Consider the following 72,089-nt stretch of genomic DNA (forward strand, 5'->3'; position numbering starts at 1 on the left):
ACAAAATCAGAAGTGTCAGAAGAGAAATAACAACCAACACCAGAGAAATACAAAGGACTATAAAAGAATATTATGAGAAATTATGTCAAAAAATTGGATAACCTAGAAGAAATGGATAAATTCCTAGAAACACATAACCTACCAAAGCTGAAGCAGAAAGAAATAGAAAATTTGAACAGTCTGATTATCAGCAATGAAATGGAATCAGTAATCAAAAAACTGCCAGCAAAGTACAGGACCAGATAGCTTCACAGGTGAATTCTACCAAACATTTGAAGAAGAGTTAATACTCATTCTTGTCAAACTATTCCAAAAAATAGAAGAGGAAAGAAAGCTTCCAAATTCAACTGATGAGGCCAGGATTACCCTGATACTAAAACCAGATAAAGATAGTACAAAGAAGAGAACTACAGGCCAATATCTCTGATGAACATAGACAGAAAATCCCAACAAAAAATTAGCAAGCCAAATCTATCAATACATTAAAAAAATCATTCACCAAAATCAAGTGGGATTTATTCCTGGGCTGCAAGGATGGTTCAGTTTTTACAAATCAATCAATGTGATATATCATATCAATAAGAGAAAGGATGCAAACCATATGATCATTTCCATAGATGCAGAAAAAGCATGTGACAAAGTAAAACATCCATTCATGATAAAAATCTACCCTCAGCAAAGTAAGTTTAGGGGGAACATATCTCAACATAATAAAAGCCATATATGGAAAACCCACTGCTAACATCATTCTCAATGGTGAAAAACTGAGAGCTTTTCTCCTAAGATCAGGAACAAAAAAAGGATGTCCACTCTCACCACTTCTTTCAACACATTACTGGAAGTCCTAGCCACAGCAATCAGACAAGAAAAAGAAATAAAAGGCATCCAAATTGGTAAGGAAGAAGTAAAACTTTCCTTATTTGAAGATGACATGATATTATATATAGAAAACCCTAAAGACTCCACCAAAAAGCTACTAGAATTGATAAATGTATTCAGTAAGTTTTCAGGATACAAAATCAATATGCAGAAATTTGTTGCATTTCTATACACTAATAATAAAATAGCACAAGGAAAAATTAAGAATACAATCTCATTTACAATTGCACCAAAAATAGTAAGATACCTAGGAATAAACTTAACCAAGGAGGTGAAAGACCTGTACTCTAAAAACTATAAAACGCTGATGAAAGAAATTGAAGAGGACACAAATAAATGGAAGGATATTCCATGCTCATGGATTGGAAGAACAAATATTTTCAAAATATCTATACTACCCAAAGCAATCTACACACTTATTGCAAGTCCTATCAAAATACCAACAGCATTTTTCACAAAACTAGAACAAATGATCCTAAAACATGTATGGACCACAAAAGACCCCAAATATACAAAGAAATCTTGAAAAAAGAACAAAACTGGAGGTATCACAATTCCAGATTTCAAGATGTACTACAAAGCTGTAGTAATCAAAACAGTATGGCACTAGCACAAAAATAAACACATAGATCAATAGGACAGAATAGAAAATCCAGAAATAAACCCACAATTATATGGTCAATTAATCGTCAACAAAGCAAGAAAGAATATCCAATGGGAAAAAGTCTCTTCAACAAACGGTATTGGGAAAACTGGACAACTACATGCAAAAGAATGAAACTGGATCAGTTTCTTACACCATACACAAAAATAAACTCAAAATGGATTAAAGACCTAAACATGAGACCTGAAACCATAAAAATCATAGAGAGCACAGGCAGTAATTTCTCTGACATTGGCTCTAACAACCTTTTTCTAGATATGTTTCCAGAGGCAAGGGAAACAAAAGCAAAAATAAACTATTGGGACTATATCAAAATAAAGACTTCCTGCACAGCAAAGGAAACAACCAACAAAACTAAAAGGCAACCTATGGAATGGGAGAAGATATTTGCAAATGACATATCCAATAAAGGGTTAGTATCCAAAATATATAAAAAACTTAGACAACTCAACACACCAAAAAACCCCCAAAACAATCCAATTAAAAATGAACAGAAGACATGAATAGACATTTCTCCAAAGAAGGCATCCAGATGGCCAACAGACACATGAAATGATGCTCAACATAATTCATCATCAGGGAAATGCAAATCAAAACTGTGATGAGATATCATCTCACACCTGTCAGAACGGCTAAAATCAACAACACAAGAAACAACAAGTGTTGATGAGGATGAGGAGAAAAAGGAATCCTTGTGCACTGTTGGAGGGAATGCAAACTGGTGTAGCCATTCTGAAAAACGGTATGGAGTTTCCTCAAAAAAATGGAAATATATCTACCATATGATCCATTAATTCCACTACTGGGTATTTATCCAAAGAATATGAAAACACTAATTCAAAAGAATATATGCACCCCTATGTTTATTGCAGCATTATTTCCAAAGTCAAATTAGGGAAGCAGCCCAATTGTCCATTGATAAATAAAGAAGAGGTGATATACATATGTATCATATATATTACATACATATATGATATATATATATAAAATGGAATTATATTCAGTCATAAAAAGGATGAGATCTTGCCGTTTGTGACAACATGGATGGGTCTAGAGGGTATTAAGCTAAGTGAAATAAGTCAGAAAGAGAAAGACAAATGCCGTATGATTTTACTTATATGTGGAATCTAAAAAACAAAACAAATGACTAAACAAGCACAAAGCAGAAACAGACCCATAAACACAGAGCACAAACTGATGGTTGCCAGAGGGGAGGATTGGGGGGTGGGTGGGCAAAATGGGTGAAAGGGAGTGGTAGATACTGTCTTCCATTTATGAAATGAGTAATTCCCAGTAATAAAAGGTACAGCATAGGGAATAGGGTTAATGATACTGTAATAACATTGTATGGTGACGGATGGTAGCTACATTTGTGATGAGCACGGCATAATGTATAAACTTGTTGAATCACTATGTTGTACACTTGAAACTAATGTGACATTGTGTGTCAACTATACTTCAATTAAAAAAAGAAGCAAACCTGGTGTTCTCAGCTAAAACTCATCTTGCCTGCTGCCTTGTTGGTCATTCTTTAGCTCTTTTCCAGCCTACAGTAACTGTAAAGTTTTGATATGGGAGGGTAAGTGTGTACATGTGTATATATGAGTATGGGCATATGTGTGTGTATATGTGTATGTATGAAACTGATGAATAAACCAGTAAAATAAAAAACTTAACAAAGTAGAAATAGAAATTGTTTTTAACTTCAGGCATTGTTTAGATAGTTAAAATTCCAGAACTCTACCTATAAATCTATAAACTCACCTCTTTATAGGTATCAAAGTTAGCTGGTGAAAGAAAAATGGAAAAAGGGATCAGTACCTTAGCTGGGTCTACCAGTATGTCAAACATGAAACTTTAGGCCACCTTAAACTTTGCTTTCTCCTCTTATAAAGTATTACCTGTGCTAAATATTAAAGTTAGTTAGCAACCTTCCATTTTTCCTTATATAAGATAGGACCAAAACTTCCTGCTTATCTACCTTATCATTTTTTTGTGTGTGTATATTTACAACCACCAGAAAGTGAAATGCCACATCTATTCCTCCTTAAAATAGCAGAATTATCCAAGAATTACACTAGAATTTATATCATAAGTGACAGAGATCAAATTGCTTTCTAAAAAAGTCAATTCAGGGAAACAGAGAAGAATAGAACCTATTCTAAGCAAGTATTCTTTCTCCAATAATTGCACCAAGAAGTTAAACATTTTCCATTATAGAATATGCACTACCTCTTCCCTGAGCAGCAGCAGTGGAAGTGGCTCGGGGCCCTTTCACTTCCCCCAAACATTTATCACTTTTCCTCTATTCATTGATATGGGCAAATGATGTTTTCACAATCTTATATAAATTGCTATGCAAACGTAGCTTCTAATCTAATTCCTTAGGATCCACTTGTGACTAGAGTGCCATCTCTAAATCTCTTCTAGGTGAAAATTACGGAGTTGTCATTATTCTTAAGAAAGCATACTGGGTCTCAGTAAGAAAGAGTACTAGGTCTCATCCAGTTTGACTATTGGAATACATATTCTGACACTGAGCCAAAGTTTATTTCACTCTTCATTCTGCCCCTAGTCCTAGTTTTCTACCCATATCAGGACTGCTGGGAACAAATAAACTGACTTTCTGCCCCCCCAAATCTTGACACATCTAAAGTTCAACTCTCATGTGTGTTTCAAAGAATTTTAAGTGTCCCTGAGAAGTCTGCAAGAAATGGCAAGTTTGGGCAGAGGTTACTTATTTATTGCCTAATTGGTTTAAGGTTGGGCCACACTTCTTGTAACGATTCCCCACAAAAATGAAGCTCCCAATGGGGCTGGGAACAATTAAGTTAATAATATAAACTTCTGAGAGAATCATCCATCGCAGCAAGAAAATCGAAAATGCAATGCTCTAGGGGCCAGATTTATGTTAAAAACACAGATCATGAAGCTGTAAACAACTCTACAAACATAAGGAGAGTAAGGTTAATCTCCTTGGAGGACTATTAAGGTAGTTGTTTGAAGGTAATATATGACTATGACAAAACCCCTCAGAAATCTCCTGGAAAAAACGATCATCAGTTCAGGACTACAGTGAAGCTATAAATATTTCATAACATCATGCTGAGTCCAAAAAAATTTCTTGGATTTCCAGTACCCAGCCTCCCTTCTTATGTAACTTCCTCCACATGAATGTTCAGACATTTTGTAAATGGCTGATACATTCAAAACAGGCAGCAAAAGGAACTGAAAACCAGGACTCTACCAACACACACAGATAAGAAAAAGATGGTTTAAACTTCAATTTTTACCTGTGTGAACCTGCCTGTATTGATACTAGCGAGCACCAAAAAGAAAAGCAATTTAGGCAAAAAGAAAGTGAAAGAAAACCAAAAATCCAAAAACTTTACCTTGAAACAATCACTGACTTGCCTTTCACCTCCTGTGAAGGAGCCTAAAGTCAGGAATCTCTTCCAGGTCTGAGAGCTCATTTGTTTTCATTAAATTTGCAATTTTTGAAAAGGACCATCTTGCTTGGTACAAAGGCCCAGGGAGTGTGGAAGTCCCCAGATGACATTTAATGATCCTCTCCTATTTGTAGACAAAAAAAAAAAAAAAAAAAAGAATTAAACTTGTACTTCAGGCAAGTGCCTCTCTAAATTGCAAATCATTCCCACACTAAGGACAGCTTAGGCATAAAAAAGAAAGAATGCTTTAGAGTAGATATAAATTAAATTATGTTTCAGAATATTTCATCTTTCTCAAACATTTACTGAGCACCTACCATGAATTAAGTGCTATGGTAGCACTAAATATATAAAGTCACAATTCATACCATTAAAGGGCTCACAGCATAGAAGAGGCAGATGTAAATTAGTTCTTATAATACACCAAGAGAGTTTTTAGAGACTGATGAAACATAAAGTGTTATGAGAACACAGAAGACATGATGCTTGGAGGACGGCATCACAGAAGAAGTGATGTTGTTGCAGAATCTTGACAAATGGTTACAAGTTGGCCAGGAGAAGAGAAGACATTCCATGTAAAAAGAAGAGATTTGTAAAGGGCACAGCAGTCTGAAATAAAATAATGTGCTCAGGAAATATAACATGTGGTTTTGTCTGACGGGATATATAAGATACACAAGCGGAAGGAGGCATAAGATACAAGCAAGAAGAGAGAAGGCATAGGAGAAGATTGAGGCTTTCTCCAGAAACAGACCCATAAACACAGAGAACAAATGGATGATTGCCAGAAGGGCCGGGGTGGGGGTGGGGGATTGGCACAATGAGCGAAGAGGAGTGGAAGGGGCATCCTTCCAGCTAAGGAATAAATAAGTCATGGGGATGAAAGGTACAGCATAGGGAATATAGTCAATGGTATTGTAATAGCGTTGTATGGTGACAAATGGTAGCTACACTTGTGGAGAGCATAGCATAACATATAAACTTGCTACATCACTATGTTGTACACTGAAACTAATGCAACATTGTGCATCAACTATACCTCAATTGAAAAGAAAAGAAAAGAAAAAAACAGTTGAAGAAAACAGAAAAAAAAAAGATTGAGGCTTTCTCTATTCTTTCTCTTCTCCTTCTGAGTCTTCAGTGAGAATTGCCCTAAACAGTCTATTCACTGAAATGTAGATTTTTTTCTAGAATGTACCTCCAAACTCTTCCAGCCCCTGCCCATTGCCCAGTTCCAAAGTTGTTTCCTCATTTTAGGTATTTGTTATAGCAGCAACCTCACTTTCAGTACCAATTTTCCATTTTAGTTTGTTCAGGCCACTATAACAAAATACCACACTGGATAGCTTATAAATAACAAATTTATTTCTCACAGTTCTGGAGGCTGGAAGTCTGAGATCAGGGCAGCAGCACAGTTGGATGAAAGTCCTCTTCTGGGTCACAGACACACAGACATCTCCTTACATGGTGAAAAGGGGCAAGGGAGCTCTCTTGGGTCTCATAATTTTATAAGGGCATTAGTCTCATTCATGAGGACTCTGTTCACATGACCTAATCACCCTCCAAAGGCTACACCTATTAATACCATCACATTGGACATTAGGATTACAACATATAAATTTTGGGGGGGACACAAACATTCAGATCACAGCACACTGTTTGCAGTGTGAACAACTGGAGGGTGGCAGTAGTAAAAATGGGGAGACCTGTTGGGAAACTATTTGAACAGTAAAGACAAGCATTCATAAGAATTTGACCTAGAGTGATAGCGGGAGTGGGAGAGTGGAAAGATTAGTGTACACTCACCAACACTTTGTATGGTCAGCCTTTTAATTTCAGCCATTTGTTAGGTGTGTAATGGTGTAACATTGTGGTTTTAATCTGTGTTTTCCAAATTACCACGTTGAGCATCTTTTCATGTGCTTATTGGCCATTTTTGACTCTTATTTGTTGATATGTTTGTTCAAATTTTTTAACCTATTTTTATTGGGTTATTAGTTTTCTTATTGTTGAGTTTTGAAAATTCTCTCTATATACTGGATATATGTCTTTGATTAGATATGTGATTTTCCAGTATTTTCTCCCAGGCTTTGGCTTAACATTTTCTTAACCATTTAAGAGAAGATTTTTCTTCTTCTTCACATTTAAGAGAAGATTTTTAAAATTTTATTGAAGTCCAATTTATCAATTTATTTTTTGTGAATTTGGTGTTTTGGTATCATATCTAAGAAATTATTGTCTAACCTAGGCTCACAAAGATTTTTTTCCATGCTTTGGTCTAGAAGTTTCATAGTTTAAAATTTACATTTAGGTCTATGTTTCATATTGAATTAAATTTTGTATATGGTGTGAGGTATAGATTTATTTATTTATTTATTTTTAACTTTTTTGCACTTGGATATCCAATTGTTCCAGTGCCACTTATTGGAAAAAACATTCCATCACAGCAGTATTGCCTTTGTGTATTTGTTAAAAATTAGTTGTCTGTATATGTATGGGTTTATTTCTGGACTCTGTTTTCTTCCATTGAGCTGTCTATTATTATGCCAATGCCATGCTGTATTGCTTAATATAGTTTTATAAAAAACCATAATATCAGGCAGTACACCTTACAACTTTGTTCTTGTTCAAAGTTGTTTTGGCTGCTCCAAATCCTTTATATTGCCACATAAATCTTATAGTCGGCTTGTCAATAGCTACAAAATTTTTACTGGGAATTGAATGAGTTTGCATTGAGTCTATAGAGGAAGTGAGGAAGAATCAACATCTTAACAATATTGAGTCTTCTAATCCATGAATATGGAATATGTATCTACTTATATAGCTTTTTAAAAATTTCTTTCATCAGTGCCTTGTAGATTTCTATGTACAGATCATGAATGTATTTTGATAGATTCATATCTAAATACTTCACATTTTAGTGCTATTGCAAATGGTATTTTTTATTTCAAATTTTAATTTCCAGTTTTTCTTTGCTGGTATATAAGAATGCAATTGACTTTTGTATATTATCCTTACATCACTTTGTATCCCACAACATTGTTGAACTCACTTAGTTCTAGGGTTTTTGTGTATATTTAGATTCCTTGGGATTTTCTGTGGAGACATTCAAGTCATCTGTGAATAGAGATAGTTTTATTTTTTCCTCTCCAATATGTATGCATTTTATTACTTTTTCTTGCCTTATTGCACTGGCTAGGTCTTTTATTTTTAAGTAAAAAAATATTTTATTAAGGGTTCTGGGATCAATTTTCAATGATACATTGATAGGGTTTCTAGAAATTACTTACTGAGTGATGAGACTGATTATTCAAAGGGACTCCAACATTTCTTGGAGGAGGTTCCATTGCGTTGATGGAATGAGGGTAAAACCATTGATGTTCGTCACTGAGGCAGGAGTCAATAGTAAAGTCCATCCCCTGAATTGAAGAGAAAAACTGGCAATTTTTTCAGAAGGTAGTGTGGCATGCAAGTAATATTGTACTTGTAAATATATCAACTGATATTGCAGAACATCTATTATTTCATTTGATGCTTGGAATAACTCACAGATTTTGGTATTATTAACTTCTTTTTACATATGGGAAAACTAAAATTCAGACAATAGAAGATTCTACCTAAACTTACAAGTACTTATGAGTTTTCATTCAATGCTCTAAGAATCACTGATCTATTTAGAAATCCTGATTTATGAGTTGGGGAAGCCCTGGCCTCTTCTGTAAGTGCTAGGACCAGTCTATATTACGTGGTAGTTTTATATATTGTCCTACTGGTTTGCAAGAGTTAGAATAGAAGTTTCTGACAAACTGTTCTTTTGCTTTTATGTAATCAATTGCACATCAGGGAGTTGTACTTTTTCTGACATCTTGACCCTTTAGACACGACACGGTGAGTACCTGATTCTTTGATAGCTGAGCAGATAAATGATTTCCACTAAGTTATTCCCCTGCCCCAACACTCTGTGGTTCTGACTGCAAAGAAAGTTCAAGGACACAGAAGTGCTTCTGATGCATGAAGCTTTCAAACAGAGTCTAGGGACCCCAGGGTTGGACTTGATCTTGCTAACAGGTATAGAAAATGCCTCAGTTAGTGTGTTTCCATTTCCATTCAGGAAACCTCCAGATGCACTCTGGGTTAGTTTGTGTATGATTTATGTCTTTGTTTCAGTGATCTTGGCTTCAAATAGTAGTCCAAGTATGTCTCTTTTTGGAAAAAGCCTTCACAGATCCTACTATTTTGTGTTCTGACTTCCTTTTGCACCTTTAGGACAGCATTTCTCACTGCTTTATAAAGGAGTTGTAGTAGAGATATTTTGGTTTTACAGCTTCTCCCTCCCTTCCCCACCAGGCTGTGTGTTTCTTGAGGACAGGGTCCCTGTCTTATTGATCACTGTATCACATATGTTGAGGGAAGGGGTTCGGAACCAGTGTGGGCACTGAATAAATATTTGCTTAATGGAATTGAAGAGTAGTTTTTTGGTTCTAGATATATGCAGCAACAAAATATCCTTTCAAGTTAGTTTCATTATTAGACTTGTTTTCTGCATAGTGAAGCAGAGGATAGTATGAGACTTGGGTGGCAGATACCTCTAGGCAATGTTTCTAGTGACCCTATTAGGAGGAGAAAAGTTGGAATTGTCATTTTTTTCCAGTTAAGTTGTCTCTTGTTGGGGCATACTCCTTACAACTCATTGGACCATATAGTCAATGTGCTCCATATGCTCACAATGTGAAAGACAAGATAGGCCTTCTAAAAGCTTGTATTCTAGATGGATTATAAGAAAATAACCCAATAAACAAACAAAAACATAATTACAGGTTGTTTTGATATGAAAGAATGAACAGGGTGGTGTGTTAGAGTGTGGTGGGGAAGAGGGGTGGAAAGACTTCTCAGGAAAGACCTCTCTGAATACATGACATTTGTCCTGAGATTTAAATGATCAGAAAAAGGCCAGTCACATGAAAAGCTGAGAAAAGAACACTCCAGGTAGAGGAATCAGCAAGCACAAAGATTCCTGAGGTAAGAAAGAACTTTGCTGCTTTGAGGAACAAAAAGGAGGCCAGCGTAGTTAAAATGAGAAGAGAGGGATAAGGCAAGATTGGAAAACTAGCAGGGGCACATCCTCTGAGACCATGTAACCCATGAGAAAGACTGGGAACTGTACTCTGAATGTGATGGGAAACCACTGAGGGGATTTAAGCAGGAGAATGATATGATCTGATTTATGTTTGGGAATTAACTGGTGATTAGACTCAGGTGTGAGGGGCAAGAGTGAAAGCAAGCTGGTGAGGGATAATAGTGATTTGGATTATCATGACAGCACTAAGGATGGAGAGAAGTGCATGGGTTCAGGGATATATTTTGAAGGTAAATTAACAAAACTTGTTGGATTGGATATAAATGATTAGAGAATGGAAAGAATCAAGGATGGTCTCTTGATTCTTGGTTTGAGCCAAGGATGGATGGTAGTGCCATTTACTAGAACACAAAGACTGAGGAATGAGTAAGCATTAATTTTGGAGTGAAAAATCAGGATCTTGGGTTATATTGAGTTTAAATTGTAATAGAGAACTGTGTGGAGATATTAAGAATAAAGCAATCTGAAGTTCATAGAAAAGGTCAAAGCTGAAGCTATAAATTTGGTATATGGATGATAATTAAAGCCATATGCTTGGGTGAGATTTGTTTTAGAGATAAAGTAGTTTTAGAGGAGAGTACTCCTCAATACTGGGGCTCTTCAACAATGAAAGGCCAAGAAAAGGAAGATGATACTGAGGTTTGGCCAGTTGGGTGTGAAGAAAATCAGAAGAGTGTAATGTCTTGAGTGTTGAGAGATGAGAGGGTTTAAAGAAGGAGTGTTTAAGACAGAAACAAAGAAGGGTCCACTGGATTTGGAAGCATGGGGATCATTGGTTACCTTAAGAAGAAGATTAGGAATTCAAGTCAGTTACTTCTAATTTCTCAAAGAAGAATAAGGTGAAGCTATCTGCTGAGAGTGTGTGAGTGAGGCTATAGTAGGTTTGAGGAAAGAAGGAAAGGTACAAAATGGATATGGTGAAAGCAAATTTGCTAGGGAAATGTAGGATTGCTGGGCACTGTAGATTGCCCATGTGAGGCTTATGACAATGGATTTAAAGAGAATTTTCCCAAGCAATTTTCAGCTGTTGACAATGGATTTAAAGAGAATTTTCCCAAGCAATATTCAGCTGTTAAGTTTTACATGTGAGGAAGTGGTATTTTTGGGTTCAACCGAGGTTGAGATTTTACTCCTTGCTTAGAGGGATAGAAGGGCTAGGGTCTAAGAAAGAGAGTGATAATGGAATCCAATTTGGATAAAGAAAGGAGGATGTAAAAATGGTGATGGGACTTGAAAATGCAATGGGGTCAATGGATTGGAGACTGTAAGTTGGTTGAAAAATTGTTGGAGTGGGGGTACAGGAGGAAGATGAGAGGTTGAAATCAAAATTTCAGAAGTGGTGCAGTTATTTATAATGCTAAACTTGAGTATGTGTACATGAGAGTAAGTGACTTAGGTGAGGTGGAGGTAGAAAAGACCTGGAGAAAGTTAAGAAGCTGCGAATATACAGTATTGGACATTCCATGTATGTGGTTATTGACATCACTAAACATTATGACTGGCAGAGTTGGAAATGGTGTCAATGAACCATAGCCCAAGTCTTTAATGAATGAAAAAGAGGCACTGAGAGGTCGGTAGTTGGCAGCAACTAGGAAGGGTAGCAGGTGGTTTTGTCTGATGCCCTGGGCTTTAATGGAGCTTGGGATTTTGAAGAAAAGACATGATTTTGAAGTAGCAGTGAGGAATAAGTCTGCGCCTGGCTCTGGATTCTAGGATTATGAGAGAAAAATATTCACCTTTGACAGCTGCATGTTCTCATGGGACAGCCAGGTCTCAATAAAGGTAAGGGGATGGAGAGATGGTTCTAGGAAGGGGTTGAAGATATAAGAGAATAGATTAAATAGGAAACAAGTTCCCAAGAATTTAGAAAGGACAGGCAGGAGACTGAGTCAGATTAAGAAATACAGAAAGGAGTATAGGGAGGAAAGTTTAGGTGAGAGAGGTAAACAGGGATGTGAAGCATTATGAAACCAGTCATAATTTTTTATGGACAGGTGGGCAATATGTTCAAGTTCCAGATCCAAATATTATACTTAGTTCAATGGTTTGATAGTTGTCTGTATGCGATTTGATGGCCTTGTGGGTGAGTAGGCAGTCCTGCAGCTTATCATTTTGTACCTATCCAGAGCAGGAAGTCATATGATGGACACTCTCTTCCCCTAGTGAAATAATTGAATCTTTCCAAAAAAAATAGACTGGGAGAGGTTCTCTTTGTGCTTATGAGTATGGAGAAATGGTGGTACCTGATGTATTGCCACTGAGCTCTACACCACTTGGAATGTGTTTTCTACTGAGAATGTATGACCTCTCATAAGCCAAAGAGATATAAGGTAAACGTTCTGCTTTCAGGCATTGACTCCACTCCAGAAATACAGCCAAACTCTGCTCTGATAGAGTTATCTTTGGTGCTTCAGAAGTATACTGCAAGGACACATGAGTGTTGCTTTGGGATTACAAGGAAGTTGGGTTACATCTTACCCTCCATCACCTTATGGCTGGATGGCAATTATTATACCACCCTTCATGGTAGGATTCTCACTTTCCATTCTAGGGGGCCAACTACCCTCATTCTTCCCTCTACTTATTTTCCCATCCTACCTTTAGCCTCACATTCTTCCTCTAGAACTGGGAAAGGCTTTCGTTTTGGCCCACATTAGAGGTACTTTCTTTTAACTCTGCCAGGTTTCCTAGGGCAGGATTGGATCTGTCTCCACCAGCTCCTGGACAGTATTTGCTGACTGTGATCATTCCTTTACCTTGACAGCTCTATCCCTGGTTTCCATTCTGACGTATATTTAAGTACACTTCTTTTAAGTAGGCATGAATAAAAAAAAAGGTGCACAAATCATAAGCATGCAATTCCATAAATTTTCACAATGTAAATACACTTGTTTATGCATCAATCATATCAAGCACCCCTCAGGCCCTCTTTATGGTCCTTCCCTGTCACTATGCCCCTCCTACCAAAGTAACTACCATCCTGAATTTTATACTACTCTCAGCGTCTTTTTTGCTCCACTCCCAGCCTTCTCAGTAGACTTAAAGAAGGTTGGTTATGTCTACCCGATTTGCAGTCTCCTTAGAGAAGCAAGACTATATTGTAGACTTTCTGATTTTGGATATTTGAAGCACTTCATCCAGCAACTCAAAGTCAATATTCTTTCTTAATTTGAATGAATCCAATTATGAAACCTATAAAAATAAGATGAATTTCTCCCATAATGCTTGGGCAGCAAGAGAGACATTCTGGTGTTGGTGGGATATGTTTAGGCATGGTTACCAAAATGGTGTGTTACTACAAGAATTGTCCAACTATCTACAGTCTGGCTTAAAATGTTATATAAGCTAATTTCAAGGGTTTTCTAGTTTGACTAGGGTCTAGATAAGTTGCTTATGGGGACAAGGTATGCTTATACTTTTGTGCTTAATAGGTATAGATATTACATTTGGATTTAACATTCTCCACCATCTTGTACCTCATGCTCCAATCAGTTCCAAAATTACTTTTCTTCTCACATTCACACATGATACTATGTTTCCCTCTCATCTGCCCCTCACCCCTACCATTACATCTCTGATCTCATGTCCTATTGCTCTCCCTCTTTTTTATCCTGCTCACACCTCAAACATGCCAGGACAGCTCCCATCTTGGATCTTTGCACTTGCTGTTCCTTCTGCATGGAATTCTCCCCTATAGCTATACAAATAGCTCACCCCTACGTTTCTTTAAATTTTTAAATTAATTGTCACTTTCTCTGTGAAGACTTTTTTGGATGTTTCTATCTAATATGTTAATCCTCATTCCAGACATTTTATTTTCCCTTTCCATGCTTTATTTTTCTCTCCATGAGTGCATGAATATTTGTTCATCTGTTTTGTTCATCACTGTATGTGTAACACCTAGAACAGTGCTTGGCACATAGTAAATATCAATATCTGAAGATGGGATCACCCTATTGAAGCAACGTTATCTCTAACTGAGCCCAGGCTGACAACAAATACTAATATGATGATCTACTAGAACTGCCATCCAGTGCTGCTTCATGGCACCTAGTTTTGCATATAAATGAATGAGTAATTACCAGTCCATAGTAGAAAAAGTATGCTATACATAAATTCTTCAAACCTAGTTATTGGTGCTCACTGTAACACCAATAATCATTTATTCAGGTCCCTGTTGTTGAACATAGAGATTGTTTTCAATCTTTGATGCTATAAATAGTGCAGCAATAAGCATCTTTGTATTATAATCTTTGTTTGACTTCTGTTATATTAATTTTGGTATTCCTTGTATACCTAAGGCAGTTTTGTGCTGATGAAAGCCAGTACATAATTGTTGGTTACATAGAATTAAATCCAACTGCCTAGAAATGCTTGAGGTCCTGTAGTCAGTTACCACTTGCTGTTTTCCATTTTCTGCCAGTGGTAGATCAACCAGTCATCAAGACTTGGGGGATATTTCTTTCATTCATCACTAAATAAATTTTGAGCATATGTTATATGTCAAACACTGTTCTAGGCACTGTGGATAGGTGCACTCCTATGTGGAACATAAGGAATAGCAGGGAGGGAGGAAAAACTGAATGGGAAGAAATCAGAGAGGGAGACAAACCATGAGAGACTCTGGACTCTGGGAAACAAACTGAAGGTTACAGAAGGGAGGCAGGTGGGAGGATAGGGTAACCGGGTGATGGGTATTAAGGAGGGCATGTGTTGTGATGAGTACTGGGTGTTATATGCAAATAATGAATCATTGAACACTACATAAAAAATTAATGATGTACTACATGTTGGCTAACTGAACATAATTAAAAAAAAAAAGAAAAAATATGGCCTGGATCTCTATCCTCATGGAGCTTACAGTCAAGTAGGGACAAGAGTCCTTAAATAGACATGTATGATGTTCAATTTTGTATGTCAACTTGGCTAGGCTATAGTGCAGTCCAGTCAAACACCAGTATAGATGTTGCTATGGAAGTTTTTTTTAAGAAGATGTGATTAACATATAACTTAGTAGGGGTGCCCGGGTGGCTCAGTTGGTTAAGCATCTTACTCTTGATTTCAGCTCAGATTATGATCTCAGGGTTGTGAGATCGAGTCCCACGACAGGCTCTGTGCTGGGCATGAAGCCTGCTTAAGATTCTCTCTCTCCTTCTCCCTCTGCCCCTCCCCTGCCACTTGTGTGCGTTCTTTCTTTCTCTAAAAACAAACAAACAAACAAACAAAAAACCTATGTAACTTAGTATACCTTGAGTAAAGCAGATTGCTTTCCATGGTGTGGGTGGGCCTCATCAAATCAACTGAAGGCCTTGAGAAGACAAAGACTGATGGTTCCCCAAGGAGAAGGAATTAATCTCAAGATTGTGACAAAGATATCTTGTCTGTGTTTCCAACCTGCAGAATTCAGACTCAAGACTCCAATATCACCTCTTACTGAATTTCCAGCTTGCTGGACTGGAGAACTCTAGCACAACATGTATGTAATTATTTAGATATAGATTATGATAAGTGCTATGAATTGTATGTCTGTAAGTGGGACCTAATGTAAATCAGCAGTCAGAGGATTCCTCTTTAAAGAAGTACCTTTTTAAAAAATTGGCTAGATACATAGAAGTTTTGCAAACAAAGAAGACAGATTTGTGAAAGGAGAAGTAACTCAAAATGTGAACATTCTATGATGAAAGAGATTGGTTAATTTATGGTTGGAGTGTGTTGAATGAGCAGGTGAGTGGTGTAATATGAGGCTGGAGAGTCAAGCAGGGGTCAACTATGCAAAACTGTGTAAGTCATGATTGTGACATTTTCCTGAAGGAACGTTGTAGCAGTCTGGCCTTGGGAAAGTCACTTAATCTTCCTGAGCCTCTTTTTCCTGATTTGTAACATGGGGGTAGATAAGAAGTCAATCACATAATGTATGAAAAAGACCTAGCCTAGTGCTTGGCACAGAATAAATGCTCAAGCCATGGATACTGTCATTCTCTTCCCAGTTAAATCCTACCCAGTCTTTAAGATGCAATTCAATACCTGTGTTCTCCATGTGGACTTTTTGGACAAATCCGGTATGCCCTGATCTTTTTCTTCTTTGAGGTTGAATTGTGCCAAGAGTCTTTTTGAGGTTCCCCCTTTATTGTTTCAAATCTGTTACCTCCTCCAGCTTATTTCTAAGTGGTTCAAGGATAGAACTTATGTCTACCAATTTTCTGTAGGCTCTGTTTCACCACAGTAATTTGTTTAAATGGCTGGTAACTTGTGCTTTTGATTGCTTTTCTCATGGTGAGTTCCCTTTACTATATCACTTAGCCTTTTTGGCCACAGGCACACTTTTGCAATAGGGTCACCTGGGGTTAGAGGCACAGTTAGAAACCTGGAAGGTGAGTAAAACCCAATTGGCTTACATGGGAGACAGAAGCCAGGACCTTCACCTTGAGGACAAGGAAACATATGAATGACCCTTCAGGATATGGCACAAGCATTTTGGATTGTCATACTTTTATAGCTTATACCACAAGACATCATTCAGGCTCGCTTTCTACCTTTTGTTCCTTTTGTTTGTTTTACTTTCCCCAGAAGATCTGATAAAGCTATGCCTATGTTTGCATCTCATTTCTCTGTGCTGTCTTTTATGGAGTTGTTTTGTATGAGTATCAAGGAGGAAGAGTAGAGGCCAATGATTCAGATTTATTGTTATAAACATTTAATTTGTTAAGTCATGAGCAAACTTTAGAGAAGTTCAGCTTCCTGTCTTTCAGTAAAGGAAGAGAAAGAATTACCCTTTCAGCCTACTTGTCATTTGCTCATTCCCAGGCTATTTCTGAATGCCAAGGCCAACCTGTGGGAAATCCCAAAGTTTTACTGGCTCTCATTCTCAGCAGGGCTGGGAGATATGTTTCTATATACCTGATTCTTCCTTCAGCTACTAGGGGAATTGTTTTTTATGCTAATCAGCATATTTCCAAACTTTAACAGCATACCGAAAAGCCTTAAAATAATAATATACCTCTCTTCCTATTTGTATATAGCAAATATTTCATACTAAGTTGAACATGGAATGTGGAAACTGGAAAATCACACAATAGGAAATTTTAAGTTGAAGAATTAGATGCATTTAAATTACTTAAAGGAATGATCTGGTTAGCAGTTGTTATCACTAAAGTTGCAGTTTAATTTAACATGGCAGATGCTCAATAAAGTCAAGCATCTCCTTTTCTTAGAGGCATTTTTTTTTAAAGATTTTATTCATTTATTTGAGAGAGAATGAGATAGAGAGAGCATGAGAGGGGGGAGGGTCAGCGGGAGAAGCAGACTCCCTGCTGAGCAGGGAGCCCGATGCGGGACTCGATCCCAGGACTCCAGGATCATGACCTGAGCTGAAGGCAGTCGCCTAACCAACTGAGCCACCCAGGCGCCCACTTAGAGGCATTTTTTATTTGCATTGGTTTCTACTGCCAGCAACTCTGAATCCTCAGGGAAGAAACATTAAGAGCTAAACATTGCTTCATAAGTCAACTAGTTTCTGTTTGTTGTATTGGCTAAAATGATGCTGGATTTTCAAGTCAGAATTTCATCAATGTTATTGGGTGACTGTTCTTGTGATTTAAAAAAAGATTTATACTATTTAGAATAAAGGCAAAAAATTAATTAAATGGGTCATAGGAACATGAAAAAATTTGAGTTTGACCCCCCAGATCTACCCACTCACTGGCTTGCCTGACCAGAGGCAAGTCACTTACTTGTTTTTTGGAATCTCTGTTTTCCATGGGAATCATTAACATTTTGAGTAGTAAAGGAAATAATAGATATGTGAAAGCACCTGCCTAAATCAGAACAGGAATCTGAAAACATATTGGAAATCACAAGACTGTATTACAAATCATAACTATTTTTCATTGGTTATTTACTAACTACAAAAGCACTTTGAGGTAATTATTTTCTTAATCTCTAAAACTTCACCTTATTGTCATATTTTCATGTTCCTCCCTCATGCCTATTCTGAAGGAGAATATAAACAAAGAATAATTTGTTTGTCATCCTAAATCTTTAGGGTTTTCTTTTTGTTTATTTATTTGTTTGTTTTTCTTTGACAGAGAGATGGAGTTTGTCTGTGGTTATAGCAAAAGCACAAATGTCACTTCCTTATTTGGTCATTAATTTCCATTGTCTCTGCCAACTACATCTTTTATTAAAACAAAACTCACTGGCTTATGCTTTACCTATCTTTGGGGACATTCTGATATTTCTTTTGTAGTGCTGAGAGAGAAACACTTGGCCTTTTTACATGTCCAATACCACACTTGCTACCTTCTGGGCATTTAAAAAAATGTGTGTATTATCATCTCTATTTCTATTAGTAAGAGTCTTCTGTGTATTGCTGTCTTCTCTTAAGTTTTGAATAATATACGTCATATACCCTCCTCCTAGAATGACTCTGTCACCCTGCTGCAGCCAGGATATATTTTATGCCTTATCTGGCCTTTCTAGATCCTCATAGGTTTGCTCACATTTCTATTAACAAAATTATTCTCACACTAAAATGCTACCACCATGTCCATATCTAATCCATGACTGAATTGACTGTTATTGTGAATGTGCTTGGCATCTGCAATTTCTGATATAGTTTAAAAATATGAATATCCCTTTGCTCCCAATAACAATTTTAGATCTTCTGCAAGGCACATAGCTTTCCTCTATCTGCATGCTAATTTAATAAATCCATTTATTGCCTCCTAAAGTAGTTTGCTTAACAGGAACAACGTATCATATTTCCATATAAAGTGCTTATAAAAATAAGATGGAATAGAGTGTTTCCAGAGGTGAATGATTATGGGGTTGAGCTTTCCAAAGCTACAAATATTAATTTATAAAATTATTTCAATATATTTCAAATTATTAACATTGCATTGAAAATGTTATTGGCTACTGGCTGGAACTTGACATAAAATGTTTCATTCATACAGCAATTTCATTTCATAAGCTTTTGTTAAAATGGTCATTTATTAAACTTGGACAGGGGAATATCTTCTTAGGGTATTCTTTCCCTAGTTCTATTATTTTTTCCCCTTTGAAGTTTTTACTTAGATTCCAGCTAGTTGATATACAGTGCAATATTAGTTTCAGGTGTAGAATTTAGTGATTAATCATTTACATACAACACCCGGTGCTCATCACAACAAGTGCCCTTCTTAATACCTATCACCTATTTAATCCATCTCCCCACCGACCTCCCCTGCAGTAACTATCAGTTTGCTCTATTTAAGAGTCTGTTTCTTGGTTTGCCTCTTCCCCACCATGTTCATTTGTTTTGTTTCTTTTTTAAAAAAGATCCTTTTTCTTATCTTTTAATGGCAACAACTTATACATTTTTTCTTTTTTTTAAAAAATGTATCCATTTATTTGAGAGAGAGAGAATGGGAGTGGGGACAGGGGCAGAGGGAGAGAAAATCCTCAAGCAGACTCCCCACCGAGCATGGAGCCTTACTTGAGCCCTGATCCCAGAACCCTAAGATCATGACCTGATCTGAAACCAAGTCAGGTGCCCAACTGTTTTTTTCTTAAATTCCATATATGAATGAAATTATATGGTATTTGCCTTTTTCGGACTGACTTATTTTGCTTAGCATAATACTCTGTAGCTCCATCCACGTCATTGCAAATGGCAAGATTTCATTCTTTTTATGGCTGAGTAATATTCCATTACATATATATATACCACAACTTCTTTATCCACTCATCAGTCAATGGACATTTGGGCTCTTTCCATAATTTGGCTATTGTTGATAATGCTACTATAAACATTGGGGTGCATGGATCCTCTCAAATCAGTATTTTTTTATCCTTTGGGTAAATACCTAGTAGTGCAATTGCTGGATTGCAGGGTAGTTCTATTTTTAACTTCTTGAGGACCATCCACACTGTTTTCCAGAATGGATGCCCCAGTTTGCATTCCCACCAAAAGTGCAAGAGGTTCCCCTTTCTCTACATCCTTCCCAACACATGTTGTTTCCTGTGTTGTTAATTTTGGCCATTCTGACTGGCGTGAGGTGATATCTCAGTGTATTTTCCTTTGTATTTCCCTGATAATGAGTGATATTGAGCATCTTTTCATGTGTCTATTAGCCATCAGGATGTCTTCTTTGGAAAAAATGTCTACCATGTCTTCTGTTCATTTTTTTAACTGGATTATTTGTTTTGGGGGTTTTGAGTTGTATAAATTCTTTATATATTTTGGATACTAACCCTTTATCATATGTCATTTGCAAATATCTTCTCTCACTCCATAGGTTGCCTTTTAGTTTTGTTAATTGTTTCCTTTGCTGTGCAGAAGTTTTTATCTTGATGAAGTCCCAATAGTTCATTTTTGCTTTGTTTCCCTTGCCTCAGGAGACATATGATTCTTTTAACATACTGTTGGATTCCATTTACTAGTATTTATTGAGAATTTTTGCAACCATGTTCATCAGGGATATGGGCTTGTAGTTCTCTTTTTTAGTGGAGTCTTTGGTTTTGGTATTAGGGTGATGCTGGCCTCATAGAATGAATTTGGAAGTTTTACTTCCATTTCTATTTTTTGGAATAGTTTGAGAAAGGTATTAACTTTTCTTTAAATGTTTGGTAAAATTCCCCTGGGAAGCCATCTGGTCCTGGACTTTTGTTTGTTGGGAGATTTTTGATTACTGATTCAATTTCTTTGTTGCTTATTGGTCTGTTCAAGTTTTCTATTTCTTCCTGTTTCAGCTTTGGTAGTTTATATGTTTCTAGGAATTTACCCATTTCTCCTAGGTTGTCCAATTTGTTGGCATATAATTTTTCATAATATTCTCTTGTAATTGTATTTCTGTGGTGTTGGTTGGTATTTCTCCTTTCTCATTCATGATTTTATTTATTTGGGTCCTTTTTCTTTTTGATAAGACTGGCTAGTGGTTTATCAATTTTATTAATTCTGTGAAGAACCAGCTCCTGATTTCATTGATCTGTTCTATTGTTTTTTTTTTTTTTTGCTTGTTTGTTTGTTTCTAGATCATTTGTTTCTGCTCTAATCTTTATTATTCCCTTCAGCTGGCTTTAGGCTTCATTTATCGTCCTTTTTCTAGCTCCTTTAGGTGTAAGGTGAGGTTGCATATTTGAGATTTTTCTTGTTTCTTGAGGTAGGCCTGTATTGTTATTTACTTCCCTCTTAGGACTGCTTTTGCTGCATCCCAAAGGTTTTGGACTATTGTATTTTCATTATCATTTGTTTCCATGTATTTTTAAAATTTCTTCTTTGATTTTCTGGTTCATTCTTTAGTAGCATGTTGTTTAACCTCCATGTATGTGTGGTCTTTCCAAATTTTTTCTTGTGGTTGACTTCAAGTTTCATAGTGTTGTGGTCTGAAATTATGCATGGTATGATCACAATCTTTTTGTCACCCAGTATATGTTCTATTCTGGAGAATGTCCCATGTGCACTGGAAAAGAATATGTATTCTGCTGCTTTAGGATGAAATGTTCTGAATATATCTGTTAAGTCCATCTAGTCCAGTGTGTCATTCAAAGCCATTGTTTCCTTGTTGATTTTCTGCTTAGATGATCTGTCCATTGATGTAAGTGGGGAGTCCCCCACTATTATTGTATTATTATCAATGAGTTCCTTTATGTTTGTTATTAATTGTTTTATATGTTTGGGTGCTCCCGTGTTTGGTGTAGAAATACTTCCAATTGATAGATATTCTTGTCAGATAGTCCCTTTTATTGTGATAGAGTACCCTTCTTCATCCCCTGTTACAGTCTTTGGTTTAAAATGTGGTTTTTCTGATATAAGTATTGCTACTCTGGCTTTTTTTGACATCCATTAGCATGATAGATGGTTCTCCATTCCCTCACTTTTAATCTTCAGTTGTCTTTAGGTCTAAAATGAATCTTGTAGGCAGCATATAGATGGGTCTTGTTTTTTATCCATTCTGACACCCTCTATCTTTTGATTGGAGTGTTTAGTCCATTTACATTCAGATTAATTATTGATAGATATAAATTTGGTGCCATTTTATTACTTGTTTTGTTGTTGTTTCTGGAGATTTTCTCTGTTCCTTTCTAGTCTTTGTCACTTTTGTTCTTTCCACTCAAAGAGTCCCCTTTAATATTTCTTACAGGGCTGATTTAGTGGTTATGAACTCCCTTAGTTTTTGTTTGAGAAACCATCCCTCCTTCTACTCTGAATGATAGCCTTGCTGCAGCCTTTTTTGGCTGCAGATTTTTCCCATTCAGCACGTTAAATATATTATGCCACTTTCTTCTTTGTTGCCAAGTTTCTGTGGATTGATCTTCAGCTAGCCTTATGGGTCTTTCTTTGTAAGTTAGGGACTTCTTTTGTCTTGCTCCTTTTAGGATTTTTTCTTTATCACTATATTTTAAATTTAATTACAATATATCCTGGTGTTGGCCTGCTTTTGTTGAATTTGATGAGAGTCCTCCGTACCTCCTGGATTTGGATGTCTGTTTCCTTTTCCAGATAGAGAAGTTTTCAGCTATAATTTCCTCAAATAAATTTTCTGCCCCCTTTTCTCTCTCTTCTTCTGGGACTCCTATGATGTGAATGCTATTATGCTTTATGAAGTCACTGAGCTTCCTAATTCTACATTCATGGTTTAATGTTTTTCTTTCCCTCTTCTTTTCAGCTTCATTATTTTCCATTATTCTAGCTTCTATATCACTTATTCACTCTGCTGTTTCTTCCATCCTTGTATTCATTACATCCAGTCTATTTCGTATCTCAGCTATTGCATTTTTCATTTCTGTTTTTTAACTCTTTTATCTCTGTGGTAAGGACCTCTCTGAAGTCTTCCATTCTTTTCTCAAGCCCAGCGAGTATCCTTAATGACTGTTGCTTTAAATTCTCTATCGGGCATATTACTTATATCTGTTTTGATTAGCTATCTGGCCATGACCTTTTCTTGTTGTTTCATTTGTGATGAATTCCGCTGTCTTGGCATTTTGTCTAAGTGTCTTCTTCTCTGTGTTAGAAAAGCCTGCTATGTTCCCTGATCTTGAGAGTAGTGGCTTTATGAAGAAGAGGTCATATAGTGTCCAGGGCCTGGCGCTTCAGGAAGTGTGTCTGGGTGTGCTGTGTGCACTCTGCTGCTGTGTTTTGGCTGCTCTATCCTTCAGGTCAGTGGTCTGCAGAGGCTCCCCTTGCCTGCCTTGGGAAGTGTTTGGACCTTGGCCAGAGTGTGGCAAGTTCTAACTAGGCATGCTCTGGTCTGCTTGTTAAATGAGACCTGATGCTACTTCCACTAGAACTGAATCCTTGGAGAATTCTCTGGTTGGGAGATGTGGTGTATGTGGTGTTTCTGCTGGTCTTCTGGGAAGGGGTCCACTGTGCTGGGACTTGGGCACACTTGCCCAAGAAGGGCAGTACCAGCAGAGCACATGGGGTGGGACTTGGTATAAACAGGTTAGGCAGCCAGTGTTGGCACTGTCTGTTTACTGAAGCTGATTCTGTGTTTATGCTGAAGGGTTGGGGAGGGAAATGGTGCCAGCCAGCTCCTTTGTCCTGGGAGAGGAGCCTCTGTGCTTGCTGCTTTCAGGCAATCCCTCCCAGAAGAGCGAATTATCTCCCCCGTACATCCCTGGCATTTTTCAGATTGCCATTTTCATCTTGTCTCCAGGTTGCTTGCTTGCCTGGAGCAGCACAGTGCACGTTGGGCTGTATCTCAGCCAAGCTTACTGACTTCTAAAACTCCAAAATTTAGGGACGTGGTGTGGTGGGGGCCTGCACTGGTCTTCTAGGGGAGGGTCTTGCCACACTGGGACAGATGCAGGTTTGACTGAGAAGGGCAGTTGTGCCAGAGCACAGTGGGGTGGGGCCTGTAGCAAACAAGCAAGGCAGCCAGTGTCTGGGCAAGCCACCTTCAGCAGGTGGATCGGTGCCTATGCTGAGCAGTGGGGGAGGAGAATGGCACCCGCTGGCTTTTTGTTCCCAGAGAAGGATCTCTGTGAATGCTACTTTTCACAGATATGCTCCAAGAAGAGCAAACAATCTCTCCCTTGTGAGCCTTAGGTGTTCCTCAGATTGGGCCATCCTCCCCCCAGGTTGCTTGCCTGTCTTCTCTCCAGAAATAGGGCAGCACTCTTAAGGCTCTATTCTAGCCAAGCCTGCCAACCTTTAAAACTCCAGTCTTGGGATGCCTGGGTGGCTCAGTCGGTTAAGCATCTGCTTTTGGCTCAGGTCACAATCCCAGGGTCCTGGGATTGAGTCCCACATCGGGCTCCCTGCTCAGCGGGGAGTCTGCTTCTTCCTCTGCCTGCCACTCCCCCCGCTTGTGCTCTCTCTCTCTCTGACAAATAAATAAAATCTTAAAAAAATATTTTAAAAAGTAAAACTCCAGTCTTCAAGCCCTGCTGGTTGCAAGAACTCACAAAATTCAGCCCCTCTTATTTTCCCCACCAGTGGCTTTAGGGAAGTATGATCCCTTTGTGATTCCCCATGTGCTCCTCCCTTTGTTGCCTTTCTCTGAGACTGGGGCTCCCTCCCCTCCACAGGCAGCACACTCGATCCATTTCTCTCTCAAACCATGTGTCTGCACTTCCTACCTTCCTCGATGTGGCCTCTTCTCTCCCTCTAGTTGTGCAGTTTTTTCTGTCAGTCCCCAGGTTGATTTCTTGGGTATTCAGAATGATTTGATAGTTATCTAGCTGTGTCCAAGGGATGAGACAAGCCTAGGGTCCTCCTACCACACTGCTATCTTAGCTCCTCCCTTGGGTATTCTTTCAATGTATTCCTTTTGACTTCATACCCCTACATCCAGAAATATTTCCTTGATGACATTGCATTCTATATTTATTTACAATATGGTAAATAACTGCCATTTTTGAAGAAAAATAATCTAGCTATCTGAGTTGGATCTTAAATACAAACCTCTCTAGAAAGTGATTTTTTTCCTCTGTTGAAGGACCAGCAACCAATCAATCCTTATTAGACCTTTATGGAGCACTCCATTGTTGGAAAACATATGGTAGGTACAGGGTTCTATGGGAGAGGCAATGAAGTATGAACCATGGCATATTACAGACACACATCTATCTCTATAGGTATCAGAAGTGATTCATAACATGGACTTATTTCATCATACTTTAGTACTCAGTATGTACCTTGATCTGAATCATTTTAATTCTGACACCCCCATCACTTGTGTATATGTGCTAACCTGTTTGTACTTCAAGTGCTATAGGTTTAAAGTGCTATTACAGAATTTTGCAAAAAGCTAATGTTCTTTGGTAAAATTGTTTCTGAGTGATAGAATGGAGTTTAAAACTAGGGCAAACACCCAATCCAGCAGATTTGTAAAGTAGTCCTGTTTTGCACCCAAGTCAATAATCTAGCTTATCTCAAGCTCTAGAAAGGACTGGGAAGCACCTGAGGATTTGGCAAGTCTTTGGTGGTGGAAGTTGGGGTGTGGGTCTCAGATTGAGGGACAATATGATGCAGGAAAGCTGAGAGATAGGCGTGGTGTGGGAGGGAAAGAGGCTCATTGTATAGATTAGGAAGGTAAATTTTTGTCAGATGATTTGAGAAAGTCAAACTGATTCATTTACTGACATTCTTAGAATTGAAAATCTGTACTCTGGAAATATTTTTTTTAAGATTTTATTTATTTATTTGAAAGAGAGAGAGCGAGAGAGGTGAGCAGGGAGACTGATGTGGGGCTCAATCCCAGGAACCCTGGGATCATGACCTGAACTAAAGGCAGATGCTTAACTGACTGAGCCATCCAGGTGTCCTGGAAACATTGTTTATCCCCATTTGTATTTTGTATTTGTATTTTATGTCAATTTAATTTTTATATTTCCATGGCATGTAGTAAAACTCTTGGTTAATGTCACTCTGCTCCACTCTTCGAAATGGATTCTTGTCTAAATGTAGACTGGCATTTTAATAAGGGAGTCTTATTGGGAAATAGAAGAAGGAAGGCATTAGGGGCTGACAGTAGAGTCAACCCTTTTATTCTGTGAACTCTTTGGGGCCTCTTGCTTTGGAATTCAGGGACATCTTGGTGCTTTGTTTAAAAAGGAAGGCCATCCCTTATTTGTGATACAGTGTTCTTGGGTAGGGAGTGCAAGTTATCTCTTCCACTAGGCTCCAGTAACACAGGAAAGCCCAGGCTGGACTTCAATTATACTTTGGGACCAGAGTAGATCAGTGATCTACATGCACTCAATTTACTCATTTATCATATACCAAGTATTAACTGAGTGCCAGGTACTGTTTTAGGGTGAAGGGATAATGGGAAATGAAACAGGCAGTCCTTGCCCTCATAGACAATAATAAGTTATTTTACTTTGATTTACATATTATCATCTGAGCAACGGAGCACCAAGAAAAGTACCCTTGGCTAAGAATAGTACCACTAACAGCCAGCTAAGGAGCCCCAAATTCTCCTATTATGCATTTAGTTCAGCATTTATCAAGTGTCAGCTGTGTTAGGCCCTGTGCTAGGAACTAGAGATCTAGATGACTAAGTTCTTTGAGACTTACCAGTGGAGGCCTCTATTAAAACCCATGTATTATCTAGGATGGAGAATATGTTTACTATCAATTTAGAGCATTTCAACATTAATCAGGTAATTAGTCCCTGGCTAATGCTGGGCCCTAATTAAATTATATATAAGACATGGGCAAGTTCACTTTATTAGCTGTGTGTATATGGCAGCAGAGTCAGGTAGGAGGTGGGGGGATGGTACAGTCCTAAAGCATGGCAGGCTACATATCAAACTTGGAAGGGGAAATATCTTCTTAGGGTATTATCTCCATGTATTTCTTTTCAAAGAACCAGTACAAAATGAAAATACAGAACCCCTTGTTCAAAAGGCAGAAAAAAGTAACATTAAAGGAACAAAAATATAAAGCTTTTCCCTTTAAAAATAATTGATTACTTATGAAATATATTAGGAGTAATAGTGATATATGAGTAAGAATATAACCTTTGAAAATGCAAATAATAATATTTTGGTGTCATAATTTGATAAATACAATAAATGATAATGATAATATTATCAGCATATCACAGGACTTCTGGTTCATGTTTCTGCAAACTTATTAATTATATAATCCAAATTTATACTTATAACAAGTCTCTTTTCTTTTTTTTTAAAGATTTATTTATTTTAGAGAGAGAGAGAGAGAGAGAGCACTTGCGTGCACAAGTGGGGGAAGGGGCAGAGGGAGAGAGAGAATCTCAAGCAGAATCCCCACTGAGCACAGAGCCCAACATGGGGCTCAATCCTAGGGCCCTGAGATTATGACCTGAGCTGGAATCCAGAGTCGGCTGCTTAACCTACTGAGCCACCCAGGCACTCCTAAACAAGTTTATTTTCAATCGATAAAATTGAAAGAATCATCAATTGTTCTTGGCAAATGCAAGATTGCAAGTAATTTTCAATGATTTTTAATTTTGAGAAGGATCTTTCTGCTGATGCAACTGTTACTAGAGATGTTAAGAGTATTTTTTAGGCTGTGACAACATTGGAATAAATTTTTAATGAATCATTTTGAAATACAAATTTTAGTGCATTCTGAGCTGATGAGTCTCATGAAAGAAGTTTTTCTAAAAAGATGCAACTTATCATATAAAAGATAGAGGGAGAAAGAAAAATGAGAGAGAGGCACACATATGCAGAATTCTATCTTTACAGAGGTAGGCCTGCATTCAACTCCTGACTCCTCTCTTACGAGATGAGTGACCCTAACCAAATCACTTAAACTCTGTGGCCCTACATTTTCTTTTCTGGAAAATGAGAATAATTATGGTACACGACTCTTTTTTGTATTAATCAACAAATACTTCTTGAGAACATATTCTGCATCTGGCACTGTTCTAGGTGCTGGAGGCCTCATGGGCCTACATTCTTGTAAGGGAACACACAAATAAAATATGTAAGAGAAAATTTTAGTATATCATATGGAATAAGTGCTGTAGAAAGAAAAGCATGAAAGGCTAGGGACTACTGGGGTAGGGAGAAGAAAATCATTTTAACTAGAGTGGTCAGGGAAGGCTTCTCTGATTAGATAGTATTTGAGCAGAAATCTGAAGGTGAGGGGAAAGGCCTTGCAGATTCTTAGAAAAGAGCATTCCAAGGAGAAAGCACAGCAAGTGCAAAGACCAGGAAGAGGAAGGGAACCATATGGAGGGCAGTTTGGAAGATCATGCAGGCCTCATAGGCTGCTGTCAAGACTTTGGTTTTTACTCGGAGTGAAACTGGGAGACATGGCAGGGCTTTGAGCAGAGTGGTGGCATAGTGTAATCCAGGTTTTCAAAGGATCACTAGGGCTGCTGTGTTGAGAATAAATTGAGGTAGGAAAAAGGTGGAAGGAGGGAGGCTAGTGGGGGAAGTGATTGCCATAATTGAGTGAGAGATGATGAGAAATAGTATTGAAGGGGGTTAAAAGTGGGCCTACCCTGGGTAGATTTTGATAGCAACATGACAGGATTTTCTGACAGACGAGGTGTGGGGTCAGAGAGAAAGAATGGAGTTGAGGAGACTTCATGTTTTTTGGTCTGAGCAACAGAAAACTTCAATGAGACAATAAACGCAATCTGCTCAGCACAGTGCCTGGTACGTAGTTGGTGCTTGATCAGTTCCTATCATATCTAGATGATCCTCAGAATCCATGAGCCAATGCATACAAAATAGATCACATCACTATAATAACCTATATTTCCTTCACTCATTGCTCTCCTAGCTTGGCTCACCAGTCAACCCTCCTTCACTTACATTGACATTTAAGGAGAGAGCCCTAGATTGATTGTCAAGAACACAGGATCCTAGTTTAATGCCACCGCTGGCCTGTTGTGTGATCCCAGGCAAGCCCCTTCATTGCTCAGCAACCAGGGGGATTTACTGACACAGTAGAATCTAATAACATCCGCACTACCTAGCTCACAAGGTGGTGGGCCCAAGACAAAACCAAACTGCCAATCATATTGATGTAAAAATGTACTGATTGTAAAAGTGTTAAAGAAATGCCAGATTATTAAGTGGGAATGTTCATTATGATGCTGTTTCTGTGGAGATTTTAATTTCAGATAGGAAAGACTGGAGCTGTAACTCTTTTGGTTTTCTTAGAATAACATACTTGAAGTCACTCTGACTGATAGTCTTAGTGCTAAGCATCTACCATCTTCCATGGTCACCCAGCTAGAAAGTTGGGAAGCCAGGATTCAAAACTAAGTCTGACTCTAGAACCCACTCTTTGAGCCAACAGGTTCTACTGACATTTCTGATTAACCCTGGGAGTGGTTGTATTCCTGAGTGTCTACCTTGAGAAACCATAACAAACTCATGTGTGTGCCCATTCACAGCCCACAGTCCCACAGCCCTTTATAGCTTTAAAGTACTTTCACAAACATGATCTCCTTTAATTTTATATTAATTGAGTTTCTATTCTGTTCTAGGCACTGTTTTAGGCCTGAACATGAAATGATGAATCAGATGGTGTCCCTGTCCTCAAGGTACTCATAATAAGGTGAGGGAAACAGACTTGTAAATAGATAGTCAGCATACCAAACAATAAAGAGTATTCTGTTTCTTTAGACTTTTAGCCAACGTGATGGGTATTAGTGGTTGGTCAATTTAAAAATTGATTAAATTGGATAATTATAAAAAATTATATATACATACCTGAAATATTCTATTTTAATTTAAATACATACATGTATATACTTGCTTATATTTTGATACAGGTCTAAGACCTTTTCTTTGATTATGGATCTGCTGAGTGAAGTTTCCCTCCTCTTTGTTGCTTAACTATATCCATAATGTTTTACTTACGGTTTACAGTGTCAGCTTCTTTGAGTTGGAACACAAAATTAAATAAAAAATGTTTGGAAAGCAATCAGGGCACAGAATCTTAGATTTTAATGATTTTTCACAAATAATTTATAGTTGCCTCTCCCACACTTAAATTTGATAGCAATTTTTTAGTGAGTTTCCTTCCAAAACAATCATCTCAGTATTCATAGACATAGCAACTCTTTGTTTTTGCACTCATCTGGTTTTTGGGGGGTGGTATTGACATAACAGTTAACTAAATTATGGAATTATAACACAACAGGCATAAGCAGGTTTGGGAACAAACAATACCGATTTTCCTTAGGCATATAGCCCACTTGGTGGGAGCAAAAGTGAGCAGTCATTCCACTGGGCTGCAGTGTTGCCTAGTGACTACCCTGGTTCAAACCACGGCTCAGGGTATTGCATGCTGACTGTGAGCCATTTACTTAATTTCTCTGGTCCCAGTGTTCTCATCAATTAAATGGGGGATGATATTGGTGTTATTGTGAGGATTGTATGAGTTAGTACTTGTAGAATTCTTGGAGCAGTACCTTACATAAACTTTAGCTGTTGCCATTTTCAGGGAGTAATCGATCATCTGTGAATTTCCTGAGGTCACTAGTTAGTATGTTTTACAGGGGGAAGGAAGCATTTCAGTTGTTTGAGCAAGTCACTTAAATAGAGTTTGATTAAGTTAAGAGTATCAGTGAGATACGGATGAATTCTGCAGGGGTAGATTGAAAAAAGGCTTTACAGCAGTGGTTCTAAACTCTGGCTATACGTTAAAATCATCTAGAGGACTTTAAAAATGTTTTAGTATAGACATCAAACCCTAAACCAGTCAATTTGGGATCTCTGGGAGTGGTCCCAGCCTCCCGGGAGATTCCAACGTGCAGCTATAGGAACCACTTTACAGGGAGGTGTGATGGTCTTACCCAAGGATGAGTGAAATTTCAGTAGAGATGCTGGTAATGACTCTGAGGTAGGTGGCGCGGATGCTTTTACCTTCGTGTTTTCAGATGAACAATCGGGGGTTTCCAGAGGCTACATTCACACCATCAGGGCAGGGATAATGGCCAAGTCTTCTAACATCAGAGACAATGGCCTTTTCTACAACTCCAGGCTGTCAAAACTAAGAAGGATTGAAGTAATTAACAAGAGTTCAAAGAAATCCGCTACATCTTTTCAGAGTAAAAATAGTCACATGTTTTGTGTAACTTTTGAAGTAAAATAACACTGTGACCTTTTTCATGCAGATCAAATTTACATTCATATTCTTTCCATAATGAGAACTGTTTTCTATGATCTGGATTATAATTAGAAGCTATATGAAAAGAGTTTTTGTTTGGTGTAAGTGTTTTATGGCACAAATATGATAAAAGGCATAATATTTAGTAAACTCTGATAGATTTGGCCATTTGTTTTTTTAAATTTATGCTAGCAATGCTAAGTAAAACCGATTTTTATTTTTCCACTGTTATTTTACCTAATGTGCAGTGAATACAGTAAATAATGTCATATGAGAAGCCCAGCTAGAGCAGAAGCATACCCTTGAATAGCTTAGTGGTCTATTGAAACACCCATCCCCCCCCCCCCCCCCCCCCCCCCCCCACATACTGAGTTTCTAAATATAAAACATTCTAGCTAACTGAATTAGAGCAATAAAAATAGAGAATATTTCAGAAGCAAGCAAAAATCATATTGCACTAAGATTTAATTGCAATGATTTTAGAAGTTTCTCTTTAGATGTTTATAGACACAGCATTGTACATTTTCTACAACAGTAAACCAAAATAACAAAGTTTAAACTTTTTTTTTTTTTAGGGGAGGGAGTGGAGGAGGGGCAAAGAGAGAGGGAGAGAGAGAATCTCAAGCAGGCTCCATGTCCAGCGTGGAGCTGGACACAGGGCTCCATCTCACAATCCTGAGATCCTGACCTGAGCCGAAATCGAGTCAGACGCTTAACTGACTGAGCCACACAGGTGCCCCCAAAATACAAGGTTTAATCGAGGACTTTGAAATAAGTAATTTCTTTGTGGTGATTTCATAGTAGAAAATTCAGCTCTTTTTTTTTTTGCTTGAATTTAAAAATGTTAATTTTTAAAAGGCTTCTGAAGTAGAATTACAATTTTAGAAAGGCTAAAAGTTTATCCTTGCTCAATCACCAGGTAGGGTTTCCTTCAAGCAACTGTAATTTATACCTCTTCTGGTATGACCTGGTTAGTCATACGAGGAATCTGACTGAATAAGAACAGAGTCAATGTCCAGACTTTAATGTGAGGAATGGCTACAAGTACTTGAACTTTTCACTTGGTTGGTGTATTTGTTTCCAGTGATTTTAACACATCACCACAAAGTGGGTGGTTTAAAATAACAGAAATTTATTCTCTCATGGCTCTGAGGGTTAGAAGTCTGAAATCAAGGTATCTGCAGGGCCACACTCCCTCTGGAGTCTCTAGAGGAGTTTCTTCCTTTACTTTTGCAGCTTCTGGTGGCTCCAGGTCTTCCTTGGCTATGGCAGCATCTCTTCAATCTCTGCCTCTATCTTCACATTCTTACCTTCTCCTCCGTAGGTTTGTGTCCCCTTATGTTTTCTTCTTAGGAAACTTGTCATTGCATGGGGGGCCAATCTGGATAATGCAGGATGATCTCATCTCAAGATCTTTAATTATATCTGCAAAGACCCTTTTTTTTCCCCCCCCCAAATAAGGCAACATTCACAGGTTCCAAGTATTTGGATGTATATGTACGTATCTTTTGGGAGGTTACCATTCAACCTACTCCAGTTTCTTTTAGTGGGTTCAGGCTGTACTATCTGCTCAGAAACATTCAAATAACTAGGAGAAGCATAGAAATATGTCAATATCCTATTTGCATAATGAAGATCTGGATGTAGTTTGGTTAGCTATGGTAGCATGTTTGACCAAAACACAATGTTTAACTAATCAACTTCCACATCTTTAAGGTTTGCCTGTAATCAGCATAATCCCATAACTTAACAACCTATAAATGGGAAATTGGAAGTCAGGGCATAATTGAAATTTCATACAACAGAAAATACGTAAATACTTCTTCCTCTTTTTTTTTTTTTTTTTTTTTTGGTTTGTTAGTAACCCAGAACTTTAATAAGCATGGATAATATCACTGGAAAACAGGCATTCCTCACACTCAAAAGTAAAGCATTGACAAATGTGGCTGACTCGTTGTATTGTGCCATTTTCAAATACTATTTGTAAGTTCCTGAGGTGTTGAAGGATCAAATAAGGTGGTACATTTGAAGTCCTTTATAGATCGTGTTATATCATTCTAGTGTAAGGAAATGATCATTGTTATTTGTGCAGGGGTGGGAATAAGTACAATATCATAGTTGGACACTATCAAATAATGCCTGCTAAGTAGAAGGTAAGGACATTTTTGTTCAACACATCAAACAGGTTTGTACCTAGTGGGGGTAGTCATGGGAGTTTAGTGTCTGCTCTTAAATCAATTTAACAGGTTATACTCATCATCAAGGATGAATTGAGTTTGCATTAGAGACAAAGCTCCTTATATAGGAAGTAGGTGAGTCAGCAAGATTAATTCCTTATTGCTTGATTTTTGTGCACTGATAAGAATTCATTTGGGCTGTAAAGATAGATGAAAATCTCAGAGGAAATGATTATGAAATGAGGGAATGTAAAATCCTAGGGAAATAAGAACCTGTCCGTGAGATTAAGAAATAATTTTTGAGAAAGCCCATCTTCCCAGATTTGAGGCATATAGTTGTGAAGATTCAGTAGAAAGAAAATTCATAGCTAATGTAATAACACAAAGTTAATTTTTCAACTTTAAACAATCAAACCTCATTTTTGCCCTAAATAAATCTTACCTGAAAGTCCAATACATAAAACAGATTAAAGTGAAGCTGCTTTAGTTGGATTTTATGAGGGTGGGGGGCAGGAATGAGGGGCACAATGGATATCTTGGTGTATGTGTCATTGTTGCAATTTTGTGCTACGTGTGTGATTATGTGATGAACAGAGAACACTCCAGGCTGGGGCTTTGTTTCATTTTACTCATAGTTGCATCCCTAATGCCTAATACAATGCCTGGAACTCAATATATACATGTGTTGATGAATGAATAGATGGTGGGGGAGCTAAGAACAGCTAATTGGGGGGGGTGCCTGGGTGGCTCAGTCAAACATCCGACTCGTGGTTTTGGCTCAGATCACGATCTCAGGGTTGTGAGATTGAGTTCCATGCTGGGCTCCATACTGAGCACGGATTCTGCTTGAGATTCTCTCTCTTCTTCTGTCCCGCTCACACGTGCATTCTCTCGCTCTCAAATAAATAAATAAATAAATCAGATCTTAAAAAAAGAAGAGCTAATTGAACCAAGTTAGTTGAGTGTCAATATCTCTGACAGCAGTGAAGGCAGAGATGATTCTTTTTCTTCCATGCCAGCATTTGTCACCCAGGACTGTCATCCACAGAGAATGCTGCATTTCAGTGCCTGGCACAGTTTCTGGAACATAGTAGGTTGCAGTAAATGTTTGTTAAATAAATGGTACTCAGAAAATATTAGTTGAATGAATGAATGAAGTGAAATGAATGAATGAATGAATGTCATATGATAGAATGAGGATTAGTGGTTTCATTTTCTGCCTTCAAATAATTTAAAAAACAGCTAAAACAAAACTTCACGAAGAATCCTAATGGAAGCCTCCTAGGTGTCCTTTAAAAAAAGTCTCTATTAAGTATAAGTTTCACTTTGCTTATGTCAATTCCCCAGAACTGTATTGTCTGAAAATGTGACACATCATAAAACAACTGGAGCCAACGGTGGTGCTAAAGCCGTCTTCACTCAGTACAGATGCTGACTTACAATTATCCCCAGGAGACACCAGTGCCCCAGATATGGACAGCTCCAAAAGAAGTATGCCCAGTTTGGAAGAATTGTGTGCCTGTAGGAAACACAGGGGCTCTCTATTTAAGAAGAAGAGGTATAAATTACAGTTGCTTGACGGAAACCCTACCTTGTGCTTTAGCTAGATGTGTAAGCAATGTGCCATTTGATCTACAGTGTGTATTGTGGTGAGACATTGCCTAGGATGAGAACAGATCGATTTGCAGTTTAACTAGTCATCCAGAGCATCAGCAAACTAGGGCACCAAAGTCATGCCACAGTGATTTTGTACAGAATTTCCCAAGGACCAAGATAACTGTTGCAGTGTGTGTGTGTGTGTGTGTGTGTGTGTGTGGTGGGGATGGGGATTCTGGGCAGCACCTATCACTGGAGCTTCATCTGATGAATCTCCCTTTTGAGCTTCCATATGTGAGAGTATCAAAAGGCTGTGATTAACTGCCTCAGTGGGTGGACTTGGCCCTGGGGAGAATGAGCCAACTTGTATTTCAAGTGGTGATCTGCAGCTGAATGGCTCTGGGGTGGCTTCTAAGTGGCCCATAGATGGGTTCAGAATGAACACCATACAAACCTGGGGTTGTTTTTTTGATATATTTTTCTCAAAACAAGCAAAATTTTCTAAATTTATACATGGTTATTATAAAAATATAACTAATGCAAAATTATATATATAAACAATGAAAATGTCCTTTCACCAACCAGCTTCATCAACCTTATCCTTACAGTACCCTCCACCCCACACACATCCTACTTTTTTGCTCAGAGGTAACCACAGATGTCTCCTTGGAATCATTGGTATGAGTGCTCCCAGGCCATTTTCTATTTATATATGAGCATAACAAGGTGACCCCCTTCCCCAAATTCATATGTTGAAGCCCTAGTCTCCAATGTGGTGGTATTTGGAGCTGGGGCCTTTGGGAGGTAATTAGGTCATGACAATAGAGCCCTCGTGAATGGGGTTAATGCCCTTATAAGACACAAGAGAGAGGTTCTCTCTTGGCCATGTAAGGGTACAGTAAGAAGGTGGCTGTCTACAAATCAGGAAGGAGGCTCTGACCAGACACTGAAGCTGCCAGCACCTTGATCTCAGATTTTCTAGCCTCCAGAACTGTGAGAAATAAATTTCTATCATTTAAACCACCCAGTCTATGGTATTTGTTGTAACAGTAGAAACTGACTGAAATGTACATACACAAATACCTACATAGGATCATACTATGCATATTTCACTATGACATGCTTTTTTCACTTAACAGTATGTCTTAGGCATACTTCCAACTCAATAATCAAAACAAAAAGATAGCTTCAGTTAATAATAGTTTGGTGTGGGGCACCTGGGTGGCTCAGATGGTTAAGCGTCTGCCTTTGGCTCAGGTCATGATCCCAGGGTCCTGGGATCGAGTCCCACATCAGGCTCCCTGCTCCTTGGGAGCCTGCTTCTCCCTCTGCCTCTCTCTCTCTGTCTCTCATGAATAAATAAAATCTTTAAAAAAAAAAAAATAATAGTTTGGTGTGTATCCTTCCAGACTTTTTTCTATACATATATATGCATATTTCATTGGTTTTGGTTATTTTTATAGAAATGGGATCATGCTATATACATTAGTATGTTAACTTGTTTTTTTTTCCCCCAGTAGCATATTGTGATGATCACTTCATGTCAGTATACCTAGGCCTTGCTCACTCTTATAATAATAATGAACTCTTAATAATAAGTGATATTATTTCCCTAGGTAAAATTCCTGAGTCAAAGGATTTGTACATTTTAAATCCTATGAGATACTGTCAAGTTGTTCTCCAAAAGGTCTCTTTTCTCAAAACCTTGCTAACACTTGATATTGCTAGACTTCTTATTCATTGCAAATCTGACAGGGGAAAATTATTTCATTGTTATTTTAATTTGTATTTTCCTGATTACTAATTAGGTTGACCTGCTGCTTTATTTTTAATTCATAATTTCCATTCATATATCATTCTGCTTCTTGGTGGTTCTCCCCTTCTCCAGTTTCTTCCAGATCTAGGTCAGCCTGCATAATGCTACCAAGTGAATTTTCCTAAAGTTAGTTCTCATCACTTTACTTTCCTGATCAAAAATCTTCTCTTCAATCCATCAGATATTTACTGAGGTCCTGTTATGGGCCATGACCTGTGCCAGGCTCACGGGGAGGGGCAGTGTTGGTTCACGACCAATAATCTGTCTCCTAGTTCAGGAAGCAGTTCTCTCTTCACTCTCCATCCCTCCCCTGAGTTGTGCAACTAGCCCCCAAGTCCAGAATCCTTGAAACCTCCCTCTTTTTAAATAACTTTGGAATGGTCCTCTCCATACTTCAGGTCTGTGGAATCCAAGCTCATTTTTGCTGATATGTGAAATGCATGGCCATATCCAACAAAATGGGAATGATTCTGAAATGTTCTTTTTTTAAAGATTTTATTTATTTGACAGAGAGAGACACAGCGAGAGAAGGAACAGAAGCAGGGTGAGTGGGAGAGGGAGAAGCAGGGAGCCCGATGTGGGGCTCGATCCCAGGACCCTGGGATCGTGACCTGAGCCAAAGGCAGACGCCCAATGACTGAGCCACCCAGGCGCCCCCTGAAATGTTCTCTTAACTCAATATTTGCAGAAAGGAAATTATGCCTCTTTCTGACACTGTCAGCCTAACACTTGAGCACACCCCGCTTTTCCCACCCGTTTGCAGATTGATATGGTGTCTTGTCCAGGCTAGCAATTTCTGCCTCCCTTTAGTGGTGCTCTTACCAGATGGCAATGTCACTCAATTGGATCTCAAATTGTAGAATGTCCTGTTGACCCTGTAGAACATCCTGGGTGGGGTGTCTCGGGCAATACCAGGAGCTAAGTCCTGCACGTGGTCAAACATTTGGAATCCTTCATTTTGGTCTCAGAGAGAATCACAAGCCTTTTGTTAGCTGGATAATTGCTCTCCCCACCCCCACACCTTTGAAACTGCCATCAGAGTGCATTGTTCAGGAATAGCAATGGAAACAAAATTGTTTTTTTAAAGAGTGAAGTTCTAAAATGTGTTATTTTTCTGCCACTTTCTAATTCTGGAAAAGGATTAGCACTAATCACTTCTTTTTAATTTCCAATAAAGCATTTTAGGTGAAAATGTTGATGAAATGTAGTCTGAACTAAGGGAGGGGAAAGCATTGACTTCAATGGGGCTTCTCCACAGTAATTGGTACTTCATAAGCTTCATTTGTGACAGACATGGTGAAATTTGTCGAAGAGATAAAAGCTCAAAGAGATGGAATTGGCATTTGGCTTTCCAGCTGTCTCGTTTGAAGTATACTTCAGAAGGTTTAGTAAGTAGAAACTGTTTGAATTAAGATACTATTTGCTGTAAGCTTACCGATACAGTCTTTTTTTTTATGTGGTATAGAGATGCTTGTAACCTGATGCTGAGTAGTCATTACTGCCAACAACCAGAAATCTGTCTCACAAACCCACTTATTTTGTGTGTTAGTTGGAAGATAGGCAACTCCAGAAAAGTACAGTTCTCTGATCCTCAGCAACCACTGAAGGTGGTAATTAATGAGAAAAAGAATCGAGGTGGACCAAAGCGAATTGCATTCACACCCCAAACAGTGCTCCAGGATGTTTACACATAACTGCTCAGACCAAGCTGTTTTCTTTGCAGACAAACAAAGCTTCAGATTTCTACAACACAAAGTCTAAGACCTCGGTGATAAGAATTAATCTGAACTCAGAAGATTTAAGGCTTAATTAGAATTCTGATCCAAGACAGCAGACTGTGTGAACTGCTGTTGCTAAACTGTACTGTGTAAACATTGCATACTGATGGAGTTTGCTTGTCAACTCGACTGGCATTTCTGTGAGGTAAGCTTGTCTTTCTGTCAGCCAAGTGCATCATGGGAAAAGATCAGCATCTCAAAGGAATGTGATCTGCATGTGTAAGGAGAGAAGGAAGAAAAACCCTCAAAAGAAAGGAGCTTTTGCTTGTTTTCCAGTCGTTGGAAGGTTAAAAAGAAGGTCTTCTAACAATGCATTTTGGCCCAAGGATAGTGAGGCTTTTCTTTCTAAGAACTGGAAGACGAACACTTTTTAAAAAAATTCGAGGGATCCTATCTGTAACCCTTAGCAAAGCAAAGAATTCAGCTATGTTTTGAACTCTTCCCTAATCCCTCCTGTGGAAATCTTTGTTTTCTCATATCTACTACCTCAGCCAATTTATCGAAATCAAGAGGCGTTTTTAAAAAGTAAGCAGCAGTGTAGCATAGGCAAATGTGAACAGAGGGATTGTCTTCAGATCCTGACTCTGCCACCATATCACCCTGAGCAAGTCACTTCATCTCTCTGTACCAGTTTCTCAGCAATTAAATATTGTCATAGGAAGGTACGTCACACTGATACGAGGGTTCAGTGAAGTCATGTATGTGAAAGTCCTGGCACTTAACAGGTGATTAAGAAATGTTTGTTGAATGATTTGAGACAACTGATATTTGTAAAAGTTTGTCTTCTCAATAACATCCTAATGTCACTGTGATGTCTCTGCTCTAGTGTAGACTGGCTTTTCTATAAGCTTCTGAGACCAGGGACCGTATCTGTGGGATTCTTTGTTCTCAGCTCTGTAGTATGCATTGGGTTTTTAATAAACAATTTTGCTTGCCTCTGCTCAGCAAACAAGTTTCTTCTTCCTACTTATCCCTCTGATCCTTTGACCAGTACGTTCCTCAGCATCGTTTGTCTGTCAGTTTCAGAGATTATCTGTTGCAGACAATTTGGGCCAGGTTGTTGTTGTTGTTGTTGTTTTTTAATCGTTGTTTGTGAGGGATTTATTTCAGTACAAGCACCGAAGAAGAGGAGAGAGGGAGCAAGGCCTAATACAGAGCAGGCATTCAAATATTTGTAGAATATATTAGGTGCAGGTGGGTGCACACATAAGCAGAAGGGAACAGGAATGAGGCAAAAAGAGAAGGAGGTAATGTTGGCGAACGCCTATTACAATTACTGAATGTTTAGTACATGCAGATGAGGACGCTGAGATCATACTCAGATCTGCAGTCTTATCTGGTCAGACATGTTTCAAAATTCAGAAACCTCTGGATTTTAGAAAGATATATGGTATGTATTCCATAGATTACATAACATCTTCCACAGGTAACTCTAGCGGTAATGCCACATAGTCAAATGCACTAATATTTATGCATTGAAGTATATGAATAGTCACATCTAGCGATATAAATAAAGACTACAAGTAGCTCCATATTAGTCCAGATCAAGCCAGGTATTGCTGCCAAATAAGTTACAGAACATATTTTTCAGGGCTTTTTTGATTTTGGAATTTCAGATAAGGGATTGCAGGCCTGTGGTGGGTAGTAGAGACGAGTGAGAACCCAGGGGTGTCAGACTCCAGCAAAGGGCCACTTCCTTGCCGTAGGAGTTCCCCGTTGCTGTTGAACAAGTTACTACAAAGCGAGCAGCTTAGCAATGCAGATGTGCTCTCTTACAGTTCTGGAGATCGTAAGTCCAAAGTGGATCTCCTTTGGCTAAAATCAAGGGGTCAGGAGGGCTGTGTTTCTTCTGGAGACTCTAAGGGAGAATCTATTTTCTTGCCTTCTCCAGCTTCTAGAGACTGCCCACATCCTTGGCTCATGTCCCTTCCTCTATCTTTAAAGCCAGCAATCGCAGGTTAAGTTCTTACATCCCATCACTCAGACCTTCTCTTGTGCCACCCTCTTCCATTTAAAGGGCCCTTGTGATTACCTTAGATCCAACAGGATAAAGCAAGGTGTACTAACCAGGGTTCTCCAGAGAAACAGAACCCACAGTGTGTGTGTGTGTGTGTATGTGTGTAGAGAGAGAGAGAGAGAGAGAGATTGACTTAAGGAATTGGCTGATGCAAATATAGAGGCCAGCAAGTCCCAAATCTGCAGGGTGGGCCAACAGGCTGGCGACCAGGGAAGCACCAATGTTACAGTTCAAGTCCAAAGGCCATCTGCTAGAGGATTCCTTCTTGCTTAGAAGAGGTCAGTCTTTTGTTCTATTAAGGCCTTCAGCTGATTGGATGAGGCCTGCCCACATTTTGGAGGGCAATCTGCCTTACTGAAAGTCCACTGATTTAAATGTTCTTCTCACCCAAAAACACCTCTACAGAAAAATCCAAAATAACGTTTGATCAAATAACTAGGCATTGTGGCCCAGACATGTTGACACTTAAAATTACCCATCACATAGGCTAATTTCTCCTCTCCGGGTCAGTAGATTAGTGGCCTTTCCATCTTCAACCTAATTTTACCTTGCCAGGTAACTTAACATATTGTCATTCCCAGGGATTAGTTCATGGATATCTTTAGGACCATTATTTTGCTTACCACAGTGTGGTTGTGTAAGTTGTGCACAACACAGTTCCAAGGGGAAAGCACTCACATAGATTGCAATTTCAATAGTGCCCTCTGAAGTGATGCAAAGTGGAGTTCCTTTTCCAGAGCCCACTTGCCTAAAAAAAGCCATTGCACATACCCTACCAGGGAGAAAGTATAGTAAAACTTTTTCCAGGCTCATCCTCTGGAAAACATGGTGATAATGGCTTCTGCATAAATATATCCGCTAGTTCCATAAGAACTGAGATGGAGCCAGGGTCCCTAGGGAATCACCCACCCTGTGATGTGCAGGAACACAGTTAGGTTTTCAGTTCAAAGTCTTCTTCAGGACCAAGCCAGGATGGTTTCTAGTAGGCTTCCAAAACTCAGACAGGATTGCCTCCTTCAGATAACTCTGGATATTTTGTGGCAGAGAAGAGGGGAAAACTGTGTTCTTGATTATGGGAAGCCTGGTGAAAGATTCCAAAGGAACTGCTACCAGTCCAGCATCTGAGGCAGGGAATTTTTGGGTTGGGTGTGGTTGAGTGGGTAAAGAGTATAATCTCAATAGCTGTGGAGCCTGATAGATCTTTCTGCAGAAGAGCATTGTTTTGTTTTGTTTTGTTTTTTCAGGAGAACCAAGAAATTGCTAGAGTAGCTTATATTTTTATTGGTTTTGCATAGATGACAGAGAAACCAAATACCTTCTAAATGCTCAAGTCAGCAGACAGATGTACCTTTACACCTTGCTCTATTCCCCTCTCCCTAAACAAAGCTCGGAACAGAAGTAAAACAGGAGAGAAAAATCAGAAAGTCTATCATATGGTTTCACTCATATGTGGAACATAAGAAATAGCGCAGAGGACCACAGGGGAAGGGAGGGAAAACTGATTGGGAAGAAATCAAAGAGGGAGACAAACCATGAGAGACTCTGGACTCCAGGAAACAAACTGAGGGTTACAGAAGGGAGGAGGATGGGGGGATGGGGTAGCCGGGTAATGGGTATTAAGGAGGGCACGTGTTGTGATGAGCACTGGGTATTATACACAACTAACGAATCGTTGAACACTACATCAAAAACTAATGATGTACTATATGTTGGCTAACTGAACATAATAATAATAAAAAAAAGAAAATACAACAAAAACTAAGGATGTATTATATGTTCACAAATTGAATTTAAATTAAAAAAAGAAAGAAAAAAAAAAGTCTTTTCCAAATGTTCCAGGGCCATTAATTCAAACTGTTTCCGCAGATCTAGGAGTAAAGGATCCCTCTTTTGTGGCAAAGTGAAAAATCTCATTTATCATCATTTGCAAAAACTCATTGAGGCAAAACTCTATCTCCCGAACCTTTGAATTCCTACAGTAAATCGCCACACTCTAGATGTTTCATTGTTGTAAAGAGAGTCATTACTGGAGACAGTTAAGCAAATTGGTAAAATTCTGCTGTTAGTTAGTTAATTAATTAACTTTTATTTTTTGAGAGAGAGTGAGTGAGTGCAGGGAGGGGCAGAGGGAGAGAGAGAATCTCAAGCAGGCTTCATGCCCAGCATGGAACACAATGTGGGGCTCGATCTCACCACCCTGAGATCATGGCCTGAACCAAAGGTAAGAGTTGGACACCTAACCGACTGAGTCACTCAGGCACCCCACTGCTGTTAGTTCATAATCACTACTTAGTTCTTTGTAACATCTCCTGCAACTTCTGTTTCTGTCCTACTATTGCTCAGAGAAGGGCAATACTTCTGGTTTTGATGTTGATTGGCTTTTATTAGACACTAGGAAATTTGATCTAGATTAAATCAGTGCTGGTGAGCATGGAGGATACAGAGAAAGGTCAGCAGGCTAGGTGAGCAAATTGCCACCAAATGGAGGATGTGACCTCAATTTTTCCTTTTGCAGAAAGGACCGATGGCTGACAAGTTCTTGGGAACATATAGCTGTTCAAAATAGAGGAATACAAAAGGGAAATATCTGACAGGCCTTGGAACTCCTAAGTCCTTATCTAAACGCCCATTGGGCTATTTGTTAATGGAATTAGCACAAATCCTGTCAAATCTCTGGTTGGACTCCAGAGCCCAGGCTTATTCCGGGCAGTTATACTGCATTATTAAATTATGTTCAGTATCTTCTGTTTAATGTGTAATACATTTTAGAGTGGAATGAGGGCAATCTGGTTAAATTTTATAATAATCTAAAGCAAAAAAAAAAAAAAAAACAATTTATTGCTTAAAGGTTAAAGGCGTTTGGTTGTTGAAAGACTGACCAACAGAGAGAAGACATTACTATATTTCGTTTATTAACACAATTTGATATCCTAAACTGTCCAGATTTTTTTTTCAGTGGTCAGGTAACCATAGTCTAAGGCAAGGGGTCAATAAACTTTCTCTGCAAAAAGCAAGAGAGTGAATATTTTAGGCATTGTGGGACAGATAGATGGTCTCTGTTGCAACTCTGGATAGCCCCCACTTTTTGAAAGTTCCCATTAAGGGCGCCTGGGTGGCTCAGTCTTTGAGCGTCTGCCTTCCGCTGGGGTCATGATCCCAGGATCCTGGGATCAAGCCCCGCATCGGGCCCCCTGCTCCGCGGGAAGCCTGCTTCTCCCTCCCCCACTCTCCCTGCTTGCGTTCCCTCTCTCGCTGTGTCTCTCTGTCAAATAAATTAAATCTTTAAAAAAAAAAAAAAAAAAAAGAAAGTTCCCATTAACCCGCTTAGCTTTTAGGAAAGACCTACATGAGTACCTGTTTTCACGAACTGGAAGAAATTCGAAGAGGGTTTTGGCTTTTATGAAAAAAGGCCAAAAGCAAAAAGAGCATTGAGCATTTGTTTTGCCGCCAGCTAGCGGTTGGGCATTTGCGCACCCTGAGCAGTGAGAACGGCGCCGCCCAGCTCCTTCTCCAGGAACCGCACTCAGCATCTCAACATCAAGGCGCCAGGGCTTAAACCGGGTCTGTGAGCATCTGTGCTTTCTAAAGTATCAGAAAAGCCCAACAGAGATTATTTTTGGGGGTCTGGGAACGCTCACAAATGTTTCCATGTAAATTAATAGTAATTGCCTCTTTGCTCTGCTTTATGCCACTTTGGCTTATGAAAGTTTTCAGAGCTACATGGCTAATGCTCACATTTCCTTCAAGTCTCTGTTCAAATGCTGCTTTCTTAATGGAGCCCATTGTACCCATCCTATTTAAAATGGCAACCGCCTTTCTCACATTTCAGTCTCCCCTTACTCTGCTCAATTTTTTTTTTTCTCTACTTTTGGATCGTGAGGGAAACCTACTTGACTCTACCATTGTATCATAAAAGCAGCCATAGACACTGCATAAATGGATGGGCATGGCCATGTTCCAACAAACTTTATTGACAAAAATAGCTGGAGGGCCAGATCTGTCCTGTGGGCAAGTTGTAGTTTGTTTACCCCCAGTCTAGGAGACAAGAAATAAACTCAATTGACTAGCTTGATTTGTTAATAAGCTGTAAAAATCAGAGTAATAAAGTAGATCAGTCATCCAACCTTGCAGGATGGGAACAGCTGTCCAAATCATTGTCTCCTCTACATTTTCAATGATCCTGATTTTTTAATGTCTTCCTTTTGTCTCCCCTGATATTCTCCACTGTACTAGGATGCCATAGGAGAAAAAATGGGGAGTGGGTGAGTCATAGATTAGGGGGTATGAGATGTTTGAAGGAGATAGGATGGCTTGGTACAACTTGACTTATGTAAATAGGAATGAATTATCCAATAGTTATATTTTTTACTCTTTAACAAAGGACAAGTTACGTAACCAAGACAAAATGGACATATGTTGCCTCCATCACTTTTGGCCTTGGAGAGTGGAATCCAGCAAACACTGAGTTCTGTTCTTTTTCTTCTAAAGAAAGCAAGCATTTGGATTATAAAGTTTGATTGTGTTGACTCACTCCTTACTTTGGAAAAATGCTCCCCTCTCTCAGTATCTCTCATTTTTAAGTCAATTTAGTGCCAAGGGCCAGATTTTAATCTTAAATGTCAAGTATACTTACAAATGTCAAGTGCACATATAAATGTCAAGTGAACTATGTGGTTCTTCATATCCTCTCCTATTGAAGGGTAGAAGGCACTACACAGAAGACCCATGACTAAAAGATTCCAATTCTTAATGAAGTTTGTTCTTGTGCTGGAGACATAGCTATCTAGTTAACCGTTATATTCACTCTGCAGCCTCACAATGAAATTGGAATGGTTTTCAGAGTTGGAGTCAATGAACCACATACTTGTTTATAAGAAGTTACATAGAGAGTGCAAGTCCTCTTGGTTGATATTTTGAAAGAAAATAGGATCAACAGAAAAAAAACAATTTCAGGGGAAATTGCTTGTGTGCCCATTGGACAATATTTTGAAATGCCCTTTGGCTTAGCTACTTACTCATGTGACTGGAACACCTTTGCCTTCTTGTCAGTGAATCCTTCCTGCTTGTGCAAGGGGAGGCATGGCCCCAATTTATAGTCTCACATTTATAATTTTCCTGAAATGGATCCTTTTTTCTCCAAAACCAATCCTTTGGGTTTTTAATAAACAAGCAAATGTTCTATAGGATTGCTGAGTTTCATGCACATGCTTGCCTTTCTTCCTTTATCCATTTTGTATACACTTATTCAGTGTCTACTATGTGTTAGGTGCCAGATATAAACAGCAATGAACTCATAGATCCCCTAGTGGTGGGGACAGATCTTAAATAATTAATCACCCAGGTAAATAAATAATTAAAAACTGTGATAAGTGCTGTGAAGGAAAAGTACATTGTGCTCTTAGAGCTTATAATAGGGAGAACTGACCTAGCCCAGGATCAGGGAAGCCCACTCTAAGGAAATGTCCATTTGGCCAAGATTGGAAGAATGAGTAGAGGTTCAATAGACACAGAGTGGGAGAAAGAGTGTGCCAGGCAGAGAACTCTAGATGCAAAGCCCTTGAAATCAGAAAGAGCCCAGAGCATTGAAAGTAGATCAACGTCTCCCAATGACTGAAGGAGTGAGCAGGAAAGAGACACAAGACTCATTTCTTCATCAAATATTCTGGGGCCCATTGCATACAAGGCACTGTTCTAGGTATTGGGGATATGATAATGAAAAAAGTCCCTGCCCTTATGGAACTACTTTCTAGTTGGTAAGAGAGACTATAAATGCATAACTCAATATTAATTTAATATCCTATAGTAATAAGTGTTCTTAAGAAAATGAAGCTGGGTGGTCAGGGAAGGGCTCTTGGAGGATGTACCACTTGAGCAAATAAGAGATGGTTAGATAAATACCTGTAGGAGGAGAATTCCAGGCAGTGGAATCAGCCCATGAGAACATGGTTGGTGTGTTTTTTAGACTTTTTAAAATTTAATGTTCTCAACAATCTCAGGAAGCATATACTGGGTAACTTGTACTAAATTTATAGCTTATACATGTCCAGGTAGGATTTAAAACCAAATCTATCTATTCCTTTCCTCTTCCCATTAGGTAATACTGCTTCTTTAGAGGGTTCATATGCAGAAGTCATTAATCATTTCAAAGTTATCACATCTGAGAGGGGACATAATCCTTAACATGTGTTCCAGATAGAGCCCCAAGCTGATGCTGATGAAGGCATTTTCATCCTTTTGTGCTGGAGAATACTCCTTTGGAGCCTGTTATGAGGAAAATGCATGCTTATTGCATAGTCTGTGGTATGTTTGGAAATCATTGTGTAACATACACAAAGTCTGAGACTAATAGGAGACTTAGTTTCTATGCCATTTCTTCCATTCAATTAGTTGTGTAAACTTAGGCAAGCTACAACCTGAGTTCCAGTTTCTTCATCTGTAAAATGGGGATAATAATATCTTTCTTGTTTGTATCTCAGAGTTATTGTGAATATATAATTAAAATATCTCTACCTTCAAAATACACCCTGAATCCAACTATTTCTCACTATCTTCACTGCTACCACTCTGGTCCAACCACCAATATTTCTTTCCTGGTTTACTGTAATGGCAGACCAACTGGTCTTCCTGTTCCACTCCACCTGTCAACCCCATTCTGAATGGAGCAAGAGTGATCCTGCTAAAAGCAAGTTCGATCACAGTGGGACTCACTGTTCTGTTCCAAATCCTCCAGTGGTTCAATAATTCACTTAGAATTAAAGCCAAAGTCCTAATATTGGCTTATATATCCCTCCATGGTTTGCCCACCTATATTACCATGCTGACCTCTTCTTCTCATCTAGTGCTCTCATTCACTCTGCTCCAGCCACACTGGTTTACTTGGTATTCCTCAATCACACTAGCTACAATCTCAACTCAGGTTTTTGCTTGTTTTTGCCTCTTTCAGGAACACTATTTGGGCAGAGAGCTACATGGCTAATGCTCATTTTTCCTTCAAGACTCTGCTCAAATGCCACTTTCTTAATGGAGCCTACTATGCCCATCTTATTCAAAATGGCAACCACCTTTCTCACATTTCAGCCCCCCTTACTCTGCTCAACTTTTTATTTTTTCTTTTCCATATCACTATTCATTGTTTAATATAATACATACTTGTTGAACCAACTGAGCCACCCAGGCGCCCCTACACATACTTGTTTATACAGTGGCCATATAATTCTGTACCAACTGGGGAATTTTTGAGAGTGGAAGTGAGTGCTATTAAAGTATACCAGTAGCAGGTATAAACTGAGACTTAGTAATTTATGATGATTAAAAAAATCTATATGTCTCCCTTTGCTGGGCTTTACAGAGATAGGGACCGTTGAATGTTTTGTTGTTTACTTATTTATCTCACTTATCAATAACAGTGCCTGACATAGTAGGTTATCAATACATACTTTGAGTAAATGAATGAATAATACATTTGAAAGATGTTTTAAAGATATAAAGTACAGTAGATGTGTATACTAGTTATTTTTTCTATCTGTATATATGTATCTAGATATATATATAATGTAAAATACCTCTATATCTGTATATTTCCATCTATATACTAAACATGTATTTAATGTCAGCAGGCTCCCCTACCACATTACCCCTTTTATTCCCCAGGATAGAGTAAAAGATAAGTTTTGCCATATATTTTATATGTACTTTAAAAATGCTAAAGAGTGATTTGAAAGATAAACATGATGTAGGGAAAATTATTATAAGGGGGTTGAAAGATGCTGTTTATTAAAAAGACTTTTTTCCCCTGAGGGCACATCTCTCTGCTGAGGGCTTACAGATACTGTCAGTTGCCTCGAGGAGTTGTTGATGTGTATTGACTGAAAATTAGTTTGATGCAGGCTGTGCAGTGGAAGGCCAGGCAACCTCCATTCCTACAGAAGAGAAAATACAGCATCTGTTGATGGAGGAATAGGTAGGAAGCATGGATGATGGAGTGGAGTGAGCTCTTGCAAAAGATGGGCCAGAGGTGACGTCTGGTAAGGAGACAACAGATAAGGGTTAAATTAATGATTGAAATGTGACTTAGCCCACACCAGGCTATATAAAGTGCTTGGCAACAACTGGAAGTTGTTTCTTTATTTCTTTATTTTTACAACAATATGCAGCCATTCATTGCTCTGTCTGCTCTATTTATTGACCTGCTCTTGAATGAATTTCTGGCAGAAACCAAAATACAATATACTCTTATCAAAGTTAATGAATGAACTGAATCCAAATGTGAAATGGTTTATATTCCATTTTGCTTACTCTATAGTTTTGGAAATGCTTAGATAAACAACAGTGTGCAAATTACTTATAAAGCCAAAGCAAAATCAATAGATGATGATATTGATGAGGATGATTAAGTCAGATAATTTTCTTTTAGTCAAATTTAAAAACAATAAAGCCTCATTGGGCTAGACTTTGTGGGCTTCTATCTTCTTCTCCCTTTTAGTAAATCAGATTTGGTTGAGTTGGCTTCTCATGCTTCCTAGTCCTACAACATCTGAAATAACTTTTCCATCCATAGTACTTTCTTATATTCCAAGTGTGTATCACAGAACACAGGCAGAAAAGTTCACTGGGTTCAGCTGGATCATGAAAAAAGACAATATTTCAACATTTGATCTTCTTTTTAGGCATTTAAGAAATCATAGGTGAGATCAATATGAAAAGAGGTAGAATCTTTACAATTCCAATAACGGAAAAGAGAGAAAGGAGAGCATCTGTTTTTCATCTTCTTTTTGGACCAGCACTTGACTTCTTTTCAGAGCTTTCAGCCTTCTGATAGCATTGGGAAGCCTCTAGTTCAGATGCATCTTTTGTGGTTTGTATCACTGACAAGTCAACTGTTTACTTTAAATATTAGAAGGTACTTAAATTAGCAAAAGCAAACTTGAGCAGAGCCAGATGTATAGTAAGGACTCAATTTATGTTTTAATTTAATGTAATAGGGTAGGTATCTTTTGTAAGCTTATTTATTTATTTATTTATTTATTTATTTATTTATTTATTTATTTATTTCTTTATTTGACAGAGAGAGAGAGACAGTGAGAGAGGGAACACAAGCAGGGGGAGTGGGAGAGGGAGAAGCAGGCTCCCCGTGGAGCAGGGAGCCCGATGCAGGGCTCCATCCCAGGACCCTGGGATCATGACCTGAGCCGAAGGCAGACGCTTACCGACTGAGCCACCTGTGCGCCCCTTGTAAGCATTTTTATTTGCCAATTCATCTCTCCTGTTTGATGCCAGGTAGCCCCCTAAGATCTGAGCAGCTAGAGAGGAGATATAGATGTATGAATTTCATAGCCACAGGCTTAAATATGCAAAACCAGCTTACTTCATTTTTCTGTTAGTGAATTCATTTTCTTTCTCCAATGCCTCGTCTATCTTATAGTAGTAGGAAATAGCAGCAACAACAACCATAACAATAGCAATAATAACCTTAATCTAATTGCTGCCAGGTAACTCGGTCCAAATTTGTGATGTCACAGTTAATACAAGTTAATAATTCAGCCACATTCAGATTTAAAACATTTCACTTTTTCTCTCTTGCCTCTATTTCCTTGCAGTTTCTTTTAAGCTTCTGTGCATGGTGATGTTTGTGGGGACTTGGCTTTATGCAGCTGTTCCATGGCATTTTTGAGAAGGGAGTCTCAAAAAGGCTCTCTTCTTGAACCTCTTCTGTCTTGATCCTATGAAATCCTCCTACTCCAGTTGATCTCTGGTACCATTAGGAAGGCTTCTGCCTGAAAGTAACAGAAAATCAACTAACAGTGCCTTAAAACCCAAGGCTATTTATTATTTAGTAATAAGAAAATCCAGCTGCAAGTGGCCTCAAAGTTGTTCTGACAGTTCAGTGATCCAGGCTTTTGCTATCTTTCTGCTCTGCCATTCTTTGCATGTTGGCTTTTCAATTTTGTGCTTCTTACCTCATGGTCACAAAATGGCCACTGCACATCCTGACATCATATAAGCTTTCCAAGGCAGAAAAAAGGAGGAGAGAACCATCATTAATCAGTAGATGCAACTTGTATATACCTCTTTTATCAGGAGAGCAGAAGGTCCTCAAAAACTTGCTCTTAGAAATGAGTCACAGGCTACCACTTGCTGTGAAGAAGGCAGGGAAAGTGACTTTCTGGGTTTCCACTTCTGTCACGGGAGACAAGCAAGGGAGATGGAGTTGAATGGCATCTTGAGTGGCCAGCCTTCAGTTTCTACCACTACTAGTCTGGTTCTTGATACAGGAAATACACAGTGCTCCCTGAGATCATGACTGAGATAGTCTGTGGGAGAATGACTAGGTTCAATCACTGAATTTTTTGCTGTTGAAGGGGGCCTTTTGTGTGTGGGAAACACTATTTTTGCAGTTACTTGGTTTTATATCAATTTATTAAAATTACAAATTAAAAAGTAATTTTCTCCTGGCCTTTAAATTCAATTTAAAAATATTAGTCAATTCCATAAATCTAGTACATTTTTTCAATCACTTGCAAGAAGCCTTCAATTAATGTTAGATCAACTCAGGCTGAACAGGCTAAATTCCGCTTAATTAAGTGAATAATAGTTTGTGAAATTAGGTGCCTCAATTCTCTTCAACATTTCAAAGTGCATATTTAAGTCTAATATATCTGATTTTCTTTTTAAGCACTTCAAATACCTGACCAGGTGAATTTATTAATTTTTTAAAAAAGATTTTATTTATTTATTTGAGAGAGCAAAAGAGAGAGGGAGAGAAAAAGAGACAGAGAGAGTACGAGGCAGGTGAGGGGTAGAGGAAGAAGCAGGCTGTCCCCTGAGCAGGGAGCCCAATGCTGGGCTTGATCCCAGGACTCCGGGATCATGCCCTGACCAGAAGGCAGACACTTAACTGTCTGAGCCACCCAGGCGTTCCACCTGACCAGGTGAATTTATGATCCCAAAATACAAAATCTTACTAACTGCTTGAACAACTTTTATATATTTAATAAGTTAAACTTCTAAATATAAAGAATATCAAGTTCTTTTAATCATTCTAGTACTTTAAAAAATAAATATGAGCATAACTTACATACTTTAATAAAAATCACAAATCAATGAAATTTTAAAATTGGAATCTGTTCTCTGCTTAAACTGTCATTCTAAAATATGCCACATTCTCTTCCACATAGCACACTAAATACCAAGTGCACACACATTATTCTGAACTTCACATATTGGTATTAATACTATGGATGTGGTTCACTTTTTTTCTCTATATTTTATTACAAACCTCCCTAAGATTTTAAAGAGACTTAGTCCTAAGGAGAGTAGTGCATCACCTCAGGTCAGGCAAGCACCCAGGTGCTTGCCATTACAAGTGAACTGAGATCACTTACGAGTCAGAGATGTGGGAGTGGGATGCAGTACCAGGAGCAATGATGTTCCACGAAGATTCTGTTGTGTGCAGTTGTGTAAACTGGGCTCCTTTCTAAATCACTGTGGTCACAGGGAACTCTAGATCCACATCCTTCAGCTGGGGTTGTTCTTATAAATTCAGGTTACACCTTGAAATCAGTCTTCCATCATCATTACCTAATTTGAATACATGAAATAGTCAGTCAATAGTCAATAGAAGAATAGTCTTTAAACTACCCCCTCACCCAAGTTCATAGCTGACTTCCTTGAATGAATGCCTACTGCCTGAGTGAATTCAGGATTCTTTTTGTATGTTCCCTTCTGAGCCACGATTCTTATACTGTAATGACATCTGGTTGGATTCTGCATATTCCTTATGCAGTTGTTTCCATGGTTTAAACTGCTAATGTCAATTCTCACAGTGGCACATAACTATTAGGCAACTGCATCTTCTCCTGTTTCTAGAGAATGGTCTTGGGTGGTGGGGTGGGTGGAGCTGTCCTTGCTACTCTATCCTTTTTTACCTGTTCTTACATCATAACCCCGAGACAATGGGCATACCCACTGGCTCTCTCTGACAACTTCTATACCCCCACTGGGCACCTATGGAAATTTTGGAGATGCAGAAACTGCAGGAGTGTTCTTAAACCCTCTTTTTGCCTATGTCACCCATAGGCATGACTTCCTTGGTATTCTGTCACACTGCAATACTTCTCAAAGGGTTTTTCTGGTGAGGGTGAAGGGTTGAAGAGAATGGATTGTCCCAGAGTGTGTCTGCATCTTGCTGCATTACACTTGAACCCCTGGTTTTTGAACTTATAGGCCAGACATTTTGGCTCCTTTGTTTCCCTGGGCCAATATGTCACCTTCCTCCTGGGTTAAATTTAGCTCCATTTATCACAGCAGAAATAAGATAGGTCACATGGGAGAAGAAAAGGACTTGTCAGTTAAAGATACAAATCATTATTTGGCGAGCCATAGTATCTTACCCAGGGGATAGAAGAATTTGTTACCTTCTCTTCTAAATCAGCCTGTGGTTTAGTAATTGGAACAGCTACAAGGGGGGATCTTATCCTCTAGGATGAGAGTAGCTTGCAAATTTATTGGAACCAAGGCCAGTGGCTTCTCTAAATGTGGCTGATTCCTTTTCTTCCATGAGCTCTCCATTTAAATGCTACTGCCTTGAGGAGGCCTTCTCTGACCCCTCAGGCCAGGCAAGGCTTCTCTATAATATACTCTCAAAATGATCTTGATTTGTTTCTTAGCATGAATCCCACTTAACATTTTCGTTTAATGTTTACCCTAACCAGTAGACTGTGAGCTTGTGGGTGCTGGTGTCTGGCCCCTCTTCTTCATAGCTCTCTCACCAGTGCCTAATGTTATGTTTGGCACTGAGTAGCTGCTCAAAAAATATTGAATGAATGAATAATTGTTTTTAATTATTTTGGTTAGTGAAATGCAGTAAACATTGACAAGAGGCTAGGCTCCAGTGACTTGGCATCTCTTGAATGCATGAGTTTGGGCAGTGGGGCTTCTGGTCACCACCTTGGATTTTTGGACTGGCTGAACAGCTTTGATTTTCACGATTTCTTCAAAGGTTGTGGGATTTAAGTGGAAGGCACAAATTCAGTAAGTGAGGGCATGTCTTAGCATACACAAAATGGCATCTTCAGGTTCCAGCAAGAGGACATTTTCCTATTGCCATTAATCAAAACCACAATGTTATCTTCAGTGTTTAGCTAAATAGAGTGAATGGAGTGATTTTAGTGATGTGTTGAAATTTGTTAGTCGAGAAACACTTCCAAACTGTAAATGGGAATTCAGATGAATCTAAAGCTTCCTTTCATTTTGCAAAGCAGCCAAATCTTCCAGGATTTATTTTCTTCCTGACATTCTTTTATATAACACATTTGAACAGACTTATGATGAAACAGAGATTTTTTCATGTCTTTTGACCCTGAGCCATGTATATGAGAGAGGTTTTTACAATATGAATATTTTTGGCTCTAACAACTGCACCTTTAAAATGGCATAAAACACAGTGTTTAGAACGCAAATATCACTGACATTTTGAAAGTGCAAACAATGTTTAATAGCATGGCAGAAAATTTATTGCCTCTGCATGAACATAGGTATTGCTTAGAAGTTTATGGTATTTAAGAGTTAAATAAATCAGTGGAAAACTCACTATAGACTAGCTCTATGTAACCAGAGGTAGGTATAATAATTAGGAGGACTGTGAAACTCTTTTAATGCTTCAATAAATATGCCAAATATCTGTGGCAGCCTGCTGTTCTCTTAGCCCAGATTGCTGCTTTGTAGGTAGGTATCAATCTTCACTACTTGCTGTGTTCAACCTTTCTGAATCTGTGATCAGGATCCATCTGTTCAGCTATATTAGTGTGTTTTCTTATGACATAAATCCTTCAAAAATGTTCCTCTCCAGAAGTGGTGTCATGATACCTGCTGGGTTATATTTGTCAGACACAATAATAGTATAATAGTCTTTAACCACAGATAATAGAAAGTAAAATATGCAAAACAAAAAGTTGTGTCCTTCTGCTGAGGCCAGGGAGTAAACAGTGGTGCTCCTGACAGATTGGTCAGAAGGGATGGTAATTATGAAAGATGGCCATGGCTTGGTAGTAGTAAGTACACTTGACTCAGAATAGGGCATGTAAGCTCATTAAATATTTCTGAGGCTTCCATCTTGGGGATATGCTTGCTTAGTGTCCGGCCATAGAAAATAAAATGGGAGAGAAATGATTGTTTGCAAGTGGCAATGCAGTAGGTGCTAACATCCAGGATTACCACTCTTCATTAAAGGAAAAATTTGGTGATTCCTTAAAGATGGAAAAAATGCTTTTAAAATCTGAACAGATTTTAATTTTGAAAGATGCGATGCTTTAGCCATGCTAATATTTCTCTACACTTTTTCCCCGTTACAGGGTCTTTTCCATGCTTTTATATACACTTTGAGAGAAGAGTATTGGAAAATAATTTTTGTTATAAAAATGATTTGAAAATCTTGAGGCTGACTGTCTGAGAGATAAGCATTTCTAACTATTCAGTTTCATTTAAGAAGGCATAGAACATTCAACCTGGAAAGGAAAGGTCTCCCACTTTACAGGTTAAGTTTTTTTCAACATTTATTGAGTGCTTATAGATAAACAAACTAAAGCTCAAAAAGGTTAATGATTTGCCAAGTTGATACAATCAGGCCCATATTTCCCCCTTTTATTTGTGTATGTAAACTTTTATGCCACTGTTTACCGGTATTTTGTATTTCTGTTTCATCCTCTTTTTTTGACTATTAATTTAATCATCATCATTATTTTATATAATGTGTGTTTAGATTGATCTCATGTTTAACATATGCCCACTCTATCTTCTCACATCTCAGATCTTCTGTAATCATTTTCCTTATACCTTAAATTAACCTTTTAGTAGTCACTTCCATGATGCAACATAAATTTGAGTGTGCACGCATGCACTCTCACACACACACACCAGCTTCAACGATTATTTCTCCCATCTTGCAAATGAATATTCATGCTATTTATTCATAATCATTCATTTTCTGTTCATTTATTTATTTTATCCAACAAATATTTTTTGAATGCCTACTCTAGACAGAATGTTCACATGCTGGTGAACACAGGGATGAATAAAAATTAATGTGGTTGCTCTCTTCATGGAACTTAGTTAGCATCTAGTGGAGCAGGCAAATGTTAAAGGAATTATTAAATAAATATATAAGTTCAAAATAACAAAGGACTTATAAATCCAAGACAGAAGATGGAGGGGACTTGTTAGGTAAGACCTCTTTAAGAAAAAATAAGTTTAAGTTGAAACCAAAAAGTGATGTGGTGGATGGTTGGGAAGGGTCTTCCATGCAGAGGGAATAGTAAGCACAAAGGCTCTGAGGCAGGAAAGAGCTTGCCTCTTTGAAGACACAAAAGAAAGCCAGGATGGCTAGTGTGTAGTAAAAAGGGAGGGGAAATGAAATAAAGCTGGAAGTGCAGGAGGAGGATAGATAGCTAGATAATTCGGGGCTGTGTAGACCAAAATGGGGAGCCATTGAAAGGTTTCAAGTAGAAGAGTGGCATGATTTGAATTTATGTATATGTATATATACATATTATACACATATACTTTAAAATTTTAATTTATGTATTACATTTCAAAAATATATGTAACTTATTTGTAAGTTAGGAATAATGATAATAAAATGAATAATGAATACCTCTAAGCCCACTACCCAATTTAAAAACTAGAAAATGACCAATATCCTTTAGTTTTGATGTTACCTACAAGTTCTTCCCCAATGCCCTTCCCCTATCATTTCCCTACATTACTATTCTAAATTTTTTTTATTATTATTTTTATTTTTTAAATTATTTTTATTTTTATTTATTTATTTTTATTTTTTAAAGATTTTATTTATTTATCTGACAGAGAGAGAGAGAGACAGGAGAGAGGGGACACAAGTAGGGGGAGTGGGAGAGGGAGAAGCAGGCTTCCCGCGGAGCAGGGAGCCCGATGCGGGGCTCGATCCCAGGACCCTGGGATCATGACCTGAGCCGAAGGCAGCTGCTTAACCGACTGAGCCACCCAGGCGCCCTATTCTAAATTTTTTAAAAAGATTTTATTTATTTATTTGACAGAGAGAGAGAGAGTGCGCGCAAGCGAGCAAGGGTAAGCACAAGCAGGGGGAGCAGGAGACAGAGAAGCAGGCTCCCCACTGAGCAGGGAGCTGACGTGGGACTCGATCCCAGGACTCTGGGATTCTGACCTGAGCTGAAGGCAGACGCTTAACCGACTGAGCCACCCAGGTGCCCCTAAATTTTGTTTTTAATATTCCTTTGTTCTTTCTTTTTTTATAGTAGCATGATCATATATGTATAATCTCTAAACAATATATATTTTTGTTTTGAGCTTCATAAAAAATTACATTATACTACCTATGTAGTCATTATACAACTCATTAAAGAAAAACCTCAACATTACATTTGTAGGATGCATATCTGCTGATGATTTGGCTGCAGTCATACATTTCTACCATGCTAATAATATTTTGTTGTGTGAATATTTCACAATTTATCCATTTTACTGTTGATGGAAATTTGAATTGTTTATAATTTTCTTGTTTATGAACCCTCTTATATATGTCTCTAGGTTAACACAGTCAAGAGTTTTTCTAGGGTGTGTGTATGCTTAAGAATTGAATTGCTAGGTCATGCGCTGTGAGCATGTTTAGTTTTATAAAACAATGCCATATTGTTTTCCATATAACACTTCCACTAGTATTGTACTAGTTCCTCTTGCCATCAGACTTTAACCCACAATTGGGATTGTCAGACTTTTTAATTTTTGCTCATATTGTGGGGATAAAATGCTATTTCATTTTGAGCTTAATTTGCATATTCATGATTATTAATGAGGTTCAGTGGATTTCATGATTATTGGCCATGCTCACTCTCTTTTGTGCAGTATCTCTTTGGTTTGTGCTCATTAAAAAAAATGTTATTTATTTTTGTTTATGTCATTGATTTTGTAGTTCCTTATATATTTTGGATACTAGTAAAGATATTTTTTAGTTTATTATCTCATTTTTTCACTTTCTTTATCATGGCTATTTTAAGGACCAAAAATAATCAACATTAAGGTAGTTGAATTTTCAATGTTCTATTTTATGGTGTGTGTGTGTGTGTGTGTGTGTGTGTGTGTATGTGATTTCAGCAAATCCCTACTCTCCCCAGGGTCACAAAAACAGTCTCCTGTATTTCCTTCTATAAGTTTTATTATTTTTATTTTCCAGCTTTATTAAGGTATAATGGTCAAATAAAAATTATATATATATGAAGTGTACAATGTGATGATTTGATATATGTATACATTACAAAATAATTACCACAATCAAGCTAATTAACACAGCCATCACCTCACATAGTAACCAATTTTTTGTGTGTGCAGTGAGAATACTTAAGATCCAGTTTTTTAACAAATTCCAAGTATACAACACAGTATTATTAACTATAGTCACCATGCTTTACATTAGATCCCCAGAATTTCTTCATCTTATAATGGAAAGTTTGTATCTTTTGACCAGCATTTCTCCACTATCCCCTGGCAACCACCATTCTACCTTCTGCTTCTGTGAGTTTGATTTTTTTAGATTCCATGTATAAGTGAGATCATAACAGTATTTGTCTTGCTGTGTCTGGCTTATTTCACTTAGCATAATGTCCTCTGGGTTCAAATTTGTTATTACAGATACTTAGGTTGTTTCCATATCTTGGTTCTTGTAAATATTGCTAAATAAACATGGCAGTGTAGATATCTCTTCAAGATACTGATTTCACTTCCTTAGGATATATACACTGAAGTGGGATTGCTGGATCATATAGTAGTTCCAATTTTACTTTTTCAAGGAACCTCCATAATGTTTTCTGTAGTGGCTATACCAACTTACATTCCCACCAACAATGTGCGAGGATTCCCTTTTCTCCACGTCCTTGCCAACACTTGTTATCTTTCATCTTTCTGATAATAGCCATTCTAACAGGTATGGGGCAATATCTCACTGTGGTTTTGATTTGAATTTCCCTGATGATTATGGATTCTGCACACCTTTTCATTGGCCATTTGTATGTCTTCTTTGGAGAAATGTCTATTCAAGTGTTTTGCCCATTTTAAAATTGTGTTATTTGTTACTTGTTTTGCTATTGAATTATATGAGTTCCTTCTATGTTTTGGATATTAACTTATCAGATGTATGTTTTGCAGATATTTTCTCCCACTCTGTAGGTTGACTTTTTACTCTTTTGATTACTTCTTCTGCTGTGCAGAGCTTTTTAGTTTGATGCGATCCCATTTTTATATTTTTGGTTTTTTTTTCTTGTATTTCTGGTGTCATATCTAAGAAATTATTGCCAAGACCAATGTCATGAAGATTTCCCCCTATGTTTTCTTCTAGGACTATAGTTTTAGGTCTTACATTTAAGTCCTTAATCCATTTTGAGTTTATTTTTGTTGCAGTGTAAGATAGGTGTCCAATTTTATCTTTTTGCATGTGGAGATCTCATTTTCCCAGCATCATTTATTGAAGAAACTATCCTTTCCTCATTGTGTGTTCTTGGTACCATTGTCAAAGATTAGTTGACCATATATGCATGGGTTTGTTTCTCGGTTCTCTATGCTGTTCTGTTGGTCTATATGACTATTTTTATGACAGTACCATGCTGTTTTGATTTCTATAGCTTTGTAATATAGCTTGATCAGGAAGTATAATGCCTCTAGTTTTGTTCTTCTTTCTCAAGATTCTTTGGCTATTCAGGGTCTCTTGTGGTTTCACATGTATTTTAGGATTGTTTTTGATATTTCTATGAAAATGCCATTGGAATTTTTATAGGGTTGCATTGAATCTATAGATGGCTTTGGGTAGTGTGGACATCTTAACAGTATTCCTTCTTCCAATCCATGAGCATGGGATAGCTTTTCTTTTATTTGTGTCTTTTTCAATTTCTTTTATCAATATGTTATAGATTTTAGTGTACAGATCTTTTGTTTCCTTGGTTAAATTTATTCCTAACATTTTATTGCTTTTTATGCTATTGTAAATGGGATTTTCTTAATTTCTTTTTCAGATAGTTTATTGTTAGTGTATGAACTAATTTTTGTATGCTGATTTTGTATCCTGCAACTTTTCTGAATTTGTTTATAAGTTCCAGTAGTTTTTTTGGTGGACCTGCTTGGGGTCCTTTGAGCTTCACGAATCTGTATGTCCAAATCCCTCCCAAGATTTAGGAAGTTTTTAGTCATTATTTCTTTAAATAAACTTTCTGCCCTTTTCTCTCTCTCTTCGCCTTCTGGGACTCCCACAATGTGTAAATTCTTTTTTTTTTTTTTTAAATGATATCCTATATGTTTTCTTTACTCCTTTTCAGTCTCTTTTCTTTTTGTTCCTCTAACTGGCTAATTTCAAAAATGAGCTAGCTGTTTTTGAGTTTGCTGATTTTTCCTTCTAAAAGATCAGGTCTGCTACTAAAGTTTCTATTGAATTTTTCAGTTTGGTCATTGTATTCAGCTCCAGAATTTCTGTTCATATTTTTTTATGGTTTCTATCTCTTGAGTAAACTTCTCATTTTGTTCATGCTTTTTTTTTACCCTGATTTTATTTAGTTGTCTGTATGTGTTCTCCTGCATCTCATTGAGCTTTTAGAAAATGATTATTTTGAATCCTTTTCAGGCAATTCATATGTCTCCATTTCTTCGGTGTTTGTTACTAGAATTTTATCAGTTTCTTTTCTTGGTGTCACGTCTGATTCTTTGCAATCTGTGTAGTCTTGCAATGATTCTGTACATTTGTTTTTTTTTTATTATGTTCAGTTAGCCACTGTATAGTACATCAGATTCTGTACATTTGAAGGAGAAAACCCTTTCTCTAGTATTTAGAAGGCAGGTTTTGGCAGATAAGGACCTTCTGTTGCATCCCTGGGCTGATAATATTATCTTCTGGATTGCAGTTGCGTGGTGTTGGGAGTTGGCTTACATGACTACTGCTGGCTATGCAGTGGGGTCCATAGTTGGTGGTCTTGTTACTAGGGGCTCATGCAGGTGTGGATGTCTGGTCCCTGGGTGGACAGGACTACATCTAGAACTGGTCTATAGGGCTGGTGCTGGGACAAGGATCCATTTCAAGGTCTGCAGACAGTGGGCCTGTTCCCAGGTGCATGGATGGGTATGGGATCCCATTGGATCCCTAGGAAGGCTTCTGCTGGTTCTGCTGGATGTGTCTCTGGGCAGGCAGTACTGGCCCTGGAGCACAACTAAGTGGGGTTGAAACCAAATCACAGGCTTGCCTCTGGGGCCATGGACAGGTATGTCTCCCTTCAGGTTCCATGGGTGGGTAGTATCACTCCTGGACTCGCTGAGAGAGACTGGAGCCAGTTTACAGGGCTACTTCTGGATCTACAGATGGACTGAGGTTGGCAGGTCTCCCTCTGGGGGCATGGATGTGCATGTCTCCTGGCAGGTCCCTGGCTGGAACCATCATATGTTCTGCAGTTGAGATAGAGTTTGGTGGGCCTGTTACCCAAGTTAAAGGAGGGCATGACTCCAACCAGGTCCCTTTGTGGGTAGTGCTAGTGGCAATACCAAGGCCAAATAAGACTGTAGTTGAATCTACAGGGGGATGAAGTGGTTTTCAGGTCTCCTAGATGGGACCACAGTTAGCAAGCCTGATGCCTGGGCATGGGTCTGCCTTCTCAAAACAGCCTTCTTTGGTCTTAGGCTCCACCAGGATTTCACAAGTTCCTACCTGGATCCCAAAGCTTTCACCAAGGTATTTTTGTCTGTGGATGGCTGCTAAACTGTTATTGCTTAGGGAAGATATGAGTGGGGGACCTCTTACCTCTTACTCTACTATCTTGCTAATATCATCTTCCATATATTTTAAAGCTTTGCTTTCTACATTTAATTCTTTACTATCTGCAATTGATTTTTTGTAGGATGTGACCTAGAAACACAATTTTTTTCCATATGGAAAGGAAATTGTTCCAGCATCATTAGTAAACATTTTATCCCTTCCCAAAAGATCTTCAGGGCCATTTCTATCATATCAATTAAGTTTCAAGATGTGTATGTATGTGGAAAGCACTATGTATGATTTCTCTATTAATTTGTCTACTCCTGTACTGGTAGCAAATTTTCTTATTTTGTATAGTTTAGTAGTAAGTCTTAAAGTCCTGAAGGGAACTTCTTTCATTTTATTCTTTCCTTCTGAGTTAATCTTTACTCTTCCACATAAATATTAGAGCTAGTTTGGCACATTCCACAGAAAAACATTCTTTTGGGATTTCAATTGAAATTGCATGGACTATATAGCTTAATTGGTAGAGATTGACATCATTCTGATATTGAGTGTTTTATGCACACAGTATATCTTTTCTTCTTTACTTGTTCTTCATCATATTCTTCTCAACTCTAAATATAGGAATACCCCCAGACCATTCAATGGGGGAAAGAACAATCTTTTCAATAAATCTCAAAGGAGACTGAGGAGTGGCCAGTCATGTAGGAGGACAAGGAAAGTGTGGTATCAAGAAAGCCATGGGAAGAAAGTATTTCAGAACAAGAGGACTAGAAAACCACATGGAATGCTCCTGAGAAGTCAACTAAAGTGAGAACAGAGAAGTAATCACTAGATTTGTCCAAAATAAAGTAGTTGGTGACATGTACCAAATATGTTGAAATGGAGGGGTAGAGGCAAAAGTCTAAGTGAGGAGAGTTTGAAAGTGAACTGGAAGGGAATGACAGCAATAAGAGATAAGTCAAATCAGAAACTTTTTCCATGAAGTGGAGCTGAGAAATTGGTAGTAGAGGGAGGGTTTTTTAAAAATGAGAAGTACTGGAGTATATTTAAATATTTAGGGAAAGATGCCGTTGAAAGAGATACAGGATAAAGAAGCATGAGGGATGTGAGGTAATTTAAGGAGCAGAGACAGTGGCTAAGAAGAAAGAATGGGAGAGAGAGAGCATGAGCAGAGAGAGGGGCAGAGGGAGAGGGAGAAGCAGACTCCCTGCTGAGCAGGGAGCCTGATGTGGGGCTGGATCCCAGGACCCTGGGGTCATGAACTGAGCTGAAGGCAGACACTTCACCGAGCGAGCCACCCAGGTGCCCCAATGCTGCTATTGTTATGATAGATCCTCAAATATATAACAACTGAAAGGCCATACTTCTTGCTCATGACAGGTGTTCCAATTTAATGGGCAGCTCCCCTCCACATGGCCTCTCTTCCACTGTGTGACTTGCCATTCTTCATGTTTATTTTCATCCAGCCAAGGAAAGTAGAAACAGCATGGAGTTGGCATATCACCTCTTCAAAATCTTAAGCCCAGAAGTGCCATATATTGTTTCCACTTACATTCTGAGTGAATGTGATTCTGGCAAGAACTAATTACATGGTCACACTTACCTAATAAGGGCAGCATCTTCTAGGATACAACTTGCCAATGCCAAAGACCACCAGGAACACAACTGTAGTTTGAACAAGTTGGGTTTATTTATTATTCATGCAGCAGGGGAGAACACACACCATGGGGAACCATAGAGCCTCTCAGGAAGATAGTGTTAGATATGGCTTATTGTAGGTTTTGGGATTGAATTAGGTGATTTGAGAGACAATTTAAGAAAGCAAGGCTTTGCTCTGGGTTAGGTACTGTCAGGAAGCCAGGGGTAATTTTATGATTGGGTATTTTAGTAAATCATATCTAGGAGTGAAAACAAACACAGAGTAAAGCTGTAATTGGTATAGAAGCAGCAGTAACTCACATTAGCCAAGTTAAAGGATGTTTGGTCATTTTTGTGGCTTGCACAGTGTTCACATCTTGTCTGTGCTCACACATAACTATGGAGTGATCGTATTTTTGTCTTGACCTATCATGGTCACAGAGTAGCCTTGTTTGATGTTGATGTTCTGTGAAATTGTTCATGTTCAACAGGAGACTATCAAGATCTTGCTGTGATGCCAGGCCAGCTCCTCACAATACTCAGGCCTACTTAATAGCACCAGGCCAGCTCTCTGATGTCAGAGCTGATTTTCTCTTTCTCAAACTCTGTACAATAAAGGACAGAACAAATTTTAGTGAACAGCTATTCATCTTTTACACAGTGACTAGGAATTTATTATTTATTTATTTATTTATTTATTTATTTATTTATTTAATTTAATTTTATTATGTTATGTTAGTCACCATACAATACATCATTAGTTTTTGATGTAGTGATCCACGATTCATTGTTTTCGTATAACACCCAGTGCTCCATGCAGTACATGCCCTCCTTAATACCCATCACCAGGCTAACCCATCCCCCCAGCCCCTCCCCTCTAAAACCCTCAGTTTGTTTCTCAGAGGCCATAGTCTCTCATGGTTCATCTCTCCCTCTGATTTCCCCCCCTTCATTTTTCCCTTTCTTCTCCTAATGTCCTCCATGCTATTCCTTATGTTCCACAAATAAGTGAAACCATGTGATAATTGACTTTCTCTGCTTGATTTATTTCACTTAGCATAATCTCCTCCAGTCCCATCCATGTTAACGTAAAAGTTGGGTATTCATCCTTTCTGATGGCTGAGTAATATTCCATCATATATGTGGATCACATCTTCTTTATCCATTCATCTGTTGAAGGGCATCTGGGCTCTTTGAAGGGCATCTGGGCTCTTTCCACAGTTTGGCTATTGTGGACACTGCTGCTATGAACACTGGGGTACATATGGCCCTTCTTTTCACTACATCTGTGTCTTTGGGGTAAATACCCAGTAGTGCAATTGCTGGGTCATAAGGTAGCTCTATTTTTTTTTTTAAAGATTTTATTTATTTATTTGAGAGAGAGAATGAGATAGAGAGAGAGAGAATGAGATAGAGAGAGAGAGCATGAGACGGGGGAGGGTCAGAGGGAGAAGCAGGCTCCCTGCCGAGCAGGGAGCCCGATGCGGGACTCGATCCCGGGACTCCAGGATCAGGACCTGAGCCGAAGGCAGTCGCTTAACCAACTGAGCCACCCAGGCGCCCCAGGTAGCTCTACTTTTAATGTTCTGAGGCACCTCCACACTGTTTTCCAAAGTGGCTGTACCAACTTGCATTCCTACCAACAGTGTAAGAGGGTTCCCCTTTCTCCACAACCTCTCCAACATTTGTTGTTTCTTGCCTTGTCAATTTTTGCCATTCTAACTGGTGTAAAGTGGTATCTCAGTGTGGTTTTGATTTGAATTTCCCTGATGGCTAATGATGATGAACATTTTTTCATGTGTCTGTTAGCCATTTGTATATCTTCTTTGGAGAGGTGTCTGTTCATGTCTTCTGCCCACTTTTTGACTTGATTATTTGTTTTTTGGGTGTTGAGTTTGAGAAGTTCTTTACAGATCTTGGATACCAGCCCTTTATCTGTAGTGTCATTTGCAAATATCTTCTCCCATTCTGTGGGTTGCCTCTTTGTTTTCTTGACTGTTTCTTTTGCTGTGCAGAAGCTTTTTATCTTGATGAAGTCCCAGAAGTTCATCCTCAATGGGGAAAAGCTGAGAGCCTTTCCCTTAAGATCAGGAACACATCAAAGATGCCCACTCTCGCCACTATTGTTCAACATAGTACTAGAAGTCCTAGCAACAGCAATCAGACAACAAAAAGAAATAAAAGGTATTCAAACTGGCAAAGAAGAAGGCAAACTCTCTCTTTTCGCAGATGACATGATACTTTATGTGGAAAACCCAAAAGACTCCACCCCCAAATTACTAGAACTCATACAGCAATTCAGTAATGTGGCAGGATACAAAATCAATGCACAGAAATCAGTTGCTTTCTTATACACTAACAATGCATCTGTAGAAAGAGAAGTTAGAGAAATGATTCCATTTACAATAGCACCAAAAACCATAAGATATCTCGGAATAAACCTAACCAAAGAGGTAAAGGACCTATACTCTAGGAACTACAGAACACTCATGAAAGAAATTGAAGAAGACACAAAAAGATGGAAAAACATTCCATGTTCATGGATTGGAAGAATAAACATTGTTAAAATGTCTATGCAACCCAGAGCAATCTATACCTTCAATGCCATCCCGATCACAATTCCAATGACATTTTTCAAAGTGCTGGAACAAACAATCCTAAAATTTGTATGGAATCAGAAAAGACCCCGAATTGCCAAGGAAATATTTATTTATTTATAAAGATTATTTATTTGAGAGAGAGTGAGCATGCAAGTGGGGGGAGGGGCTGAGAAAGAATCTCAGGCAGACTCCCCAATGAGCACGGAGCCTGACATGGGCTTGACACAGCCTTGACCCTGAAATCATGACCTGAGCTGAAACCAAGAATTGGACGCTCAATTGACTGAGCTACCCATGTGCTCCTTTAGTGACTAGGAATTTATAATGATGTACATTTGGCACCATTGTGAATTTCTCCAGTTACTCTTGGCTATTCTTATAAAATTCCTCATTGTGTCTTTCTATATTATACCTCATGCTTTGTGCCAATGTCTATAATCAGTTAGGAAGAGTGACAAGAAGTTGGTGATGACTGCCATGAGGAGGAGGGCCTGGCATAACTGGAAGACATAAGCCCCAAAGGAGCCAGATTTTGGTGTTTTTTTTTTCCACTAAAGAAGTAAATGGAGATAACTGTAAGACAAAGTGGCACTTGAGATATGTGGGGTGTGAAAGCCAAAGTAGCCCCCACTTGAGAGGGCTGAAAGGAAGACTGTGTCCTCAGAGGACAGCTGAAGATTCAAATGAAGTTCAGGTGATGAAGTGATCACTTGACAAGTGGTTTAGGACTTTCTACTCAAAATTTGTCCCACTGACCAGCATCATTATCATCTGGGAGCTTGTTAGAAGTGCAGAATCTCAGACAAATGGCTAAAAACAACTGTGCTCAGTGAAGTGACATGGGAAAGATCCACCACATTCTAAGAGTTGGAGGAGGAAGGCAGATTGCATCCCTCCTACTGCATCAGAATCTGCATTTTAACAAGATCTCCAAGTGATTCAGATGCACATTAATGCTGGTGAAGCACTGGTTTAGGATTTAGAGGAGAATGCTATATGTAGACTAGGAATTCCGAAGGACATAGTGGATAGCTTTGGGGTGGGAATAGAGGCAGGAAGGGTTGAGTGAGCAGGGAAGTTGAAAAGAGAAATATGGGGACAGGAACACATTAAGAATACAATTTCTTTTACCCCTTCAGACTACCTTTCAATCTCTCCTCCTTCCTCCAGCTCTCAGAATGTGGTGGATCTTTCCCCTGTCAGTTCACTGAACACAGGTGTTTTTAGCTGTTGGTCTAAAATAAATGATTACAGTGGTGTTATTTTTCTCCTAGTTTTCCAAATTTCTTACAATACCTACATATTGCTTTTATAATAGGACAAAACAATATAAAATATATATTAAGGAAATACAAGGGTTAAAATGTTAGGTCGCAGCATGATTTGCTACTCTGCAGGAGCTAGCCTATCAACTGTTATCTGTCAGCTGACCCATTTACAACCTCCAGTTCTTTAGAAATCAGTACTATCTCTAGAGATAAGAATAAGACCTGTAGTGCCAGCTGAAGCTTCTCAATTTTTCTTCTGGCTGTGACTTTTCCTATCTGATTTGGCTACCTCTCTGGTGCAGATCCTACCTGTTAATCAGGGAGAGCTCCCTGATCCTGCAGAGGTGTGGGAGGGTTTGCTAAAAGCAAAAAACACATAAGGAGATGATGGTTTTTAAGGCATCCATGAAACAACTGTTAAAGACTCTCATAGAATACTTTTATTCTCATATGCTTTCAAACAGTTGTTGGAGACATGCACCTACAGCATACGCTGTCTTTTTATACCAATTGGAGCCGTTCATACCATTCAGAAAGACATTTCCTTCTCCTGTAGCACAAAATATATTTAGCCATTCTATGACTCAGAGTTACAGTTCCTTTCAACAGTTCTACCTCCTCTGCCGGAAGCAGCTGAACTTCTTTTATAGCTTTATCACCTAGCCTGCATCACTTAAAGAGATTCTTATCTCTTGACCCTTTTTTTATACCTGGTTCATTCAAATAAGCCACTATGAACCCCAAAAAGGACCACATTTTTAATTTAAGCCAAAGTAAAATGTGACCTTCCTTGTGAGGTAATGATTGCTAACCAGGCCAGATCTTGTGAGATTTTTGTATGGGATAAATAAAAATTAGGATGAGTCCACCAGCAATAGGAAAGATAGTATCAGGTAAAATGCTGGTATAAGACAGAGCTGCCTAAAGTTGAGGACAGTATCTAATCCCAGTTTTTGTATCATCTACTATTAAGTATACAGTGTCTTTCAGTGGCCAAGAAGCATTTCATGGAAAATTATTTCTTCCTGAACCACCCATGTAAGAATGATATATAATTATACTGACTCTGTTTGGTAAAGGTTAATGCTGACAAGGGTCCCAAACTGTGCCCCTACTTTTGGAATGAACAATGGTTTCCCTCTACCAGTGTTTCTCAAGGTGTAAAGGTGGTATAAAGAATTGGGTCCATAGTAACAATCATTTGGGGTGCCTGTTCAAAACACAAATTCCTGGGTCCTAACTCAAACCTACTGAGTAAGATTTTCAAGGAAGAGGCCTGGTATCTGTATATTTATTAGGCACTCTGAGTAATTGTTACCAGCAAATAAATATGCTAAAGATTGGTAAGGAACTGCCTGCATAAAAAAGGCATGGTTTCCTGTTAAATATACAGATTCCTGGGCCTCACTGGCTCTCTGAGAGTGAGGCCCACCAGTTAAGAACCATTGGGTCTTCACTGAAGAACTGTGTCTTTAGCATTGACTGTTTATCTGAACCCCAAAGATAATTCCTTAAGTATGTCAGACGTCCAGGAGTATTTTCAGAATGGCTCTTTCTGGTTGAAAATGAAAGAAAGAAATTAAAAGTGTAAGATTATATAAATGCTGGTGAATACTGCAGCCTAATCAATCCATACTTCAGAAATAAGTCATCTAGGTCTTGCATACCATTGATAACACCTACATGGGAGTTAGAGAAAAATTAAGTAGAGGAACTAATGCAGTAAGTATAATACAAACATTATGATAACATATTTTTCTACCTTTTAACAAAGTTTACAAAGAGCTTTATAAAGAATATCTTCATGTAGATCATCTCATTTGATCTTATAGCTACCCTGAGGCCTATTTATGTAGGCCAGGTTTTACAGCTCAAGAAGTTGGGGTTCAAGATGCAATAGGTAAGTGGCAGTCAGGGCTAGAACTCGTGTCTTTTTTTTTTTCTAGAAGCTTCTTATAGTCTATATATGACCCAGTTCCTTGCTGTTGTTACAGTTGCTTTTCTATACTCAAGAGATGCTGCTGCTTGACACAGCTGTCCTAGAAGCCACCGAACAGTTTTTTTTTTTTTTTTTTTTTTACAAACAATGGATAACAGGGAACTTTTTTCTTTACAGAAATTCCATGTTCATATATCATAGCATTGCTGAGGCCAAAGTGAAGAATTTCTGTTATTCCAGGCACTCAGATAGGATAGCCTATTACATACTCTATAAGAATTCTGCTATGTGAGATTCTGCTCTCAGTAAGTCCCCCCTTCATTCTTCCAGGCAAGAAATGTTCTGAGAAGGAGTCTGGCTTCAGCACCAAATGTCTATTACGAGATTCTCATTTCATGGAGTCATCTCTCAAATAGTTATCCTGAATTCAACCTTGTGTTGTCCTTTTCCTATATTTTCTGTGCAGGGGATGATAGAAGTTGGTGGGGCAGAGACAAGAAGGCCCCACCTTGGCCCTAACCATGCTGACTTGCTATTTGTCTATTCTTTATGCTTTTGTACACAATATTAATATATTACAGAAAGCAGAGTTGTACTGCCTTGCCAAGTTCTTCTGTCTCGTATTTTGGAAACAGCAGTACTTGTCTGAATGTTTTGGCCACATTTAATATTCATAATAATTTCTTTGTTAAAAAACAGCAATGTCCTTGGGAAAAGAGTATAGGCATATGTTTGAGAAAAGAACATTGTGCACCTCACAGAACATTTCTGAGAAAATGTTTGCCATTTGATTAGATACTATATTTTTCCCACACATAACGCCTCAACCAAGCATGTATATGAATCATGGGCTGATATCACTCTAGCCTTGGAATAACAAGTTTTTTTCCCTCAGTATTAAAGCGTATATTTCATAAAAGTAGATGTCAGTGAGTATTTTCTCAGGTATTTGTGGCAAGAGAATAATTTAGAGGGAGAAATCTAAGAGTGACTTGTAAGAAGTGAAATGGATTATTGTTAGATTTAGAAGTTCTCTTCTCATTTGTGGCTTCACTCTTTCCCCCAAGAGAAAGAAGAGCTAGACATGTTGCAGTCACAGCTTACCATGCCCTAAACTCCACTGAGCAAGGTTAGAAGTAACATGTTTCCTGGTCAAGTCTGCTCTGAGACAGTTATCAGAGCTTCTCATCAGCCAAGTTCAGCTTTGGTAGGAAAGGGAGTATAACTAAAACATAAGGGGAAACAGGTGGCTGTGTGGTAGCAAAGGCAAGAGTAATTTTCCACCGATGCAATGACAAGTAGTCAGACATTGTTCTGAGTTTGCGAGGATGAAGCATGTTTGGCCTAAATGAAACCTGTTTACCTTGAAAAACACTGCTTGGGTTACTGCTACAGAACAGGAAAGAAAAAAAATTGGGTTGAGGGAGGATTATTACATGAAAAATGTTTTAAATTTTGCTTTATAGGAAATACATGATTAAATTGCTAACATTGTTTACAAAAGTTAACTTAGCCCAGAAAAATATTAGACACCTTAATAGAATAAAGGAAAACATGGCTTAGATTTAGGTATTGCAACAAAGGAAATGCAAGATCTGGAGTGACTGCATGAAATGCTGCTAGGCAAATTCCTCTTGTCCAAAGTAATATGATAAAGGGCTGGGGTTCGATGTGATAATTGTTAGTGCTGATAAAATCAGCATAGAAGAATGATCTATTTTAATGGTAAATTCTTGCAGTTAACTTTCTTGCACTTATACTTTCTTAGTAACTAATTTTCTTATTTTAAAAATTGGTTTTCAAGATTTACATTATGGATACTTGCCTGTGCCATTGATACGTGCATGAGTTATGGGTTTAATGACCCCCATGGCTCTTGGGAGTCAAAAGCATTAAAATAAGAACCACAACTATCTATCACATAGAATATACAGCAGCTATCTTACTTATGAACAGGTTGTTCCAGGTTCCTAAGTGCTATTCTCAAGGCCATTTGTTTCTTTCTTTTTTTTTTTTTTTTTTTAAGATTTTATTTATTTATTTGACAGAGAGAGACACAGCAAGAGAGGGAACACAAGCAGGGGGAGTGGGAGAGGGAGAAGCAGGCTTCCCGTGGAGCAGGGAGCCTGATACGGGGCTCGATCCCAGGACCCTGGGATCATAACCTGAGCCGAAGGCAGACGCTTAATGACTGAGCCACCCAGGCGCCCAAAGGCCATTTGTTTCTAAATTCTAAGTTGCACTATAAGAATGACTGCTAATGACTTTTATTGGTGGAATGCAGTATTGCCTATTTGTTCTGGCTTATGACTTCTTGGTATCTTTGCAATTTGGTAAGTCAAAACTTTGTGAGCAGTTTCTGTAATATGGCGGAAAGCACTGGATAGTATGGGGCCCAAATTATTGACCTGGCTCTGCTAATGACTGGATCTGTAACTTTGGGTAAGTTCTTTCATCTCATTGGGTCTCAGTTGGTCCTCTGGGATCTAACAAGTTGATTTTGCTTCAGGTTCTAGTTTAAAGCACAGCGAGCCCTGGGCAGGTTTACATCAGAGCAGTTAGGATATGCATTTAAACAGCAAGCAGACAAACCTATTCATTCAAACCTTGCTAAAATGGATTATTTCTGCTCTACTGTTGAAATGGACTTTAATAAATGTCTACTTTGTTCAGCTACACTTTATGTACAATAAATCGCATCAATTTAAACTGTACAATTTGATGAGTTTGGTAGTTGTATACATACATAAAACCACCACCACAATCAAGGCACAGAACATTTCCATCATCCTGGAAAATATTCCTCATGTACCTTTGCAGTCTGTTCTTCCCTCTGCCTCTGGCACAACAAATGGTCTGTATTTTTTCACTACAGATTAATTTGCATTTTCTAGAGTTTTATATGAATGGAATCACACAGTATGTACTTTTTCTTCTCTATGGCTTCTTTTACCAGCATAATTATTTTAAGATTCATCCACGTTGTTGTATGTATCAGAAGTTCCTTTTTTATTTATTTTTTCTTTTAGATTTTATTTATTTGAGAGAGACAGAGAGAAAGCACAAGTGGAGGGGAGAGGCAGAGGGAGAGGGAGAAGCAGACTCCCCACTGAGCAGGAAGCCCCGAGCAGGGCTGGATCCCAGGACCCTGGGGTCATGACCTGAGCCATAGGCAGACGATTAACTGACTGAGCCACCCAGGCGCCCCAGAAGTTCCTTTTTTAAATTGCATACTGGTATTCCATTGTATGTTTTCAAGTTTTGTTGGTTTATTTACCAATTGATGGACTTTACAATTGTTTCTAG

At 38.4% G+C, this 72,089-nt stretch overlaps 1 long non-coding RNA gene across 1 annotated transcript; it reads right to left on the bottom strand.

Moving 5' to 3' along the window:
* Positions 1-8,363: 8,363 nt before the first annotated feature.
* Positions 8,364-52,200, bottom strand: LOC118011786. Its single transcript, XR_004679540.1, has 3 exons — positions 51,944-52,200; positions 30,935-31,061; positions 8,364-8,411 (listed from the first exon to the last, which is right to left on the bottom strand). It is a non-coding gene; the product is annotated as an uncharacterized LOC118011786 (long non-coding RNA).
* Between the last annotated feature and the right edge of the window lie 19,889 nt (positions 52,201-72,089).

Source organism: Mirounga leonina, unplaced genomic scaffold (genome assembly GCF_011800145.1).
Source record: "Mirounga leonina isolate KUSES-001 unplaced genomic scaffold, KU_Mleo_1.0 Mir_101664, whole genome shotgun sequence".
NCBI classification, from domain to species: Eukaryota; Metazoa; Chordata; class Mammalia; order Carnivora; family Phocidae; genus Mirounga; species Mirounga leonina.